Source organism: Phyllobates terribilis, unplaced genomic scaffold (genome assembly GCF_046119375.1).
Source record: "Phyllobates terribilis strain yellow unplaced genomic scaffold, ASM4611937v1 Scaffold_11__3_contigs__length_659146591, whole genome shotgun sequence".
NCBI classification, from domain to species: domain Eukaryota; kingdom Metazoa; phylum Chordata; class Amphibia; order Anura; family Dendrobatidae; genus Phyllobates; species Phyllobates terribilis.
In genome coordinates this window covers 327,032,632-327,104,720 of record NW_027362771.1, presented here as the reverse complement: position 1 = coordinate 327,104,720, position 72,089 = coordinate 327,032,632, and the positions used below count along the sequence as shown (strand labels likewise).

At 44.1% G+C, this 72,089-nt stretch overlaps 1 protein-coding gene across 4 annotated transcripts; it reads right to left on the bottom strand.

Moving 5' to 3' along the window:
* Window positions 1-13,851: 13,851 nt before the first annotated feature.
* On the bottom strand, window positions 13,852-44,084 carry LOC141166191 (TRPM8 channel-associated factor homolog). 4 transcript variants are annotated; one of them, XM_073652643.1, is made up of 9 exons: window positions 43,817-44,084; window positions 27,776-27,874; window positions 24,693-25,319; window positions 23,614-24,566; window positions 21,237-21,331; window positions 20,863-21,076; window positions 16,560-16,799; window positions 16,014-16,348; window positions 13,852-14,436 (listed from the first exon to the last, which is right to left on the bottom strand). In XM_073652643.1, the coding sequence occupies exons 3-9, from the start codon at window positions 25,307-25,309 to the stop codon at window positions 14,185-14,187; spliced, it is 2,706 nt and encodes a 901-aa protein (XP_073508744.1). In that variant the 5' UTR covers window positions 25,310-25,319; window positions 27,776-27,874; window positions 43,817-44,084; the 3' UTR covers window positions 13,852-14,184. The 4 variants fall into 4 exon arrangements, with proteins under 4 accessions (XP_073508744.1, XP_073508743.1, XP_073508742.1 ...); XM_073652642.1 differs by lacking the exon at window positions 43,817-44,084 and adding an exon at window positions 29,900-30,017; XM_073652641.1 differs by lacking the exon at window positions 27,776-27,874.
* Window positions 44,085-72,089: the final 28,005 nt, after the last annotated feature.

The following is a 72,089-nucleotide window of genomic DNA, read 5'->3' as shown; positions in this document are numbered from 1 at the left end:
CTTAACAAAAAAGTGTGAAACAACTGAAAATATGTCTTATATTCTAGGTTCTTCAAACTAGCCACCTATTGCCTAATGCCTAGAAACGCCCTGACCTGCTTCTTCGAGAGGGGCTGTGGCCAGTTCAAGATCGCCTTGACCTTACTTATTTGTGGTTTTATTTCCCCTCTACCAACCACGTACCCTAGGTACTTGGCTTCCTCCATCCCCATGGCACATTTCTTCGGGTTGATAGTAAAGCCCGCCTTCCTTAGGGCGTCAAGTATGGCTTGAACTTTGTCCAGATGACTTTCCCAGTCCTGGCTGAATATGACGATGTCATCTAGGTAGGCCACTGCAAACTTTTGTGGGGTGCTAAGATTCGGTCCATGGCTCTCTGGAAGGTGGCCGGAGCTTCCTGTAAACCAAATGGCATCCTGACGTATTGATAACATCCGTCTCGTGTCGAGAAGGCTGTCTTCTCCTTGGCCTCTTTGGACAGGGGAATTTGCCAATATCCTTTGGTGAGGTCCAGAGTGGTGATGTACCGAGCGGGTCCTAGCCTTTCGATAAGCTCATCTACCCTAGGCATTGGGTAGGCGTCGAACTTCGAGACCTCGTTCAGCTTCCTATAGTCGTTGCAAAACCGCCATTCCCCATCTGGTTTCAGCACTAAGACGAAAGGACTGGACCATCCACTTTTGGACTCTTCAATGACTCCCAGGTTAAGCATCCACCTCACTTCTTTTGAGATCACCTCTCTGCGGGCCTCGGGGATCCGGTATGGTTTTAGATTGACGCGAACATGAGGCTCTGTGAGAACCTCATGCTCTGTGACCTGAGTGAATCCTGGCAAATCCGTAAAAAGGGCTATATTTCGCTGTAGCAACTCTTTGCACTGTTGCTTTTGGGCACGTGACAGTGACTCTGCCACCTTGACCTCTGTCACATCGGCCTCAGCCTCAGCCACTAAACAGGGAGCTTCCATGGGCTCTCTATCTTGCCATGGCTTAATCAAGTTAACATGGTAAATTTGGTAGGGCTTCCTCTTCCCCGGTTGGTGGATTTTATAGTTGACTTCCCCCACTTGCTCTACCACCTCACAGGGGCCCTGCCACTTGGCCATGAACTTGCTCTCCACTGTGGGCACTAGCACAAGCACTCGATCTCCTGGGTTGAACGATCTCACCCTGGCCGACCTATTATACACTCTGGACTGTGCCTCTTGGGCCTTGAGGAGGTGCTCCCTCACAATGGGCATCACGTGGGTAATCCTCTCTTGCATCTGGGCAACGTGCTCCTCCACGCTCCTATAGGGAGTGGTCTCAGCTTCCCAGGACTCTTTCGCCACATCCAGGAGTCCTCGAGGGTGTCGTCCATAGAGTAGTTCAAATGGAGAGAAACCTGTGGAAGCTTGAGGAACTTCCCTGATGGCGAACAACAGATAGGGAAGCAGACAGTCCCAGTCTCGGCCATCCTTTTCCACTGCTTTCCTCAACATTGCTTTCAAGGTTTTGTTAAACCTCTCGACCAGTCCGTCCGTCTGGGGATGGTACACGGAGGTTCTCAGTTGTGCAATCTGCAATGTATTGCACAATTCCCTCATGACCTTCGACATAAATGGAATTCCTTGGTCTGTTAGGATCTCCTTAGGCAATCCTGTTCTTGAAAACATGTGGACTAACTCCCGGGCTATACACCTGGCGGAGGAGTTTCATAGTGGTACGGCCTCCGGATACTGTGTAGCATAATCTAATACCACCAGGATATACTGATGCCCTTGGGTGGACTTGACCAGAGGCCCCACTAGATCCATTGCTATGCGTTTAAATGGAACCTCGATGACGGGCAGGGCCACTAGGGGACTGCGGAAGTGGGCCACTGGGGAGGTTATCTGGCACGTGGGGCAGGAACGACAATAACTCTTTATTTCTCTATAGCAACCTGGCCAGTAGAATCTCTGGAGGATCCGTTCCTGAGTCTTGTCCGCACCCAGGTGACCACCCAACACATGAGAATGAGCTATGTCTAATACCCTGCGTCTATAGGGCCAGGGCACCAGCAACTGTTCTATTACCTCACCCCTTGGCTTGGTTACTCTGTACAGCAAATCCCCATTCACAGCAAAATGAGGGAACCGAGTGTCAGCCCCCGGTTCCTGAGGCACCCCATTTAACACAGTAACATTTTCAAAGGCCCCTTTCAGAGGTAAATCCCTGAGTTGGGCAGTTCCAAAGTTTTCCTCGGACACCTTCAGCTCAGGGATATTGGCCTCAGGGGATTTTGCCTCATCCTCATCGCCCACAAACACACACATGGGAAACTCATCTACCATGTTCTGCGGGTAAGTTTCCTTAGGGGCGATCTGGCTGTCGTCCGAGCAACCAGGTGTCCCCGCTTTCCCCCATATTTCCCAGAATAATGCAAAGTCACGTCCAATTATTATGGGATGCAATAGGTCCTTAACGACCGCCACTTCATGAGATGTGGTGCCACAGTCCGTGTTTACATCCACCTGGGCCACAGGATAGTTCTTAGCGTCCCCATGGATACATCAGACACCCACCACCTTCCCAGGAACCAGTCGATGAGGGAGTGTGGCCCTTATCAGGGTCACCAAACTTCCTGAGTCCAATAGTCCAGAGACTTGTACCCCGTTTACTGACACTGAGCATGCCTGAGGGCCATCGCCATGTTGAGGAACCGCGCTGCAGGCTGGGTAGGCAAAATAGGAGCAACGCCGGCCCATGTTGCAGTCCATTGGCCCAGATATTATGGGACAACGGGCGGCAATATGGCCAGGGGTATGACATCTTCAACACACTATATTATGGAGTGGGACCTTGGGAAGCAACTCAGACCCCTCCTGAACTCTAGGACGCCCCCCAGGTGTGGCTCTTGCTCCCTTCTTTTGGGAACCCCAGTATTGAGAGGCTACGACCCCTTGTTTTCCCAACGGACTCTCAACTGCCTGGTATCTTTCCACCAACCCACCAAGTCACTGGCATTATGGGGATCTCCCTGGAAAACCCAGGATTTCACCGACTTCGGGAGAGAGTGTATAAACCTGTCTCTCCCAAGCGTGCCAAAATCTCAGTTTTCAACTTAGCGTACTCTTTCGCGTCCTGCAAGGCCAAGTCATAATAGGCCTTCTGCGGCTCGCCTGTCAAATATGGCACCAGTACCTCTGCCCACTGCTCTGAAGGCAATTTCTCCCGCTCTGCCACCCTCTCATAGACCATCAGGAACGCCTCAATGTCATCACCCGGGGCCATCTTTTGTAATGCTCTTCTTACCGTCTTCCTGACATGTGAGTCATCACCTGGATATGAGGATGTGGCGGTCGTCCTGCCACGGATCTGCTCTGCCAAGATTTTCATTTGTCTTTGCTGCTGTTGGATCTGCTGCATCAGAAGTGTATGTTTTTCCTGCTGCTGCATGCTCTGCAGGTACTGCTGCTGGTGCTGCGCTTGTTGCGCCTGCTACAGATGTTTAAGCAGGTCCTCCATTTTGTCCGGCGACACTAGCTGGCTTATGGCCGACTTCACCCAGGACATATACATCTTCTTGTAGCAGTCACACTGCCGCTTGGGATCTGTGCCCGTGCTTCTAGCACCAATTGTAGGGATTTGTACTCACTGAGCCGCGTTGAAGGTAGGCATAGGTTCACACAGTGATGCAGTCTGCAGGTTCAAACAAACTGGTGGTTTATTTAGTGTCTATACACCAGTGAGGAAACAAAAGTAACAGCCTTTTCCTGGCACAAAAAGGAATAACAGAACAACGCTCAAAATAACAAGTCCATGCAGCACGGCCTCAGCCGTTTAAACAAAGTGCTTTTCTCTGCCTCCTGCAGAGTCTAAGAAGCACATGCAAGGTCTGCTCACCTTGCCCAACACACACAGACAGACTGAGACAGGCGCAGCTGTCTTAAATCAGCTTTCCAAGACGTGGACTGGAGGTAAGTGAGCAGCTGTTCCCCCCCAGCTCTTTCAGCTGCTCGTAAAACCCAGCCCTGTAATCCGGGCCCATTAAATTCCTCTCAGCACTATGTGTGCTGGAGCCTGCTTCTCCGGGTCCTACATCACCGAAGCTTGGCAATTCGGGGACACTTACCTCCTGTCCACGACGTGTCCGGCAGCCACCTTACAATATATATACATTTCTTGGACATTAGTTGTAGCAATATAATTGTCTCAGCTTATCTCTACATATGTGCTGGCATTAGCATACATACATCGATCTTATTGTCTAAAGGTAATTCTGTCTACACCCATCTTTTGGATTTTCGGAATCTCTCTACCTTCTAGTTTAGTTTTTACCTTATCTCTAAGACTATGTGCCCACGATGCAGAAATGCTCCGGATTTTTTCCTGAGCGTTTCTGCATCTCCCTGTCAGAAAAAACGCTTGCGGATTGTACATGCGTTTTCCTGCCATGGACGTGCCGATGTGAAGCGTTTTTCACTTGCATTTCCGCATGCGGGTTGACAAGCGCTTTCCAAATGATTTTAGCATCACTTGGAAAGTGTTTGACAACTTGGTCACACTTGCAAACGGCATGGATTTATATAGTGTGACCTTAAGGAATGGTAAAAAATAAAAAAATAAATCTATACTTACCTTCTGATGGCCCCTGAGTCTTTATTCCATCCGTCCTGACTTGCCGACGTCAGCATCGCGTGACCCGTCACATGACTAGATGACGTCAGCACAGGTCCTTCAGTCCACCGCGATCTGCCGGCAAGCGAAGACAAGGAGACCGGGCGCCATCAGAAGGTAAATATAATATTTCTTTTTTATTTTATTCTTTTTTTTACAGGTTCTATGGTACCCGGGTCTGGAGGAGAGTCTCCTGTCCTCCAGACCCGTGTACCATCCGCACATTGAAACGCTTGGATTCCGCATGTACAGATGTAGTGATGCGTAATCCATGCGTTCCAATGCAAGTCAATGGCGGCGAAAATGCAGCGCTTCCGCAAAATAATTGGTAGTGCTGCGTTTTTTTCCGCAATGATAACCTGCAGCGGAAATTTCCGCAGCATGTGCACAGGACATGCGGATTATCATTGGGGAACATGGCAGGCCTTCTCCCATGCGTTTTTTAAGCGTTTCTGCAGCGTTTTTGCTGCTGCGGAAACGGAAACTCTTAAAAAACGCATCGTGGGCACACAGCCTTGGTCTCTTTAAACAGATACATTCCTAAAACCTTCTTATCTGATCACAGGCTTCTCTTTGGGAGCAAAGTACATGGACAAAACACACATAGTAGCTCAAACTCCATTCTGGTAAGCAGAAAATACACGTACAAAAATCAAGATGGAGTCAGGACTGCTAAAATAACTCCTGCTCTCACAGTGTCAGTGTGTACGTCCCTATTTGTAGGCTGCAGTCTGTTGTATTGATTTCACAGTACTGAGTTTGTGTGTGTTTTTAGGGTGCTCTCTTCAACTCTCTTCAATAGAGTGGAGGGGCGGACATATCATTGGTACAACCTGTGCAGCCGCACAGGGGCCCAAGAGGTAATGGGGCCCATTTATACCTCCAAAGCAGGTGCATTTTTCACTGACAGCGGGATTTAACACATGCCTGCTGGAAGCGGGTCATTCATCTTGCCCATCGGCACCCCTGTTACTTGATCAGGGGTCACCGATGGGTTTTTATGACAGCCGGGAGTCTGCTGATAACCCCCGTGCCTGTCATTACAACCCTCCTGTGAAAGCCGGCCCATGGCCGGCATTCATATTAGATTGTGATTTTAGCTATACATAGCAGTGCTGAAGCACTGCTGTGTGTAGCACAGACGATTGAATGATCGCAGCTTCAAGTCTCCTCAAGGGACCATTGAAGTCAGTAAAAAGTGAGAAAAAAGTTTTTAAAAATATGAAAAATATAAAACCCCACAAAAGTTCAAATCACCCCCTTTTCCCCCATTAAAAATAAAACAATTTAAAAAAATACACATATTTGGTATCACTGCCTTCAAAATGTCCAATCTATCAAAATATAAAATAAATAAATCCGATTGGTAAACAGCGTAACGGGAAAAAAAATCTAAATGTCAGAATTACGTTTATTTGACCACTGCAACACTGCAATTTGTTATGCACACGCCCGGACTGACTGGCGTGTGCGTAATTTAGTGATTCCACTGTGCCATGAACCGGAGAGTGCCTGGAGGGGCGTAACTAAGTATCCACCCGATCCAACCAAGGTCGCATGATGGCTAACGATGCCGTGCACCAGGGAGGAACCGAGCAGAGGGACCAGGTGCTACTCCAGGTCAGACCCCGGACACGGCTGTTGACCCACACCGGGGAATACAGGAACAGGCAGGTTAGGCTGGCACACAGACTGGTGGGTATTGGTAGGCAGAGCTGGCGTACAGACGGGGAGGTACTGGCAAGCACGGCTGGAGTGCAGACTGGATAGGGTCCAGTACAGACTGGGACTCAGGAGCAGAACCGCAGATGCGGTAGACAAGCAGAGCAGAGAGGAACCGCTGGAGCGGTGGGCAAGACAGAGCAGAGAGATACAGCCGGAGCGGTGAGCAAGACAGAGCAGGGCGAGACCGCCGGAGCGGTGAGCAAGGCAGAGCAGAGAGGAACCGCTGGAGTGGTGAGCAAGGCAGAGCAGGCAGGAGCCGCCGGAGTGGTGAGCAAGGCAGAGCAGGCAGGAGCCGCCGGAGCGGTGAGCAAGGCAGAGCAGGCAGGAGCCGCCGGAGCGGTGAGCAAGGCAGAGCAGGAGGGAAACCGCCTGGAGCGGTGAGCAAAGGCAGAGCGGAGGGAAGCCGCCGGAGCGGTGAGCAAAGGCAGAGCAAAGGGAGACTGCTGGAGCGGTGAGCAAGTCAGAGAAGGCAGGAGCTGCCGGAGCGGTGAGCAAAGGCAGAGCAAAGGGAAACCGCCGGAGCGGTGAGCAATGGCAGAGAAAAGGGGACAGGGCTCTGTTCACACGGAACAGACTGGAAGGGAAAGGCAGAACCAGATACACACAAGCTACTTGCAATGAAGTAGTGAGTGGACTCTAAACTCACAAACGGAAGTACAGCGACAATGAGTAGGAGTTAGGTGCAGGTTCAGACTCTGCAGAAAAAGGGAACGTACGGACATAGAGAAAAACAGGTAACAGGCTAGGAGAGTGTTCAGACAGGAACTGAGTGTTCAGACAGGAACTGACACTGCAGCGAGATACAGGAGCGAGTCTGGGTATATGGCCCCCAGAATGGCGGACAAACAGGCTAGAAGACACAGATAACAGGTCTGGGTATGCGGCCTCCAGAAGGCGGGAAAAACAGGCTAGGAGCGTGTTCAGACAGGCCTGGGAATACAGCCTCCAGGAAGGCGGACAGGCAGGAAAAATAGAACGGGACCTGGCACATCAGAGGCAAGGAGCCCTCTGAGGGTAAAGTTGCTCAGGCACCTCCTACTGGGTGGAGGGGGTTTAAATATCCAGTGACTCACAGCAATAGGCAGGAGACGCATTAGGAGTGCGCCCACAGCAGCTATAAGAATCAGGAAGTAACCGGGCCGCCGCCCTAAGCAGTCAGCCAAGGGACATGCAAACAGCATGCACCGGAGCAGGAATAGCAGACTGGACAGACAGGTAAGATTGCGGTCTTGCATAGTGGGAGGTGGTGCACTATGCAAGTACGCCGCCAGGGATGTTACAGTACCCCCCCCCCCCTTACGCCCCCTCTTCTTCAAGCCTGCAAGGGTCATTTGTAGAGAATTTGGAGGCCAAGCCTTCTCTTCAAGAGGATTACTTCTTCTGTCCACTAGAGGAAACAAAACTGGTCTCATCATCTTGATGACTAGGATGCTTCCTCCCATCGAGCCATCCTCAGTAACAGATGAAGTGGGTGAAGAACCAGGAACAGCACACAGGAAAGTCTCTCTCCATTTGTTATCAGGTAGCACCCTGGTGGATTCAGGAGAAAACTGGAGGTCCTCCGCCTGGTTGGAGGGGTGCAGAGACTCGGGAGTAACCACCGCCATGACATACACTTTGCCAAGCTTACTGGAAGAGGTGGGCGGCGTACCAGGTACTGGGTGTAGAGAAGTCTCTCTCCGTTTATCAGGTAGCGCCCCGGGGAATTCAGGAGACAACTGGAGGTCCTCCGCCTGGTTGGAGGGGTGCAGAGACTCGGGGGTAATCACTGCTTCAGAGTTCACTTAGTCAGGCTTACTGGAAGAAGTGGGCGAAGAACCAGGTACAGGGTGCAGAAAAGTCTCTCTCCATTTATTATCAAATACCACCCCGGAGGATTCAGGAGGCAACTGGGGTTCCTCCGCCTGGTTGGAGGGCGGCAGAGACTTGGAGGTAGGTACCGCCTTTATGGACTTGAGACCAAATTTATTAGAGATGGAGGGTCCTTGCCTTGGGACCATCTTCAATCTGGTTTCAGGGATGACATGTCTGTGAGGCGGGACGGTACCTGAAGCCAGATCATTGGTACAATCGTCGAGACTGTGTGGAGACATTGCCTCCGCTTCTCTTCCTTCGGAGACCTCAGCGCACAGCGAGTCGGCGACTAGCAGATCTGGTGAAGAAGAAGAAGAAACTGCTGTCCTGAAGATATGGGGACTGGACACCCCTTGTACCTTAGCAGTCCCCCAGGATACACCATGCAAGGTCTCCAGATCTGAGCGGGCACTAGATCTCTCAGCTCTGGACGACTTGTGGGTAAACCAGTCAGCACCTGGAATGTAAGCTTCTTCAAGTGTAATGCTCCAATCTGGAGCTTAATTTGTACAGACATCTTTTGACTGTTTCTGAGTAGGGCTCGTCCTTCTGCTGACAATGCCCAAACCAGCTTCTGGAGTTTTCGGACGGGAATCAGACACTGACTCTTCAAGGCTTTAAGCCCGAAACTTCCGATTAATCCGAGGCTTTTACTTGCCACGGAGACAGTCATGGTCATCTGTGGAGAGGAAACACTAATGCCCAGGGCAGCCTCTCCCCAGGCCTAATGTCTTGGGATTCTCCAACCTTCACTGGACAAAGACCGTCAGGGGGTCCCAAACAACCGCCGCGGGACTGCAATCCGATTTCATGACTGAGTTCCGGCCTCTGCTTTGCCTGACGAACATGGTCAACCTTCATGGATTCCGTGCGGGTAGCTGCTTCTGCAGGCTGGGGAACAGGAGGTCTTTGGGAGGACAGAACCTGGCGTGATGGCTTGCCTCTACGCCTAGCACGTCTGGAATGCCTCTTGAGGTTGGGAAGAGAAGTATTCTGTGGAGCGTAGTCATCCTGTGAGGAATCTGGGTGGGCAGCAGTCTCTTCAGGCTGGAGAACTGGTGAGTTACCCACACACATTACCCATCGGGGCTTCTCCGGGATATTGGGAAGGGAAGCTTTAGCAGAGGCTTCAGGATTGGGGTCATCGAAAACCATTAGAAAGGCCACCAGGAAGGCCTGCAGGTCAAGGAAGATAGGGTCCCATGCTTCCCATAGGGGGGTGATCCATTTCAAGGCATCACCCGCTAGGTAGGATATCATAAATGCCACTTTTGCCCAATTGGTAGGAAAATAGAGAGGGTAGAACTTGAAATGCAGCATGCATTGCTCCACAAACGCACGGCTTTGTTTAGGATCCCCATAGTACCGTGGCGGATCCGCAGGAACGGGTGCAGAAAGCTCATTTGGGCTGGTGCGTACATCGCCTGGACATCAGCTTGCGAAAAAATTTTTTCTTGCTGCACGTTTGTGCCAGAAAATGTCTCTGAGAGGTAAGGCCGCGGGGCTCAACGGGAACCATGGCCTGAGCAAACTGTTATGCACACGCCCGGACTGACTGGCGTGTGCGTGATTTAGTGATTCCACTGTGCCATGAACCGGAGAGTGCCTGGAGGGGCGTAACTAAGTATCCACCCGATCCAACCAAGGTCGCACGATGGCTAACGACGCCGTGCACCAGGGAGGAACCGAGCAGAGGGACCAGGTGCTACTCCAGGTCAGACCCCGGACACGGCTGTTGACCCACACCGGGGAATACAGGAACAGGCAGGTTAGGCTGGCACACAGACTGGTGGGTATTGGTAGGCACAGCTGGCGTACAGATGGGGAGTTACTGGCAAGCACGGCTGGATTGCAGACTGGATAGGGTCCAGTACAGACTGGGACTCAGGAGCAGAACCGCAGATGCGGTAGACAAGCAGAGCAGAGAGGAACCGCTGGAGTGGTGGGCAAGACAGAGCAGGGCGAGACCGCCGGAGCGGTGAGCAAGGCAGAGCAGAGAGGAACCGCTGGAGTGGTGAGCAAGGTAGAGCAGGCAGGAGCCGCCGGAGCGGTGAGCAAGGCAGAGCAGGCAGGAGCCGCCGGAGCGGTGAGCAAGACAGAGCAGGGCGAAACCGCCGGAGCGGTGAGCAAGGCAGAGCAGGCAGGAGCCGCCGGAGTGGTGAACAAGGCAGAGCAGGCAGGAGCCGCCGGAGCGGTGAGCAAGACAGAGCAGGGCGAAACCGCCGGAGCGGTGAGCAAGGCAGAGCAGGCAGGAGCCGCCGGAGTGGTGAACAAGGCAGAGCAGGCAGGAGCCGCCGGAGCGGTGAGCAAGGCAGAGCAGGCAGGAGCCGCCGGAGCGGTAAGCAAGACAGAGCAGGAGGGAAACCGCCAGGAGCGGTGAGCAAAGGCAGAGCAAAGGGAGACCACCGGAGCGGTGAGCAAGGCAGAGCAGGCAGGAGCCGCCGGAGCAGTGAGTAAGGCAGAGCAGAGATAAACCGCCGGGAGCGGTGAGCAAAGGCAGAGCGGAGGGAAGCCGCCGGAGCGGTGAGCAAAGGCAGAGCAAAGGGAAACCGCCGGAGTGGTGAGCAATGGCAGAGCAAAGGGAAACCGCCGGAGTGGTGAGCAATGGCAGAGCAAAGGGGACAGGGCTCTGTTCACACGGAACAGACTGCAAGGGAAAGGCAGAACCAGATACACACAAGCTACTTGCAATGAAGTAGCGAGTGGACTCTAAACTCACAAACGGAAGTAGAATGAGTAGGAGTTAGGTGCAGGTTCAGACTCTGCAGAAAAAGGGAAGGTACGGACATAGAGAAAAACAGGTAACAGGCTAGGAGAGTGTTCAGACAGGAACTGAGTGTTCAGACAGGAACTGACACTGCAGCGAGATACAGGAGTGAGTCTGGGTATACGGCCCCCAGAATGGCGGACAAACAGGCTAGAAGACACAGATAACAGGTCTGGGTATGCGGCCCCCAGAAGGCAGAACGAACAGGCTAGGAGCGTGTTCAGACAGGCCTGGGAATACAGCCTCCAGGAAGGTGGACAGGCAGGAAAAACAGAACGGGACCTGGCACATCAGAGGCAAGGAGCCCTCTGAGGGTAAAGTTGCTCAGGCACCTCCTACTGGGTGGAGGGGGTTTAAATATCCAGTGACTCACAGCAATAGGCTGGAGACACATTAGGAATGCGCCCACATCAGCTATAAGAATCAGGAAGTAACCGGGCTGCCACCCTAAGCAGTCAGTCAAGGGACATGCAAACAGCATGCACAGGAGCAGGAATAGCAGACTGGACAGACAAGTAAGATTGCGGTCTTGCATAGTGGGAGGTGGTGCACTATGCAAGTATGCCGCCAGGGATGTTACAGTACCCCCCCATCCCTTGCATAGTGGGAGGTGGTGCACTATGCAAGTACGCCGCCAGGGATGTTACACAATTAAGTGCATTAAAACATTATATCTTCCCCAACATGGTATAAAAAAAAAGTCAGCTCAGGGCGCAAAAAAATATGCCGTCACCCAGCCCCAGATCCCGAAAAATGAAAACGCTATGGGTCTCGGAAAATGACAAGACAAGCAACATTTATTCTCTTACAAATTTAAAATTTTTTTTCACCTATTACATAAAAAAACAGAACCCGTACATGTTTGGTATCTCTGTACTTGTAATGACCTGGAGAATCATATTGCCAGGTCACTTTTACCATGTAATGAACATGGTAAATAAAAAACCCAAAAATCAATTTCAGTGCACTTGGAATTTTTTTCCGGCTTTCCAGTTCATCACATGAATGATGTCATTCAAAAGTACAACTCTTCCTACAAAAAACAAGCCTTCATTCCGCTCTGGGGCTGGAAAAATAAAAAAAAGTCATGGTTATTGGAATATGGGGAGGAAAAAACGAAAGCGCAAAAAAATGGAAAATCGCAAGGTCATGAAGGAGTTAAAGGCGCGTGACAGCCACAGATCTCCACTGTAATATATCAGATGCAGATGGTTTTCATAACAGTAGGTTAATCATAGATGCTCCCAGTGTGCACTAGACAAAGACCCCAGTGGTTGTAGTATTGATGCTTCAGACAGGTACCCCTTCATTTTACAGCAGTGCCATCTTAAGGTGGTTTTCCTAAAATTGATATTTATCATTTCTCCACAGCCCGTTTGTCAGCCCCAGGGATATTAAATGAAGAGACAGGTAGTATGCCTGACTGCTGTTGTGTGCTTTTTTATATACTACATTGAAGTGTAAGGCTAAGTGCCCACAATGCAGAAATGCTGCGGAGCGTTTCTGCATCTCCCTGGCAGAAAAAACGCATGCGGATTTTACATGCGTTTTTCCTGCAGGTTGTCAAGCGCTTTTCCCAGCGATTTTAGCATCACGTGGAAAGTGCTTGACAACTGGTCACACTATATAAATCCATGCAACCGGCATGGATTTATGTTGTGTGACCAAGTTACGATGCTGCAAATGCAGCATTAATAGTAAAAAAAAAAAAAAGAATAAAAATGTTGAAAAATAAAAAAAAACATTATTCTCACCTTCCGATGGCCTCCGGTCTCCTGCATGGTGCATCCGGTGTTTTTGGCGGCTCGCGGTGCTCTAAAAAGGACCTTCCATGACGTCATTTAGTCATGTGACAGGTCACGCGACCGCCGACATCAGCGGTCGCGTGACCTTTCACATGACTAAATGACGTCATGGAAGGTCCTTTTACACTACCGCGAGCAGCCGAAGAGCCAGCAGCGCCGCCGGGAGCAGACAGGGGGCAATCAGAAGGTAAGTATATATTTTTTTATTTTAATTCTTTTTTGACTACAGGTACTATGGTACCCGGGTCTGGAGGAGAGTCTCCTCTTCTCCAGACCCGGGTACCATCCGCGCATTGAATCGCATAATATCCGCATGTGTACGTGTAGTCATGCGGATGTTATGCGGTCCAATGCAAGTCAATGGCGGCGATTTTCCCGCGATTCCGCAAAATGAATGATTGTGCTGCAGATTTTTCCGCAATGATAATCTGCAGCGGAAATTTCCGCAGCATGTGTTTATCATTGAGAAACATGGCAGACAACTTAACAAGCGTTAATAATGCGTTTTCGCGGCGGAAATGGCGCTGCGGAAATGCATTAAATCCGCATCGTGGGCACGTAGCCTTAAGGCATCTTTGTTTTTATGGTCTGCATCCTATTGTCAATAGTACGTGTGCATTTAAAGACTGCACTTTGCAAGAAACAGATAGGAGTAGGCAGCAACCTGCTAGTATATACAGTAGCTTTCTGCAAGTGCAGGGTGCATTGCAAGAGCCTTGGAGGTGTGTACACAGGGAAGGTTTGGGAGAAGTCTGTATGTGATGACTGAAGAGGAACAAGTTGGCCCTGATGTGACAACTGAAATGAGATGGTAGTGGGGGAATAGTTCTTCTGAACATTAAAAGGTGATGTGTGTCTGGGGTGGCAGGCTTTCTTTGATTTCTCTTGGGTCAAGGGGCACTCCTGCTCCAACTTCTGCCCGTGAGAGGTGACAGTACTACTGTGACTGGTAATGAAAAATACTAGCCGACAGTCTTTGCTGCGGTGTTTTGCCAATTGCAGACCAATTGTTATGAAGCCGATCTCTCCACCTTTCCATGTAAAAAATACACTGAAAACATTTGTAAGTCAATAAAGGTTATCCCAAATCCTTTTTATTTAAACATGGAATAAAATGCATAATACAATTACAAAACCGTGGATGTAGTGACCATACGTTGAACAGAACTACATACTTAAGTAGTTTCTACTTATTTCCAACCCATATAAACTAATTTTAATGAAAGCAGATTAAAATAAATGACAAGAACAAATGTGATGTAGATCTATAATACATCAACTTATAAGAAGCATAGTATATAACTCAAAAGTTAAACAGGAGATGGCATACTGCTTAGGTTCCTGAATTGTTAAGAAATTAGAATTTACTTTCAGACATTCTAAGTTTTTTAGATTACTTTGAAGTGACATAAGACTTCATAGGATCCTTGTCCCATGCAGGCAGTGTAGATAGTTTGTTGCTGGTTGCATCATCAATTGGCCATCCCCAGGCCTTGAAGAATGGCGCTAGGTTTTTATTAACTGCATGTGAGAACTTCTCTGCCCAAAGATTCATCTTGACATTCTTCTCTTTGCTGACATTGGTCATTGTTTGATACTCTGAGAAAACTTGTTTAAATGGTTCCCAACCAAAGCCTTCTTGTAGCTGAAAAAAGTAAAAACAGCATAGACTATATTATCAGGTTTACAATGCAATATTCATTATTAGAAATTATATAATTAAAGTGGATCGGTCATCAAATTTCACAGTATACTACATACTTTAATAGATCTCTTATACCTGATGATATTGGTGCACTTACATTGAAAAGCCATTTCAGGATGCCTATATAATTCTCATTTACAGATAAGTATTTTATGAGTCCGGCAGGAAAACTTTAAAAAATAATTGTTTGTATTGTGAAATCTAGTCATAGATTCTCTTCAAAGGGGCTTCCCTTACTTTAAAACTTATTGTGTATAGGCACCAGAAGGGAAATGAAAAATAAAACCTGTACTCACTCCCCAAACTGGCATCGCTCCTCTACAATTGCTTTTGTGTCCCCTCTGGTTTCCTCGTATAAATATTGTCACATGATGGCTGAAGCTAATCAGCAGTCACTAAGAGGCTGCTGCCCCTCATATGGTTTCTGAACAGGACCCTGAATCCATACACTATAAAGTTGCATTTATACTGTGAGCAAGTGTTTCTAGGAATGCTCATTTCATGATAATCATGCAGTCTAAACAGGATGCCGATCACCCGACGAGCAAAACAAACACTTGTTCGTCAGGTGAAATGATCTTTTGGTGTGTAAGTGGCATATCTTTCTGTACAGGACATATGATGCAGAGACAATGGCAGTCTATGAGCTCTGAACGATCTAACTATTACATATTGTTCAGTGCACATCTGATCACCAGTCGTTTAACGCTGCAAAATTGTTACCTTTTAAAGTAGCAAAAAACCCCTTTAGGCTCTAGTAGACCCCAGTGCAGCCAACGAGTTTTCCTAGGTGAAGCTATTTCTGGAAAATTGTGGTGGTAGTTATCCTGAAGCAGCTTCGCCAGCAGTTTCAGTCATTCTTGTTGTAGCCAGCATCTTTTAAGTTATACATCGGTTCAGAAGCTGCCCTACGAATAGGCATTGAGTGGTTTTGTTCATTTTTTGAGGTGTGTTTGTGGTGCTTTTTCAGGAGGATTTCAGGTAGGTGGAATCCTCCTGAAAAAGATGTCTTGTGTACATAGCCTACAGATATAGGCTATAGGATAAAACACTCATATAGGCTATTCTCTTGCTAAAATAGAGAAAAATAATGGGCCAAATCATTAAGCAGTTTCCACCAGAGAACTGGTGTTAAAAAGTTGCAAAGTATTGTGCAACACATAATTGTGTAAAAACTTTGCAACTTTTGCTGTTTCTACACTAGCTCTGGCAGTGTTTTTAAAAATGGGTGGAGCTTAGGGGAAGGGGCGTGGCCTAAGCAGCTAAACAGATACACTATGATGTGACGGGAGTGCATTTTCTAATACTGGTGCATGGACGGCTCTTAAGGAATTTGTCATATCTTACTCCAGTGGACTCTGGATCAAGTCCAGTAGACCAAACGCCAGTCTTTATTCTACCCCATAAAATACTGTTTTACAGCAACACTTTAAATAGGAGACTATTAGTATCTTATACAATACATTTAATTCACCATTTTAACTATTGTTTTAAAATCGTGAGTTTTAGAAAAGTACCTGAAGATAGGTCTCAAGCGCTGTCCATACACTCCATTGAGCTAGATTGGCTCCATTCTTCACATACTGCTTGATTCTATTTTCCCTGTCCTCTGGCTTGAGGGCAGGATGAGCTTTATTCCTTGGGATTCCGAGCACTGTTTCATGTACATATACCGACCACAAGTTACATGTGGCTTCTGTGGTGTGAGGAGGGAATTCCCAAACTCCTCTCTGCTCGTTGTGACCAAGCTCATGTATCGCCCCCCACATACCTTTCTTCATTTCATCAACATTTACTAAACCAGATGCTGTTGGCAAATGACACATTATTGGGTATCCAGCATGCATCCAACCTACAGTAGTAAATAAAAAAAAAATAGTTTAATGTGAAAAATAATAGTCACAATACAACCACTCTGCATACAGTAAATTCATTCTTTCTGCTATAATAAAATATACATGTTTTACCCATATAACTATCATTAATACAATTATTAAATGAACTCTAAGAATTTTGTTTAAAGGTACTGAAATGAAGAAAAAGTCTCATGAAGGTCTACTTACCATTTGAAATTTGCACATCCGTAACAAATCTTTCTGGACGTGAAAACTTCTTTGGAATTACAGCAAGATCAGCTATAGCTTCCATGATCTTATCCCACTGAGCCATTAAAGAATCTGGATCTTCAAGTGAGCGAATCGCATCAGAGGGAACGGTAAGAATAATGCTTTCTGTAATAAGCTCAGCCCAGGGAGATGGATAGTTTCGAATTTCTTGCACCCACGATGATTGGGTAGTCTTACCTAATGAAAGTTAAGAATTACAATGCAATTGTGTTTTCAGTAGTTTTGCTTAGTTACGTTGTTTTAAAGGGGGAAAAAAAAATCGCTGAATGTCTCACAATTAGAGATGAGCTGATTCTAATCAAATCGCATTTGTAGATTCAATGAATTTTCTGAATCTGGTGAATTCGAACCATACAGTATGTGCTTCACTTCCTGTGAATCATCTAAAATGGTAGTTGCCATTTTACACATCATAAAACGGTGAACAAACTGTACAGATAGTGTGTGACAGCACAGTAATGAAGAAGTTAAGTATGTGAGGAATAGAGAATAATACAGATTTAGTTGATAGGGAGAGATAGGAGAGTTACTGTGTCTGATATATTATGAGGCAGGGCCAGAGAGGGAGACATAGTTGATGGCTTGAAGTGGACCTTTTGCTAAATTTTTCACGTTGAACTGGACACAGTGATAATAGTGGCTTCAGAGTAGAATAAAATGTTTTAGTTTATTTTTATTTCAACTTTCCTTTGCACAGATATTAGCAAAGTATTTAGCAAAAAGTAAACTTTTTTTTAAGTCCAATTGGGTGTTGTCATAGTTGTCACGGCGGTGTGTACTTCTTTTCCCTGTATGATGCTGACCAATCATAATAAGCAACTCTCAAAGGAAAAATCACGCTCCACTATAGTGCATAGCAGGGTTCTCAGTGTCTGAGAGGTAGGCCACGTTCACACGTTCAGTATTGTACTTCAATATTTGTAAGCCAAAACCAGAAGAACAATCAGAGGAAAAGTATAATAGAAACACGTCACCATTTCTGTATTTATCCCCCACTCCTGGTTTTGACTTACAAATACTGGGGTAAAATACTTACTAAATACTGAACATGTGAATGTGGACATCTCTGATACCCTGGTGTAACCTCCTGCATGAGTCAGTGTGTGTGTGTGGGGGAGGAAGCAGTGGCGCTGAATTTGGGTTCGCTCACATCGGCATATATAAACTAGCTGAGATTCTCAGCCAGAAAAGTTGGAGAGTGTCAGGCGGGTGTAATGCGTTTTCTGTTTCTCACCTAGCATCCGTATGACATCCGTATGCAATGCGTTTTTAACATCAGCTTTTACATGCAGTAATTCTCTGTCATTTCAAGCTAGTTTTCTAACTAATAAAACAATATTATATACAGATATAAATAGATGATATTTCTTACTATGTTAGTGAGATATATAAATAGAGCAGTGCATGTGTACTTTACTGTATGTGTTTTTAGCTAATAATTAAAGAATTAAAAGATAAAAATAGTGTGGGGGTAATAAACATGGAGCTTCACAGTCTCTTAATATCCGCTCACAGCTCTCTGCGTAGCCTTTACTGGTTATTAACTAAAGGTGACCCCCCGCCCAAAAAAAATGACATGGCATCCCCCCTATTTTTAATAACCAGCAAAGGCTAGGCAGACAGATCCAGGCTGATATTAATAGCCTAGTAAGGACCCATGGATTTTGGCCCCCTCCTAGTCTAATAACATCAGCCCTCAGCCACCCCAAAACTGGGGCATCCATAAGATGCACCAATTCTGCTGCTTAGCCGTGGCTCTTTCCACCTGCCCTAGTGCGGTGGCAAGTGGGGTAATAGTATTGGGGTTGATGTAAACTTTGTAATGTCAGCTGACAGCAAGCCCGGGGGTCAGTAATGAAGAGGCGTTTATAAGACACCCCCATTACTAACCCCGTCAGTTTAAGTAAAAAAAAACACACTCACAGAGCAAAGTCCTTTATTTGAACAAAACACTCCCCGACCCACTTTTATCCATTTATTAATATCCAAAGAAAAATAAAAAAACAAAGAAATCCTCACCTGTCCGCCGATAATTCATATGTCCCGCTTTGAGCCTAACTCAGCTACATCTGGATGCATTGCTGAGCGGTGACATAAAATGCGACCACTCAGCCCTGCATCCAGGAGACGCTGAGCATGAGAATGCAGCTTCAGTGCCAAGCGCTGACATCAGTAAGGTGACTGGAGTTCATAGACGATGAACTCCAGTCACCTCACTGACGTCACCGCTCGCAGATGAGCACTGCCTAATTGAATAACATTTTAGCGAGTGCAATGCGATTTTTTTCTCACATTGCACTCACTGAGTTTATACACAGATGTGAGCATGCCTTTTAGCTGTGTCACACCCTCAGTGAAAACTCTGACATCACCCACTTTGACTTTAAAAAAGTTAACTCATTAGGTGCCAAATACTTTGCTTGCTATTATCTCTGCAATGGAGAGGCAAAAAAAAAAGCTAAAATGTTTGCAGCTACTATTACATCTTGTGTCCGTTACAACACGAAAAATTTGGTAAAAGGTTGTCTTTAATCAGTTTGTTTATATTGCTGCTACAATTCAATAACATATTTTTCGCATTTATGCAGAAGCTAGCCACCAATATTGCTTTTAACAATTTTTTCCTACTATGTTACTATTTGAAAAAGTGTGTGTGTCACATACAGTACTTCTTTTTTGCACATCTGTTGTATTAGTCTGTTTTATTAGTCCACATGCCGCACCAGTACTGCAGCCTGTTGCCTGTCTTATTTTTATTGGTGTTTACTTAGCATTTTCGGTCGTGCCTTTTACTGATGGAGGAAATAGATTCAAAAAGAAAAGCTGATTCTAGTGTAGTAAATATGTATGATAAAAAGAAGTGTCAATTGCTATAGATGGCATAATGTAAAAGAAAAAACCCTATACCACAGGATCTGGCAATAAGAATGTGGCAACAAGTAGCAGCAAATGCACCACCATTGGCAGTCAGGGCAATAGTACTGCCAAATACAGGTCATAATTGTATTCCTTTGCCTTCTGGAAGCATATTATTGGTGAGATTACAGAGGACATTATAGACTATATGGCACATCTTTTCGTTCTTTTACATCTTTTAGACGTTCTCCCTGTATGACACATGACTTAAATTTAATTGTGCACATTTTTTTAAAGAAATATAATCACTTGAAGAAGGTGATGCTCATGGCCAGGAGGATATCTGGGCATTTCAACTGTTCTATTTCTGCAAAGCCTGGAGGCCATTCTACACCACATCAGAACAGTCTGCCTGAGTACTGCCTAATTTCTGACATTACAATGCGATTAAATTAAATGCTGCATATGTTGGATTCGTAATAAGAGCAGTGGAGAGCAGGGACGGCCTATATCATGCAGTAGGCAAACTAGAGATTGGGGTAGTTTGAAAATTAACAATGACAGCGGAGGAGGGACGTGTGGAGCCAAATGAGACCCTTTGATAAGACTACTAATTTTGTCAGTAGGGAAAATTGTGGCATCAAGTTATGTCAGTCCTCTTATATTTATATTGGAAAAAATGGTCATAAGAATGCAACAAGGGATGGAGGAAGATGAGCAACTTCTACATGTTCATTGCTGCCCTGGGGCTGTTTATAACACAGCATACACACCATACAACACATGTGCATAAACACCAGCATGGCAGGCATTTGCCCCCAAAAGGGATCATATTTGGATAGGTTTTTAATTTAAAAAAAACATAGAAAAATCTAACAGTGCGGTGTGTTATTAAACAGGCTGTTGGTTACCACCGATTATACATTTACCCAAGGTCATATATGTTGAGGTCACTTAGACATTACTAAGGCTGTCTTTGCATTAAAGAACTTGAAAGAGGTTGGATACAGTCCTAGGAGTAAAACAGTGTCGTATGTCAAGATAATTGGAGGCTCTGGAGTGCTTTCACTGCAAATCGATTTGCAGTGCATTGAATTTTTATGGCAAATTCGGTATCAATCATTTCAGAAAAATCATTAAAGGCGTTTCCCCACGAACAAAAGTTCATTTTAATCAATAGTTCTTGGAATGATAATCAGTTCCACAATTGAATGTATTTAAATAAAATGTTCCTGTGCTGAGATAATCTTATAAATGTGCCCCTGGAATTCTGTAGAATTCAAAGTATCTAAAATATGACTTGGCTGTAGAGCACTGCCATTTATTGTGTGTGGTTCTGTTGACTTTGGGATATATACAGAAAATTAGGGCATTCTATACTTACCTTTTATAAACACAGGAGCAAGTTCTGCTCCTTGAACTGAAATCGGGACATTGCCCAGTTGACTCTTGGTTTTAACAATAATGTAAAGAAGTCCACCCCAGACACAGGATATAGAAACCTTCTCATCATCAACGCCCTTTCTACGCACAACCACTGGTGCACGACAATACTGATTTGCACCACTCAGGTCATCTGAGTGACAGCCAACCTGCACCTGTAATAAATATCAAGCTTTTACTACAATTATCACTGCACATAAGTGATCATTTATAATCTAAAAAGTAGTGGAGCATTTTAAGGATTTATGTGCGGTTTTAGAAAAGCATAACCTGCTAACATCAGTAGGCAGAAAAAGAGACATTCCTGTAGATTACCTGGAGACATTTACCCACAGCTGAGGCAGGAAACACAAGGGTTACTGTTTTCCGAGGAGGCACGTAGAGTCCAGTACTTCTCCAGGCATCACCACCTGGGGACAGAATACCCATTTATGAAAATGTAGTTTTGGGCCCGCTTTAGGCCCTGTTAGGCCTCATTCAGACATCAATTTTTTTTTTTACAAATGAGAAAAACAGATCGAGTGTCATCAGTGATTTTCATCAAAGTTTCATTAGCAATTCATCTGATTTTTATCAGAGTTTGGTCCAATTTTCATCAGTTTTTCTTGTATGTGAAAAAAAGTTTCTCTAACTTCTTCTAACAGTCAGTGAAGATCAGACCGCATTCACATGGTATCCCAGTGATGTCTGATTATTTCCCTGACTCTTAGATTCGTATTGCTGATTTTAGCACAACACTTGGACCAAAATCGGACATATCTCCGCGACTTTTCGCGGAACAGTTGTTCTGTGAAAAATCACGCACATGTGAACAGTCCCATTCACTATTATAGGTATGAGTGCTAAAACTGAAAAACGAGTGAAAAAGACGGATAGCACTTGTACTACCCTGTGAATGATGCATTAGATGCATCAAAATAATGGTAGTATTTTTCCCTAGAAGCCTTGCTTACTGTGTTGTTACTGCACTGAGGCACCATATGGAGGCATATAATGTTTACAGCTGTGACGTATAAGCCATAGGGACTCTTTACAGGCTGTGTACATTACACCAATCTCACCTGAACATATTAGATGTGCTCTTATAGGCCTGTATAACTGTCATTTATGAGGACCCACACTGAGATCTAATGTCTAATAACAGGATCATAAGGATCTATGATACTACACAGTCTAGCTGGGACTTCTGACTATCTTGCATTTTTGCCATGTGTGACGGGGATTTCTAAATCCTTCTCAGATTTGTGAATTGGATTTCTGCCACAAGGGTAGCTTTACTTACAGTAATTGCTATGTTAAAATATCACATTAAGTCCTTATTCACAAGTCATTGTTCATCTGTATTTGAAAGCCAAAACAAGGAGTGGCTGCAAAATACATTTGGGGTGTGAATCTTTTAATTATAGTTTTCTCTTTGTAGGTTCCACTCCCGATTTTGACTTGCAAATACTGATAACAAACACTTGCTAAATACTGAACCATACTGAACCATGAAAAGTAGAGCAGGCGGTGTCAGTGTTGACCGTAGCAACCAAACAGATTTCAGCTTCTACTTTATGGGAAAGTGATCGGATTCCTTGGCATGAGCAATATTTGGGAATTTTTTTCTGCCTTATATTTATTTTATTGTCTTTTTGACACTGTTCCAAAATAAGACCAATACCAAAATTCTCGATTTAAGCTGCCTCTTTATACACAAAAATATTTTATTAGGATTGAAACAATTTTTACAGGAAATCTTTTTCCCATCTGTGCAAAAAAAACAAATACAGAAAAAAACAGCCAGTGTTAAAGGGGTTATTTGGGACTTATAATATTTTTGTGCATGGGGCTAAAAAAGAACAGGGAGGTAGTTAGCAACTGTTCTGCCCGATGCCATTTTCTGTTGGCTCAGAGCAGTCATAGACTCTGTTGATTGTCGATAGGGTGTCTCTGCCAATATCATACTGATTGACAGCCAGCTCCCTGCTGTCTGACTGCGGGGAGTTCATCAGTATGACGTCTGCAGTGATGCTCCGTCGACAGAGCAGAACGGAAGAGGAAGATCTGCTCTGTTGATGAGAGGAGAATGAAGCAGGGGAATCGCTGTCTGACCCGGAAGAGATCATCAACCATTCAAAAAAGGCAGGTAGTTAGCAACAACCTGCCTATTAGTTCTTAGACCCAAACACAAAAATAATAAAAGTCCTGTTTAATCCTTTTTCTTTTAGGCTCATCTTTTAGATTATCATTTTCATGCTACAATGCAAGTAATGTGGTGGAATGTAAGAGCTTTTTCACATATCCCACAAGACTCAGTTCATGCTGGGTCACTTTACACTTAAGTTTGAGGGAAATTTGTAATCTATTTAATCCCAATGTTCTCAATGGGTTAGTTAGTGTCATTTTTATAGAAAAAAAGGCATTTATCTTGAAAGAATGCTACAGGCAGTGCTCCTCCAAATCGTACTATAAGATCAGTGTCCTGACAAATGAAAAAGATGTATACCGTATATTGGTAGATGAACCTTTATCTTTTATGTTGGGGGTGGGAGAATAATAATACCCTGCCTATGTGAACAAGCCCTAAGTGAAAAAAACTTTTATTTAAGGCAAAGATATACATGATTTGATGATCTGTACAAAAAAAGGATTGTGAAATTTAAAACAAACATAAAAGCATATATAATTAAATTTGAGAAAAGTACTCTACCAGGGTTTGTTCCATCAATCTGCACCGCAATAGGGGGTGTAGAATGACCACTCTCACATTCTAGATCATGCAACTTATCCAAACAGCTGACTTCTTGGGCGAGACACATCATGAAAGCTTCCTTAGAACAGCTTTTTGCTGGACACTGTTTACTGACATTTGGAATACTACAACCATGTGCCAGATGTACGAGTTCTTCCTGTAGAGAAGAAACAAGAGGGCTGGCTGGCATCCTCATGAATGTCGAAACATCTTGTCTGAGTTTAGGCAGCCAATCACTCAGGGATGGTGTTAACTGAGCTCCACTTTTCAAGTCACTTAACAGTTGAGAGACAGCTCTAGGAAAATGGTAGGTAGTAGCTTCTGCATTAGGATCCAAAACCTGATAATTGCCCTGGGCAACTGTTCTCCCCAAAATGCTGATTCCAAGCTTATTGAGGACCTTGTTTCCTGGATATTGAGAAAGCACGTTTGGATTAGAGTAAGACCAGTGCCAGGCATGGCCAGCTATAAGTAGACCCCCACCTTCTGCCACAAACTGTTGGATTTTTTCTGCCTCATCATCACTGTATGATGTGCAGCAGTACACACTGAGCTCAGGAGTTAAATTAGACACTACACATTGTAAACCTTCAGCTTGTAGGACATTTGCAAAATTAGACAGTTTTTTTACAGCACCAATTTTTCCTTGTCTTCCCATATTCATCCATGAGATTGCATTGAGCCAGAAGGTTTTGAGCTGTGGTTTGCAAAAATAGCCTTCGTGTGTCCCCACAACAATGCGCCCTCTCCCGTAATATGCTGCACCAAAAAAACACTGGTTATTGCTGGTTAGACCAATTGGAAATGTCAGAGGTCCGTGAAGGAGGAGTTCAGAGGGGACACCCGGCCCACTAATATCCATGCTGTCAACACCTTGCACAAGATGCTTTAAATCCGCTGAAAATGTCACACTGTGCAAAACATAACAAAAAAAGTGAATATGATATAGTTTTATTTGATAATCTGATTAATCAGGCAATTGTCTATATAATGACATTTAAATGATGATAAATAGTGAAGAACAATATAGTACTTACTCTTTGTAGAATGGGCACCATGGTATTTTTTCACTCACATTAAAGTTCCCTCTTTCTCCACACTGACCAGTAAAATATATCCCAGCCACAGAAGTTATTTTGTTTCCAGGAAAATTGCACAAAACATTTTCTTGTTTGTGGCTAGAAGACCAGTGCCAGGCTTGAGCTCCAATGAGAAGACCTCCTCCTTCTTTTATAAAAGAGACTATTTCCTGTGCCTGATTATCATTATATCCATTTGTACAGAGAACTCCCAGATCTTTCTTCAGACCAGAGATCTTTTCAACCTTGTGTCCAGAGGCAGAGATCATCTGTTCCAAGTTGTTGAAGTTCTTGTCAACACCAATTACAGCTTTTGAGGAAGGTTTCAGCCAAGATATTGCATTTTTAAGGAAATCCATGAATTGGGGCAGGTTCAAGAATGCGTCGTGGCTCATGACCACAAGCCGACCCTTCCCATATTTGGAGGCAGCAATAAGGACATGTTTTTCAGGACTTGCCACGACCGGAAAAGCTTCATCACCAGTCAGGAGGAGATTACAAGGCACTTCTTTCCCTGAGAAATTTACACTACAGATACCTTTGACCAGAGAGCGGTAATCTTCATTAGCAGACATTTTCTATGTTCTGTAACACAAAATGAGCACTTTTTGAAAATGAAAAAAAAAGGAAATTCCTGTCTGTTTTAACATTTTTTTTAAAACCATAAAAGACCACTAAAAGACATTTTAAATTGTTCCCCTTATTATAACAATTATTTTTATATATTGGCCACACAATTTCTTTTTCAGAATGGGGCAGGGCTAAAAAACACTAATTTTTTACTTCTTTAGTTTATTCAGATGTTTTTTTCATCTTTATCACACTCTGTGGCACTATAAGGCTGTAAACAACCTTTGGTGGGCACTTCAACATTTATCTACAATTTTTTAAAATCTGATTTCCTCTGTAACTGGGGCAGGTATATTAGCCCCAGTGTCAAGGCAAATTCAACCTCCTAATTACATTGCAGATATAATATGGGTCTGTTAGGGCCCAGAAGCTCATGTTCTCTCCCGACACCTATTGGTTATATGATTAATGTGATTGAAAAAGGAAGCGCTGTCACCATTTTCTAAACTACTGTATATACATAGAGCTTGTTCAGCGCTGCGTATACAGTGATCATGAAGTTAGAGAGTAACAAACCATCTCTGCCTTCTCTGTTGGCAGTCAAGCTGTACATAATAGTCAGTTCCTGCACCTGAACAATCTTGTGCAACTTCTTAATCTGCAATGACATTCTAAAACGTTATTGCGTAGTGATATGTGGACCGTCAGGACGCTTATAATCGTTAGGAGGTCCTAAAGCAATTAAATATATATTACACTTCAGCCAAAATAGTATGCCTACTTACTAAAGTCTGCCAAACTAGATGATGTAGGAGCCTGAATCAAATGTATCTTTTTCTGTATCTGTCTCATAAAATATGCTTGAGGTCTGTAATTTACATATCAATAATTAACCATTCTCATAGACAATGACCATAGTTCTTCCAAACAAAGATGAGTTGATAGTAGACTGCTTCCATAATAACCAGATTAGAAAAATGTTCTATTACTCTATCTGAGGCAAGTTGCATAATTGAAGGGGAGTTGTTGTTTAGGAAATCCATTTTCACACAACTTCTTGGGGCAATCTGCATTAACAGAGGGGAGTTCAATAATTTGGAGTTTTGGCTACTAAAAGTATCTATTTCTTTTTTCCTGAATATGTCTAATGCTTACTTTCTCCTGTAGTGGCACTGCAGAGTAACTGAACACTTGGTGCCAGGTTCCCTCAAATATTACAGAGGAATCACCAAAAGTTCCTGCAATGGGTCACCTTATGGTAAGCTTTTTATGGGGCGTGGGAAGCTTTTTTACAAAATTACAGTGTTTAAGGACTACAGCTGATTGACTAGCAGTGGATCACCTAGTAATCAACTCATTTTTTTTAAAGGAAACCTAAAAAACAGCTACTTACTGGCAAATATAGTCATAATTCACAGGTAAATAGCTTTTAAATCATGTTACAGTGGTGTACTGGAGCAGCAGCTACAGGGAAAAAATGAAGTTATATCCGCCCTACAGTCTCCTACTTCCAGTCATTGGGGTGGGGTGGTGTAGGCAGAGGTTACAGTCACCGCTCACTACACAGTAAGTGCCGATGTAATCACTACCCTGCATTTTGAGTGCCAAAATCTTCTGCACACACAAATTGTGGAGCTGTCTATCAATGTGGAGGGGAGTGATTACAGCATGCTCAGTGTGCAGTGAGGGGTGACTAACCGATCCATACACCGTCCCAATGACTGGAACTGAGCGGCTGCAGGGAGAATATAATGCTTCCAATAAACCAGCCCAACATGATTTAAATTATTTATTTTTTAACTGCTGATTACCCTTATATCTGCAGGTAAATGGTTATTTTGTAGGTTGCAGGTTTCTCTTGAAGGGAATCTGCCAGTAGGATCAACCCTCCTAAGCTGTCTATATTTACTTGTACTGTAGGTCATAGGAAGCTGAATAAAATGATACCTTGATATCTGCAATCCGATGTCTTATTTCAAAGAAATCCATGTTTTTCTTAATATGTAAATGAGCTGAGAAGATCTATGGGTGGAACACAGATCTCCCAGAGAATTTGCCTCCAGAGCTTATTTTGAATGAAAGGGGGCGTTAGCAGTGTGAGACATGTAAATCAGGAGAGTAGACTGTCAGTCATTACACATTGCACTGGCAACACCCGCTTTAATTTAAAATAAGCTCTGGAGGCAGATTCTCAAGGAGATCTGTGTCCGACCCATAGATCTAAACAGCTCATTTACATATTAAGAGAAATGTGGACTTCTCTGGAGTGAAACATCAAATCACAAATATCAAGGTATCTTTATTTTCAACTTTATATAACATGGATGCCCATATAGATGGCTAAGGAGGGTTGATTTTATTTACAGATGCCCCTTCTAACAAAATGAGATTGTTCAAAGTTTACAACAGAATCACTAGGGCTCTCTGCAGCAAGTAACCTTGTTATGAAAGAAAGAAACAATAAAATGTACCTGGTTTTTAGTTACAAGTTGCATGTAGTTGCAATTTAACCCCTTAACACAATTTCATGTACATGTACTGTACGTCCAGGGCTGCAGTGTCTTCACCAACTACAACATAATTAGTTTAGTCAGATATTAAATTCCCTTTATATCGAAATCACTGTATGGATATTGTTTAAATAGAATATAACCTTCATTCAAATAAAAAAAATATGCTATTATAACCTATGTCAAATGACATCAATGCTAAATTAGCCACCATTAAACTACAGCCTAAGTTAACATATCCCCATTGTGAAGAATATTGGAGATATAATTCCATGTCAATCATTTGTATCCTATTTGGCCTGGGATTATAAAAAAAACTTCTCCCTCTCACCAGCACTGACAGGAAACAGAGCTCAGTAAGGGTGCCCAGCCTCAAAGGTTGTGAGTGAGAGATCTCACACCTTGAGAAGTTCAAAGCAGGACAAAGGCTTGCTTACAATACAGAGTCCTGCTGTAGATGCAGAACATTAAAGAAACATAATTCCATAAGGGAGTTATGGAGATACTATACGTCCTAGCTGTACATCGTGTATATTTCCGAGATCCCCAGACCACATGCCGTCCAGTGTCTCGATCCATTCTGGCCTCACAGGGTGGGGAGACACGTATAATAGCTAGCAGGAAACAGATAGTGCAGCTGTGTTTAGCCTTCACGCATAGCAGGGGCTCAGCTGGATCCGATGACACCAGAACAGCCTCCCTGGGACCCTCCATTATGGAGTTATGACCCATCTGAAGTTTTAGAATTATTATCTGTCAGGAGCACGGGTTGAGAACTCAAGTTCAATCCAGAGGGCAGGAGGGGAGTTACCCATAGGAGATATAAGCTAGATTAAGGCCATGTGGCTCTCTCTCTCTGATGCATGCAGTCCACTTCGAACAGGGGGGCTCATGTCGAGTAATGTGCTGTGAAGGACCTAGGAACATGCTGGAAGCACAGGCCCCCATGAGGCCCAGTGCACACCAGCAATTGACATGATTCCTCTGCTTATATCTTTTGTCCTACCGCTATTGTATTTGTATAACCTTTAAGGCAATTAAATAAATAATTTAACCTTGGGCTGCTCTTATCTCGATCCACAAATTCACACGTCCATTTCTCGGTTTAATTTCCCATGCTACCGGGGCTTATATCGAACAGGAACTGGTGGCTAATAAGGCTCTGTTTCACTGGGGCTAGTGAAAGGGGCCTCACATCCTGTGAGTGACTGTGGTACCATGTCAGTGACTACTTGGGCCACATCATCTCACTCCCAGTGTCTCCCTGGGCCCGTGTGGACAGGGGGTTTCTGTGTAAAACTGTACCAATTTGACCCTATGTGTTACAGAATGTCACGTTGGTGCAAAGTGCAGATCCGTATCACATGATCTGTCTGATGTAATAGTGACGTCAGGCGGGGTGGCGTGGTGTGGATTCGTCACACCCATCATTACATTTGGTTGTGTCTTGTAAGAAGGCATATTAGGGTAGATATCCCAAGTTCCTATTAAAGAAAAATATAAAATCTATTTTTGGAGAATGTGACATAAATTATTTGTTAGATCTGTTCTTCCTCCAATTAGAGTAGATCTTCCTTTAATCTTTGATAGAGGATATAAGTAAATATTTCTTCTTTACTTCACTGCATACTAATTTAAAATATTAATTTCCATTCTATTTTACTTTATCTATTTTTCCATTTTCTTACTCCTCAAATACTGCCTCATAAGGGATATCATATCTGCCCTAGTTGAAATTGGAGGTGTAATTATGAAGTGCTCAAAACCATTTCATTCACCCTAGAGTGCATAAATAGCACAATTCTAAGTTGCTTCTATTGTTCCCATATGACTTGTATGCATTTACATGCATAAAGCAGTTTATCACAGAGAGTATTATTAAGGATGAAGTGCAAACCAGCATTATAGCTGGATGTAAATCACGTAAGCAATCTGCCATACATGTATACAATTCATTGAAACTGTCACCGCATGAAATCACATTTTGATAGTTTAATAAAAATTTCTCTCTTGAACACCGAAGACATACAGATTACCAGCTGGGGAACGATCAGCTATCACAGTGATTGGTGTATCTGTACTCACAGAATGATCACAGTGAAACAGGATAGTTTAGCCTCCTTTTCTGCCTTTGATCTTCTCAGTTGTGCGGCATCTAGATGGTTAAACCAATTGGTATCGGTCACGCCAGGTGTGAATGCAACACAGAGAGTCACGCCAGGTGTGAGTGCAACACAGAGGGGAAAGGAAAAGGGAGCCCAGACACTAGGGAAAGGGGGAAGAGGTGACCTCCTAATCTGGACTAGCGTCACCCTGTCTCCCCCTAACGTTTCTATACAGCCTCCGCAGCTGTCGCCGATCACGTGCCTCGCCCTATTATCCCTGGCGTAAGGCTATAGCTGGGGGTGGAAGGAGATGAGCACTAGTCAACCTCCGCTAGCACTCTAAATATAAAATGGGAAGGCAACACAAGGGTACAACAACTCAGCTTTAGAAGAACTCCAACAGGGCACACGGCCTCAAGACTCCAGAGAGGACATGATGCTGCTTCAGCCAAGTTCCAACTAGAAATGAGTATAACCGGTGATGCCCACCTAGACACACCAGGTATATATACACCCAGACTAAAGGGAGGTAGTCTCTGGGTCCTAAACGCAGCCTCCTATTTAGGCAGCTGTCTGCATTGCCAAACGTGGAGATCTCCTGCAAACCACTGCAGGGCTACTGTCTGTCACCTCTGACACTCCCGTGACAGTATTGATTTATTGTGGTGTCCCAATAGTTACCATGGCAACTCTGAAGCCAAATAATCGCCAGGTATGATGGCCTGTTAGGCCCTATCATAGGCAGGGTCTAACAGGCTGTATCAGTATGACACTGACAGGTATCATGTAATGCAGTGCATGAGATCAGCAGTTAACGTGTAAGATACTGAAGGTCCGTAGTGAAACTAAGTAAAAATGTAAAAAAAACACACCAGAAAAGAACAAAAAATGGTGTAAAAATGTTTTGCCACTAAAAAAAAGGTTTTATGTATAAGCAAAAACCCCAAAACGTACAAATAATTATTATTGCCCTGCTCTGTGGCCAAATAGTAGTTTGCAACCACATATAGGGAATCACCACATTCACGAGAAATTGCTGAACAAATCATGTGATCCATTTTTACCCATTACCACGTGTAAAAATGAAATATTTGCAGTTAATATAACATTTCAGTAGTAAAAATGTAGTTAATTTTTTATTTCCACAGTTTAATGTTAGAAAATTCTGATTCAAAATATTCAATACACCCCTAGAGGAACTTCTTGATTGGTATAGTTTCCAAAATGAGGTCACTTCACTCATAGGATCTACTAATGCAACATGGTATCAGCAATCTATTTCAGCCAAAATTGCACTCCAAAAGTCAAATAACACTCCTTCCAATCCAAGACCTACCGTAAGACCAAAAAGTAGTATCCAGCAATTCATGGGGGTATGGCACAGTTTTCAGGAGAAATTCCGTAACAAATTATGGAGCCAATTTTCTTTTATTACCTCTTGTGAAGATGATAAATGTATTTTTTTATTTTCACAGCCCAAGTTTATAAAATTATGCGAAGCACCTGCGGGTAAAAAATACCACACTCTTAGGCCATATTCACACGTTCAGTATTTGGTCAGTATTTTACATTAGTATTTGTAAGCCAAATCCATGAGTGGGTGATAAATACAGAAGTGGTGACATGTTTCTATTATACTTTTCCTCTGATTGTTCCACTCCTGGTTTTGGCTTACAAATACTGAGGTAAAAAACTGACTAAGCACTAAAAGTATGAATGTGGCCTTAAATAAGTTTCTTGAGGGGTTTAGTATCCAAAACAGGGTGAGGTTTTTCTGCTGTTTTTGCACCTCAAGTACTCTGCAAATGTAACATGGCATTTGCATTTTTTTCCAGCCAAATTTGCATTCCTTTACTTTTGTTCCTAAACAGCAGTTTTTGACCACAAAAGTGACATTGTCATATTTGTGAACAATTGTGCAACAAATTATGGAGTCCATTTTCGCCTATTACCCTTGTGAAAATTAAATATTTCAGCTGAGGCCTAGTTTGGCACATGGAGAGGTAGGACATATAGTGGTTAGGGGCCATCCATATTGAAAGGTACTCCTTTAAGTGGTGGAATGGCTTTTGCTCTCTTTGATCAAAAAACGCTAAGTACCTTACGTTTTTAAATTTTGTCATACACGTCTCAATTGGACTGAAAAAAATCATGTTTTACGTGTTACAAAAATGCATGAAATACTGCGGTGTTTCTTGCTGGCATTTAAGCATGCCAAAAAAACTAAGTGTAATCTAGATGTGGAAATAACTACTTATTTAACATCTTTAATTTTAATTGTTAATGATGTGTTCACACCCCATGTAATGAGGCCCTTATATAAGTCAAAAATTCCATTTATAATTAGGCTTAATTATCAATCATTCTATCAACTGCTTTATTAATTGTTTCAAATATATATTTATATTATAAATGTATTTCTAAAATTGGGTGAGCCATTTAATGAGATGAGATAGACATCTGGACACACACCCATATGTGGTTACAACTTATCTAGAATTATTGAAACGGTGGAATTCTGTAGCTAATTTAGATTTCTCCTGAAGAAGCACTTCCATCAAAGTTTTTATCCTCTTAATACAGTCGTGGCCGAAAGTGTTGGCCCTCTTGAAATTAATCCAGAAAATGAAGTTTTTCTCTCAGAAAATTATTGCAATCACACATGTTTTGTTATACACTTTACAAGCTTTTTCCCTTTGTATGTGTAGGAATAACACAAAAAAAAAAACTGAGAAAAAAGGCAAATTGGACATAATTTCACACAAAACCTCCAAAATGGGACGGACAAAATTGTTGGCACCCTAAACTTAATATTTGGTTACACACCCTTTGTAATAAATAGCTGCAATCAATCGCTTCCTATAACCATCAACAAGCTTCTTACACCTCTCAACTGGAATTTTTGACCACTCTTATTTTGTAAACTGCTCCAGGTCTCTCTTATTTGAACGGTGCCTTCTCCCAACAGCAATGTAGCAATGTGAAGAAAAGGAAAAGCAGCACACACCACTGAAGTTTTAAAAGTCCTTTAATCGAAGTAACAGGACATCTGTGCAGGACCTGGATACATAGAAGCGCTCTGGAATCAAGAAATGGCAGTCGTCCACTCCTCTCCCATACACCCTCTGCATACCGCATAGATGTTCTGTTACTTCAATTAAAGGACTTTTAAAACTTCTTCAGGATGTGGTGAGTGATGTTTCAATTAAGTTAGAGGTCTGGTATGTGCACACGTTCAGTATATAACAATCTGTGTATATCTTTTACTTCATAAGTCAGATATACCAGTGGATTCCCCTTGAGGAAGAGGTTTTGGAAACGTGCGTCGGGGTAAAAGGCACAAGAAGGCACCGTGATAGGACGAATAGCCTGGCACATTAACATGTTGGAATTATGATTTTTTCATTTATATTGCTGACATTTGTTCCACTATTATTGACACTGAGAATGATGATATTGATTGGAGAAACTGTACAGCATTTTGATATGTGTATAGGGGCTTAGTCATTGTAGGTTGTCTATACATTTTTTGGTGTCTTTTCACATTGTGGTACCTGGATTAATTATCTTTTTAAACAAATTTTGAATAAAGTATTGTTTTTAAATATAATAGTAGTCACTTGGTATATTTGACTTATGAAGTATACACAGATTGTTATTGATTTGAAGAGTGACACTGTTTAGTGTGGTTGTTGTTCAGATTAGGACCCCATTGTTAATTTATGACACGTTCAGTATATGCAGCAGAAAATCTGCTGTAAATACTCATGTGTTGACAGGAAAAAACGCAGCATAAAATACATGCGATTTTGATGGATTTTTCACATGCGATTTTCCCTTTCATTAGTATGGCTGAAATCTGCAGGAAAAACATTAAAAGAATTTAAATGCTCTAGAATTACCGTATACAGTCATGGCCAAAAGTATTGAGAATGAGACAAATAGTAATTTTTCCAAAGTTTACTGCTTCATTTTTTGTAATGGCAATTTGCATATACTCCTGAATGTCAAAGAGTGATCAGCTTAACAGCAATTACTGTACTTGCAAAGTCAATATTTGCCCAGAAAATGAACTTTAACCTCAAAACACATTTCAACATCATTGCAGTCCTGCCTTAAAAGGAGCAGCTAACATCGTTTTAGTGATTGATCCATTAACACAGCTGTGGGTGTTGATGAGGACAGGGCTGGCGATCAATCAGTCATGATTAAGTAAGAATGACATCACTGGACACTTTAAAAGGAGGCTGTTTCTTGGTATCATTGTTTCTCTTCAGTTAACCATGGTTATCTCTAAAGAAACACGTGCAGCCATCATTGCACTGCGCAAAAATGGCCTAACAGGGAAGAGTATCGCAGCTACAAAGATTGCACCTCAGTCAACAATCTATCGCATCATCAAGAACTTCAAGGAGAGAGCTTCCATTGTTGTCAAAAAGGCTCCAGGGCGCCCAAGAAAGACCAGCAAGCGCCAGGACCGTATCTTAAAACTGTTTCAGCTGCGGGATCGGACTACCAGCAGTGCCGAGCTTGCTCAGGAATGGCAGCAGGGTGGTGTGAGTGCTTCTGCACGCACTGTGAGGCGGAGACTCTTTGAGCAAGGGCTGGTTTCAAGGAGGGCAGCAAAGAAGCCACTTCTCTCCAGAAAAAACATCAGGGACTGACTGATATTCTGCAAAAGGTACAGGGAGTGGACTGCTGAGGACTGGGGCAAAGTCATTTTCTCTGATGAATCCCCTTTTCGATTGTTTAGAACATCTGGAAAACAGCTTATTCGGAGAAGAAGAGGTGAGCGCTACCACCAGTCTTGTCTCATGCCAACTGTAAAGCATCCTGAAACCATTCATGTGTGGGGTTGCTTCTCAGCCAAGGGAATTGGCTCACTCACAGTCTTGCCTAAAAACACAGCCATGAATAAAGAATGGTACCAGAATGTCCTCCTAGAGCAACTTCTCCCAACCGTCCAAGAGCAGTTTGGCGCCCAACAATGCCTTTTCCAGCATGATGGAGCACCTTGCCATAAAGCAAAGGTGATAACTAAATGGCTCATGGAACAAAACATAGAGATTTTGGGTCCATGGCCTGGAAACTTCCCAGATCTTAATCCCATTGAGAACTTGTGGTCAATCATCAAGAGATGGGTGGACAAACAAAAACCAAAAAATTCTGGAAAAATGCAAGCATTGATTATGCAAGAATGGACTGCTATCAGTCAGGATTTGGTCCAAAAGTTGATTGAGAGCATGCCAGGGAGAATTACAGAGGTCTTGAAGAAGAAGGGGCAACACTGCAAATATTGACTTGCTGCATTAACTCATTCTAACTGTCAATATAACCTATTGGTACTCATAATATGATTGCAATTATATTTCTGTATGTGATATAAACATCAGACAAACACTAATAAAAACCAGAGGCCAGCAGATCATGTGAGAATATAATTTTGGTGTCGTTCTCAAAACTTTTGGCCATGACTGTATACTCGAGTATAAGCCAACCCGAGTATAAGCAGAGGTACCTAATTTAACCACAAAAAACTGGGAAAATGTATTGACTCGAGTATAAGCCTAGGGTGGAAAAGGCAGCCGCTACTGGTAAATTTCCCCATCCTGGTAAGTATTGCCCCCTCATCCTCCAATCCTGGTATGCATGGCCTCCTCATCCCCAATTCTGGTATGCATGGACCCCTCATCCCTCAATTCTGGTATACATGGTCCCCTCATCCCCCAATCCTGGTATGCATGGCCGCCTCATCCCCCCAATCCTGATATGCATGACCTCCTCATCTCCAATCCTGGTATGCAAGGCCTTCTCATCCCCTACTCCTGGTATGCATGGCCTCCTCATCCCATAATCCTGGTATGCATGGTCTCCTCGTCCCCCCAATTCTGGTATGCTTGGCCTCCTCATCCCCCCAATCCTGGTATGCATGGCCCCCTCATCCCCCAATCCTGGTATGCATGGCCCCCTCACCCCCCAATCCTGGTATGTATGGCCCCCTCATCCCTCAATCCTGGTATTTATGGCCCCTTCATCCCCCAATCCTGGTATGTATGGCCCCCTCACCCCCCAATTCTGGTATGCGTGGCCTCCTCATCCCCCCAATCCTGGTATGCGTGGCCTCCTCATCCCCGAATCCTGGTATGCATGGCCCCCTCATCCCCCAATCCTGGTATGCATGGCCCCTCATCCCCCAATCCTGGTATGCATGGCCCCCTCATCCCACAATCCAGGTATGCATGGCCTCTCACCCCCCAATCCTGGTATGCATGGTCCCCTCATCCCCCAATCCTGGTATGCATGGCCTCCTCATCCCCCCAATCCTGGTATTCATGGCCTCCTCATCCCCTAATCCTGGTATACATGGCCCCCTCATCCCCTAATCCTGGTATGTATGGCCTCCTCATCCCCTAATCCTGGTATTTATGGCCTCCTCATCCCCTAATCCTGGTATGTATGGCCGCCTTATCCCCTAATCCTGGTATGTATGGCCTCCTCATCCCCTAATCCTGGTATGTATGGCCTCCTCGTCCCCCAATCCTGGTATGCATGGCCCCCTCATCCCCTAATCCTGGTATGTATGGCCTCCTCATCCCCTAATCCTGGTATGTATGGCCTCCTCATCCCCTAATCCTAGTATGCATGGCTGCCTCATCCCCTAATCCTGGTATGTATGGCCTCCTCATCCCCTAATCCTGGTCTGTATGGCCTCCTCATCCCCTAATCCTGGTATGCATGGCCCCATCACAGCACAGTGAAAAAAATAAACACTTATACTCACCTTTCTTCCTCACCTCTGCTCCAGCACTGCGACCTTTCTGCAGTAGCTCAAGCAGCATCTGAGACACAGCGCGCGCTCTCAGACACTGCTGTGAGCTGCTGCCGGAACATTCACTCCACTCCATACCGGTACTATGGGCGTGGAGAGGAGCGAATATGCAGTCTTTTTAGTAGCGTGGAGAAGAGGTAATATTCATTTCCCTTTAGCAGCGGGCACAGAGGAGCGCTGCTCCTGCTAACCGTGCCAGCTCCTATGCCGCCGCAAACCCCTCATCCGCCGCTGCAACCCCCCACCCACTATCCACCAACGGAATCTATGTATACTCAGGTATGTACCCGAGTACAAGCTAAGGGGGGCTTTTTCAGCACAAAAATGTGCTGAAAAACTCGGCTTATACTCGAGTATATATGGTAAATCTGCTGTAAATCTGCAAGGAAAAAATAAGCAATATGTGCATGAGACTTCAGGAATCTCATTCACTTTGCTGACACTAGGAAGTCCTTCAGGTTCTGTGACAAATTTGGACAGAAAAAACGTGACAAAACTGTGACACAACCGCAGCTTGTGTACAGGTCTTTAAGCTGTGTTCCCCAATGAACTTTTATTGAATTTTTGATGCTGCATATATTCGCTGTGTCAAAAACGAGGCATCTTAGGTCATGTTCACATGTTAAGTATTTAGTCAGTATTTTACATCAGTATTTGTAAACCAAAACCATGAGTGGGTATAAAATACAGAAGTGGTGACGTGTTTCTATTATACATTTCCTCTGATTGTTACACTCCTGGTTTTGGCTTACAAATACTGAGCTAAAATACTGACTAAACAGTTCACTGAATGTGTTAGGCCACGTGCACACGTTGAGTATTTAGTGAGTTTTTTACCTCAGTATTTGTAAGCCAAAACCAGGAGTGGGTGAAAAATGCAGAAGTGATGACGTGTTTCTATTACTTTTCCTCTGATTGTTCCACTTGTGGTTTTGGCTTACAAATACTGAGGTAAAAAACTTACCAAAAGCTCATTGAGGAAAAGAGCACGTGGCCTTAACTCCAGCAAAGTGAATGGGATTTAGGCTGCGTGCCCACTATGCATTTTTCAAGCGTTTTTGTTGCGGAATTTCGGCAGCGAAAACGCTTAAAAAACACTTGGTAATACGTGCCCCATGGTCCCCAATGATAATCAGCATGTGCACATGCTGCGGAAATTTCCGCTGCGGATTATCATTGCGGAAAAATACGCAGCATGTCCATTATTTTTGCAGAAACGTGGCGTAATTGCTGCCATTGACTTGCATTGAATCGCATAATATCCACATGACTACATGTGCACATGCAGATATTAAGTGATTCAATGTGCGGATGGTACCCAGATCTGGAGAAGAGGAGACTCTCCTCCAGACCTGGGTACTATAGTACCTGTAAAAAAAAGAATTTAAAATAAAAAGTATACATTAAACTCACATTCTGATGGCCCGCGGTCTTCTGTCCGATGCGTCCTGGCTTCCCGATAGCTCGCGATGGTATAAAAGGACCTTCCATAAAGTCATTTAGTCATGTGACAGTTCACGCGACCGCTGATGTCGGCAGTCGCGTGACCTGTCACATGACTAAATGACATCATGGAAGGTCCTTTTACACCACCGCGAGCTATCGGGAAGCCAGGATGCACCAGAGAGAAGACTGCGGGGATCAGCAGGTAAGTATAATGTTTATTTTTTTTATTTATTACCATTTTTATTCTTTTTAACTTGGTCACAATATATAAATCCATTCCGGTTGCATGGATTTATATAGTGTGACCAAGTTGTCAAGCACTTTTCCAAGTGATGCTAAACTCGCTTGGAAAAGCTCTTGATAACCCGCATGCAGAAATGCATGTGAAGAACGCTTCACAAATGCTTCTACCTGGCGGGAAAAACGCGTGTAAAAACCGCATGCATCTTTCCTGCCAGGGAGATGCAGAAAAAATCCAGAGCATTTTTGCTTCGTGGACACTTAGCCTTATAGAAATCTCATGCCCTTTGTGCTCTTTTTATACTCAGTGTAAACTGACCCGCAGTGCGTGTTTCAAATCCGACACATGTTAATTTCTCTTGCGGGTACGCTGAGTATTATGTGTGAATGTGACCTTAGACTTGCATTAAATGTGGAATATCTGCAAGTAAAAAGACGCACATGTGTTTACAGTGAGTTTCCGCGGCAGAAACACATCAAAAACACATGTAATGCGCACAGGACTGTATTAATAAAATTTTGTCAAAGCCAAATACCAGGAAGTTTAAAAAACAAAGCAGTTTTATTTAAAACAGACACCAACAAGAGACAAAAAAAACACAGCATCAAAAATGCAAGAAAAACGCAAGTAAAAAAACTGTGAAAAACGCAATGAAAAAGGCGCAAGTAACTTAATTTACTTAGTGGGTGCAGAAAATCTACAACATCAAAAACTCACCAAAAGCTCATCGTGGGAACCAGGGGCGGAACTACCGCCCGTGCAGCCGGTTCATTGAACGGGGGCCCCGAGGGAGAGGGGGCCCCTCCAGCCTCCAGCAGGGCCGCCATCAGGGCATGACTGCCCTGACTCCAGTATGGGGCCCGGCCGGTAGGAGCCCCCTCAGAGCCCCCCTCTTGTGCGTCTCTCTCCTCATGGGGCCCCCGGCCCCATGCAAAGCGCCGGGTCCAGGACATCTCATAATTCCTCTGACTTCCGGTCATGTGACGGCGCTGTCACATGACCGGAAGGCAGGAGAACCTGGTGTCAGCGATTTGGACGAGCGCCAGGATTCTGCAGGGATCGCATGGGGGTAAGTATAACAAGTTTTATTTTTTTTTAAATACAATTAACTAGGAGTGGGGGGAATGGGAGATGCACATGGGGGGAGGGGAGAGATGAGAGATGCACATGGGGGGAGGGGAGAGATGAGAGATGCACATGGGGGAGGGGAGAGATGAGAGATCCACATGGGGGGGAGGGGAGAGATGAGAGATGCACATGGGGGGGAGGGGAGAGATGAGAGATGCACATGGGGGGGAGGGGAGAGATGAGAGATGCACATGGGGGGGAGAGATGAGAGATGCACATGGGGGAGGGGAGAGATGAGAGATGCACATGGGGGAGGGGAGAGATGAGAGATGCACATGGGGGAGGGGAGAGATGAGAGATGCACATGGGGGAGGGGAGAGATGAGAGATGCACATGGGGGGGAGGGGAGAGATGAGAGATGCACATGGGGGGAGGGGAGAGATGAGAGATGCACATGGGGGGCAGGGGAGAGATGCACATGGGGGGAGGGGAGATATGAGAGATGCACATGGGGGGAGGGGAGAGATGAGAGATGCACATGGGGGGGAGGGGAGAGATGAGAGATGCACATGGGGGGAGGGGAGAGATGAGAGATGCACATGGGGGGGAGGGGAGAGATGAGAGATGCACGGGGGGGTGAGAGATGCACGGGGGGGATGAGAGATGCACGGGGGGATGAGAGATGCACGGGGCGTGGATGAGAGATGCACGGGGGGGTGAGAGATGCACGGAGGGGATGAGAGATGCACGGGGGGTGGATGAGAGATGCACGTGGGGGGTGAGAGATGCACGGAGGGGGATGAGAGATGCACGGGGGGTGAGCTGCACATGGGGGGGTGAGAGATGCACATGGGGGGGGTTATGTTTACATAACTTTGTTGCCTTATGAAGGGCGGGGGGGGGGCCCCCAAAAATTTCTTGCACAGGGGCCCACTACAGTCTGTGTCCGCCCCTGGTGGGAACGTAGCCTTACATATTTTTCATTCCACAACTTTCAAGGGTTCGCTTATAAGGGCTTGCTCACACCACCATATACATCAGACGAGTGCTATCCGATTTTTTTCACGGACAGAATCTAACTGAAAAAAATCACAGCATGCTGTGATTATAGGACTCACTCACAAGAGCAATGATTCTCTCTTCCGAGAGAATCGGATTGATTAAGGTAATGACATTTTAATCAGAGATTGAGCCGAGTGTCAGTTTACTGCCATCCGATTCTCTGGGATGGGAGAATTGCAGCACAGGTGTGGAGAAGAAGGAGAGCTTAATTTTTCCATCTTCTTCATTGTCTGAGTCCGCGAATGTCAGACTGTACTCAGATGACATCTGAGTGCAGTCCGATGTTTTACAAGCGTGTGTAGACTACAATGGGTGTGCGTGATACGATTTGTGAAGCCACTCGCACAGTGCTGCGATTTTTTTTATACCAATTCAGCATGAAGAAAAGTATAGTAGAAACACGACACCACTTCTTTATTTATCACCCACTCCTGGTTTTGGCTTACAAATACTGAAGTAAAATACTGACTAAATACTGATAGTGTGACTGCAGCCTTTTACTGAGTAAAAAAACGGACTGCACATGGATGACAAGTTAGGAAAAAAATTGGCCCATTTTTCTCTTTGAAAACTAACACAGATATCTTCCTACAGCAGGAAAGGACCGGAATCTGTATGGTTTTTGGACATCCCTGAGTTGTACAATAAGTTACTGCCATAGGATGTGAGTAATAACATAATAAGTACCATAGTAGGTACAGAACCGACAGTACTATCTGACCCTTCACTGTATATGAGGATAGGTGCAGAACCGACAGGACTATCTGACCCTGTACTGTATATGAGGATAGGTACAGAACAGACAGGACTATCTGACCTGTACTGTATATGAGGATAGGTGCAGAACAGACAGGACTATCTGACCCTGTACTGTATATGAGGATAGGTGCAGAACAGACAGGACTATCTGACTCTACACTGTATATGAGGATGGGTGCAGAACAGACAGGACTATCTGACCCTGCACTGTATATGAGGATAGGTGCAGAACAGACAGGACTATCTGAGCCTGCACTGAATATGAGGATAGGTACAGAACAGACAGGACTATCTGACCCTGTACTGTATATGAGGATCGGTGCAGAACAGACAGGACTATCTGACCCTGTACTGTATATGAGGATAGGTACAGAACCGACAGGACTATCTGACCCTGTACTGTATATGAGGATAGGTGCAGAACAGACAGGACTATCTGACCCTGTACTGTATATGAGGATAGGTGCAGAACAGACAGGACTATCTGACCCTGCACTGTATATGAGGATAGGTGCAGAACAGACAGGACTATCTGACCCTGCACTGTATATGAGGATAGGTGCAGAACAGACAGGACTATCTGACCCTGCACTGTATATGAGGATAGGTGCAGAACAGACAGGACTATCTGACCTGTACTGTATATGAGGATAGGTATAGAGCAGACAGGACTATCTGATCCTTCACTGTATATGAGGATATGTGCAGAACAGACAGGACTATCTGACCCTGCAATGTATGAGGATAGGTGCAGAACAGACAGGACTATCTGACCCTGTACTGTATATGAGGATAGGTGCAGAACAGACAGGACTATCTGACCCCTGTACTGTATATGAGGATAGGTGCAGAACAGACAGGACTATCTGACCTGTACTGTATATGAGGATAGGTATAGAGCAGACAGGACTATCTGATCCTTCACTGTATATGAGGATATGTGCAGAACAGACAGGACTATCTGACCCTGCACTGTATATGAGGATAGGTGCAGAACAGACAGGACTATCTGACCCTGCACTGTATATGAGGATAGGTATAGAGCAGACAGGACTATCTGATCCTTCACTGTATATGAGGATATGTGCAGAACAGACAGGACTATCTGACCCTGCACTGTATGAGGATAGGTGCAGAACAGACAGGACTATCTGACTCTGTACTGTATATGAGGATAGGTGCAGAACAGACAGGACTATCTGACCATGTACTGTATATGAGGATAGGTGCAGAACAGACAGGAATATCTGACCATGTACTGTATATGAGGATAGGTGCAGAACAGACAGGACTATCTGACCCTGCACTGTATATGAGGATAGGTGCAGATCAGACAGGACTATCTGACCATGTACTGTATATGAGGATAGGTGCAGAACAGACAGGACTATCTGACCCTGTACTGTATATGAGGATAGGTGCAGAACAGACAGGACTATCTGACCATGTACTGTATATGAGGATAGGTGCAGAACAGACAGGACTATCTGACCCTGCACTGTATATGAGGATAGGTGCAGATCAGACAGGACTATCTGACCATGTACTGTATATGAGGATAGGTGCAGAACAGACAGGACTATCTGACCCTGCACTGTATATGAGGATAGGTGCAGATCAGACAGGACTATCTGACCATGTACTGTATATGAGGATAAGTGCAGAACAGACAGGACTATCTGACCCTGTACTGTATATGAGGATAGGTGCAGAACAGACAGGACTATCTGACCCTGCACTGTATATGAGGATAGGTGCAGATCAGACAGGACTATGTGACCATGTACTGTATATGAGGATAGGTGCAGAACAGACAGGACTATCTGATCCTGTACTGTATATGAGGATAGGTGCAGAACAGACAGAACTATCTGACCCTGTACTGTATATGAGGATAGGTGCAGATCAGACAGGACTATGTGAACATGTACTGTATATGAGGATAGGTGCAGAACAGACAGGACTATCTGACCCTGTACTGTATATGAGGATAGGTGCAGAACAGACAGGACTATCTGACTCTGTACTGTATATGAGGATAGGTGCAGAACAGACAGGACTATCTGACCCTGTACTGTATATGAGGATAGGTGCAGAACAGACAGGACTATCTGACCCTGCACTGTATATGAGGATAGGTGCAAAACAGACAGGACTATCTGACCCTGCACTGTATATGAGGATAGGTGCAGAACAGACAGGACTATCTGACCATATACTGTATATGAGGATAGGTGCAGATCAGACAGGACTATCTGACCCTGTACTGCATATGAGGATAGGTGCAGAACAGACAGGACTATCTGACCCTGTACTGTATATGAGGATTGCTGTATACTGTACTGATTATGTAGCACACTAATTCCTGCAGTAGTAACATCTCCGATACTCTCCATGGCCATTATCCCAGGCTCAGGAGTAAATGACATGGATCAGACACATGAAGGTACAATAAGCCATAACTTATACTATAGTGCATATAACATACATACCTGTTACTGCAGAAAGTCCACACAGAACATGGAGATACAGCTACAACCACTGAGCCAACACAGATGTTATATGCAGAAGAGGGTGTGATCTGTCATCTGCACTGTCCAGCGAATCATGCACAGTGTATAGATAAATCTGGGCAGGCACAGAGGAGACAGCACCAACTACTCGATCATATTACAACGTCGGTGAAAACAAGGAAGTGAAAGTTTTCTTCTTACTGCACAGTGATGTGCTGGATCTGCTGGCTGCAATGACAGCTGTTCTCATGAGCAGGCGCAGTAAGTGCAATGTGCAATTCAGCTACATGGCCACTAGAGGGCTATAAACGGTCTATGTGAACATCCAGGACACTGTTATGAGTGTGATATGTGATATTTATATCTCTGCAAGCTACAATGTTTATTGCTACTAATTCATTATTATTGCTATACTCCTGGGAAGGTTCACCACTGTTCCATGTGACGCGCCCCCAGGGCCGTGGGGTACTCGGCAGCCGGGCCTATGGATGCTGGTGGGTGGCTGGCCCGGTCCGTGGGGAAATTGGGTTTATATGGGGTTTTGGAATAGTTTGTGACGCCACCTGTGGTGCCTGGTAAGGACTACCAGCGCTGCGACAGTCCTCTGAGGCAGATGTTAGGGCAGCTTATGATGAAACGACTCCCCACAGGTAGAGCAGGCCTCAGGGCAGCATGGGGGGATGGATGGTGAAACAGGTGAGAGGCGGCCAGGACAGTTCAGGGATAAATGAAGAACACTCACACGGGGGTTCGCTTCGGTACCTTTACTGGTGTAGATGCAGGTATGGTTCAGGGTACTCGGTAGGAAGGGTGCACTTCTGGACTCTCCCCAATGAGCTGGTATAGGGCCTCCTGATCCATTGCTTTCACTTGCTAAGCTTCTGACCTGCCTGGAGCTAGGCCTGGCTTGGTTACTGTCTCTCTCTCTTGTACCTGCTGACCTGGTGGTAGGGCTTTCTCTTGGAGATCACTCTCCCTGGACGCTGGGGCCTCCGTGACTCCTAACCCTGGTACTGTACTCAGCGTTGGTTGACCTGGGACTTTTAGTCCTCCAGGTATCCGGTGGTCCCTGCTGGGTATAAAGGGACCCTGTAGGCGCGGACCCGGTGTTCGGTGTATAGTTCGGGGTGAGCCTGGAACGCTCCTCTGCCCCGTTAACTCCTCTCTCCTCTCCTCTTTGCCGTCGGCCACACTCGGGGCCCTCACTAGGCTTCAACTCGTGCTGTAGGCCTTGGCTCGCCTAAGCACAGCAGCCAGCGTGCTGCCTCTTCACTGCTCTCCTAGCGTCAGCACACTCTGACTCCCTAACTCCACCCTCCAGTTTATATATCCCTAATGGGGCTCCCTCTGGTGGTCTGAGGTGGTAGGGTGGAGGTGTGTGAATGTGTGAGGGCCTCTTGTGGAGAAGTCCATCCATGCACCCTACCGGGTTCTGTGGCACCTGTGCGGAGCAGGGCGCCACACATGTTTTCGCCATTTGGGGATAATGGCTCTCACTGTGGTGCTCTGGAGTCCCAAATCTTTTGAAATGGCTTTAGAACCTTTTCCAGACTGATAGATCTTAATTACTTTGTTTCTCATTTGTTCCTGAATTTCTTTGGATCGCAGCATGATGTCTAGCTTTAGAGGATCTTTTGGTCTACTTCACTTTGTCAGGCTGGTCCTGTTTAAGTGATTTCTTGATTGAGTACCGGTGTGGCAGTAATCAGGCCTGTGTGTGGCTAGGGAAATTGAACTTAGCTTCCCAAATATGTGATAAACCACAATTAATGTTTTAAGGGGGAAATAAGTTTGGGGATCACTTTTTCACACAGGGCCCTGTAAGTTTGGATTTCTTTTTCCCTTAATAATAAAGACCTTCATTTAAAACTGCCTTTTGTGTTTACTTGTGTTATCTTTGTTACTTAAATTTGTTTTGTGATCTGAAACATTTAAGTGTGACAAACATGCAAAAGAATATGAATTCAGGAAGGGGGCAAACACTTTTTCACACCACTGTATATATATGTAGATCTATAGAATTAACTGTATCCATATGGGGAAGAAAACCTACAGCCTCTCCCGCCCACCTCACGGTACCTGGTGCATGTAATGTATACATGAAGGTTACTAATGAGAGGGGCATGTGAGGTGCACTCCCCTCATGAATAAAAAGCTTTGTGGGGAGGCTCATTGGAGTAAAATGTGACAAAATCTTAATAAATATTTTGTATATTTGGCAGCCTTTATAACACAGAGTGAAAGACGTAAGTTTCCACCAGTCTTAGTAAATCTGTTGGCCTGAGGGTGGCTATTCCCCTCCTGGGACTACTTTATTTTTTTTCTCATGGTGCTAAGAACTGACGAGAAGGTAATAGCCACCAGAGGCAACTACCTGCCTGTTCTGCCTGGCACCGGATCACAGATTGCTCCTATTAGCGATTCTGATGCTTCTTGTCAACAGAGCAGTTCTGCCTCATGTCTGCAGGCCGGGTGTGACTGGCAATGTTATGCTGATTGACAGCTAGCTCACTTGCAGTTAGGCAGCAGGGAGCCGTCTGTCAATTAGCATGACATCTGCAGTCACACCCCTTCAACAAAGCAGAGTGGAAGAGAAAGAGCTATCGATATGATGTCACCGGAAGCCGCAGAATCACTTGCAGTCTGTGACTGCTTTGAGCCGCCAAAGAGCTGCGCTGGACAAAACAGGCAGGTAGTTAGAAAGTACCTGGTTGTAAGTTCTTAGGCCCATAAGAAAAATAATCAAATAGTATTGGATAACCCTTTAAAATATGAGCCCCGGATAAGTTACATAATAGTCTTATCAGAGATATAGTAGCTAAACCTTTTTTGGAGACAATTAAAATCAAACTGGACAACGAATTATAGAGAAGCACAAAATATGCTCCTTGAAAAAACAGTAACAGTAAAGTATACAACATTTGGTAATGTACTGTAATATTTGTCAACTGCTTATGAAAAAGACAAATCATAGAAAAAAATTGTGATAGAGGAACAGAAATATAGAGAAGATCAGTAAGGTTCCAACATGTTTCTCCCACATGTTTCTCCTCGTGGAAGCATTAACATGTAAAACCCTCAGGGGCTGATTCATTAAGACCTGTGTTGTACATGCCAGTCATAATGATGAGCATGCAGGAGTAAAATGCACCTAATCATTAAGAAGCACACAACACTTAATGAGTTAGATTCATCTTACAAGTGCTGTGCACCTCCGTCAGAGTTGTACTCCAATCAGGTACCACACTACATTTCTAGCAAAATTTATGCCATCAGGATGTCCTATGAGGAACGGTTAAAGGATCTGGGAATGTTTAGCTTGCAAAAAAAGAAGGTTAAGAGGAGACTTAATAGCTGTCTACAAATATCTAAAGGGCTGTCACAGTATAGAGGGATCATCCTTATTCTCACATGGAAACACGAGAAGCAATGGAATGAATCTGAATGGGAGAAGATACAGATTAGATATTAGAATAAACTTTTTGTCAGTGAGGGTGATCAATGAGTGGAGCAGGCGGCCATGAGAAGTGGTGAGTTCTCCTTCAGTGGAAGTCTTCAAACAGAGGCTGGACAGACATCTGTCTGAGATGGTTTAGTGAATCCTGCAGGTTCCTTTCAACTCTAACATTCTATGATCCTATGATACATTTTTATAAATTAGGAGGGCAGGCTTAGTCACTTCTAGTACCACCCATGCTTAGCCTATATTGGCCTAGCCGGCTGTCATTGTTGTGAAAACACCAAAAGACGCAACATTTTTTCGCAGCTTTCAAGTTGTACAAAGAAATTGCAACTTTTTAGCTGTTTCACTTCAGAATTCCGGCATAAACACCTTAATGAATCGGGCCCTCAGCGGTAATATTATAGCTAGAGCAGAAGGCAAATATTATTACAAATAACTTAAGAGACAAATGTTACAACTAGCTTCACATGTGATGTTTAAAGAAGCACTCGGGGTTGTTTTTTTTTGCATCCCCACACCCTCCCACCTCATTGGCTATCCAATTCTGCACTTCTCTAATATATGGGGTTCTTACTGCCACACACTTCACCACCCTGTTTTCTCCTCTTCAGAACCCAACTTGAATTTTAGATTTCACTCTGCTTCTTTTTCCTCTATGCTCTACCTATCAATCCTATGATGCACTGACCACCGCCACATGACTAGCTAAAGCCAGTACCACTTCTGCCTCCTGTGTGGGACAGTGTAATTATTCTCCCCTCTATATTCTCCTAATAGAGCTGATAGATTATAAGGATACAGTCAGGGAGGCTGAACTGTGATCTCCTACATTATAACTGTGTGACAAGAGCAGTTTAATCATCATCCGCTGTGATATTTATTTTTCCTTCCACTATGAAGAAAGTGTTTGGTACATTCCAAGCAATTTCATTATAATGGTAGTTGTGATATCTTATCAGGCTGCGTGCTGTTATTTCAATACAATGAGCGTTTTATCAGCAGGAGATTATCACTGCCAGACAACTAACCCTCATGCCTCCTGGTCCAACTTCACCCTCAGCACTGATTAGCAGCTTAATGTCAATATACGGTACACAGAAAGCTGAGGTGTAGATGAAGATAGCTTTCTGAGCTCTGCTACATGCCACATCTAAAATCTCTGATTGTATCACTACTGCTGCACTCAGTAAACTAAACTGACACATCACTGGAATCAGGGTCGCTTTCTCTACATTATGCTGCTCTCAGATGAGGTAGCAAAACCCTGGTAACAGATTCCCTTTAATCAGTATTGTATTTGTATACCTTTCCCAAGAAGAAGATTTTGGTCTTTTGTATCTTTCTTAGCACACCTTGATTTTAATTGTCTCATTAAAAGTTTTACTGATAAAGTTTTGTTATTATATATCTGATAAGACTATTATGTAAATTATCAGGGACTCATTGAAGAAAAATATGCAATTTTTGACACCACACTTCCCTCCTCTGACTTTACTGTATTCTTTGTTAGGCTCGATCTGTCCCTGTAAAAGGGTTACATATGGACGGCATGGTTAGATGATAAATCCAGTTTATGAGCCATCAGATCTCATCATTTTTTCACCATAGAACCACTCATTATGGGTCTATCAATGCAAAAGAGCCAAATTATCATTATAGTATTCCATGCAATTGCATTTAATTCACTTACCACTTTCATACTTGCAGTTTGTTAAATTAATACCAATTATATCCTGGAATTAAAGAAAAAATAACAACAGGGCATTAATTAGTACTAATGGTTGGGTGCGGTCTTGACATCTACATCTCACTATCTTTTGACTTGTGTTTATAATGCTTTAAGGGAGTTTTCATGCTGGGGTGGGGTGCGCTTGTGATGACTGACGATTCGGGGGGTAGCTATAGCTCTACAACATCCGAGGAGTGCAGGGGAACTGAGGCTGGCTGGATCCAACCCCTTTAAATAGCAAAATAATTGACAAATATCTGCTGAAAAATAAATCCTAAATTCAACAGGTTATTCATCTTCAGTTTTGAGCACTCTTGTGATGTAAAGACATGTAAGTTAATAATGGTATTATTGTCTGCTATGTAGTTTTAGGTGACATGTCAATAACCGTTTATCATAAAAATGTCACAGGTGCCTATATTTGGTCTTATCCGAGAGTATGGCTACATTCAGACATCCATGAGACACATCCTAGTGCTGTCCGTTTTTTTCTCATTCCTATTCTCATCCGTTTTGAACATCAGACTCGGCCATTAGACTCTACAGAGATCCGTGAGACACTGATGAAACTAGGATGACATACTGTGTACTTTAGTTGCCATCCAAGTTTCATCCATTTTTAACTGATCTATTGATAGATAAAATAGTAAAAAAAATTGTAAAATAGTAAATAGTAAAAATAGTAAATAGTAAAAATAGTAAAATAGTAAAAATAGTAAAATAGTAAAAAAAAGTCAATAGATAAAAAAAGTAGTCTACTTGCTTCAGTGAAAAAAACGGATGAAAAAAAAGATGATTCAACTAGGAAGCAACTACGATGACAGCTGAGAAAAAGTCTGTCCGTTTCTCGGATGGTAACCCTCACATGGATGTGTGACTGTAGCCCTAGGCACATTGCCATAGGGAAGAATCCAACATCTGCTAAACACCTGCATTTTTCTTCTTTTTCTTTTTAGACTGGTCTGTAGTGTCTGATGTGAAGTTCGTCTTTGGCTTTTCAAGTGCATGGTCCCAGTTGTCCTGATTTTGGCTTTCTTCTAATAGATTCGTTTGCTCAGGTTCTACAGTCTTAATTTTGGATTCCCTGTCTTTGTCGCAGAGTGCATCTTCTTACATTCACCGCTGTACTTACGAGAGCTTCAATCAGCAAGATATCTTGAGTAAACAGTATTTACTTCATACTGGTTAAACATGAGTTACAATTCAGTGTCACACAGTCCGTGTGCTGCTGACATAACACATTCAGGAAAGAAAGAAAAAATCACAGGAAGTAAGAACAACCAACAATTGAGAGCTTTTCTCCCCTCATTACAGCAAGCATATAACTTTACACACTATCGCCATCTGCTGTCTGGTTAGTATAAAGTCCTCCTTTCACTTATAATAAGTCCTAATCTGTTGTATATGCTAACACCCTTTCTCAACAGTAAGGACTTATTCAATCAAACCCATCTTTTTTATTAGTCTCTGGTGTTTATCAGCATTCAACGCCTTCGTGAAGATGTCTGCTGTCATTTCTTCAGTAGGACAATACTCTAACTTCAAGACTCCTTGTTCCTGATGATCTCTCAAGAAATGATATTTCACATCAATATGCTTGGTTCTTTTATTGACTCTTTCCATCTGAGCAAGAACAAGACATCCTTGATTGTCCTCTTTCAGTTTTGTTGGTTCCAACTGTGGTTGTCCTAATTCTGTCAACAATTGTCTTAACCACAGTACTTCTTGACTTGCATGTGCTGCGGCAACATATTCTGCTTCTGTTGAAGACAGTGTCACAATTGACTGTTTCTTACTTGTCCAACTTATTGGTCCACCTGAGAGAAAAAAAATATGTCCACTGGTAGATCTTCTGTCAGTTGGATCTCCAGCCCAATCTGCATCAACATATCCTGTTAAAATGCAATTATCACTTGTGGGTAATTTCAGCTTAACGTTGCTAGTTCCTTTCAAATAACGCATTACTCTCTTCACGGCATTCCAATCAGCTTTATTTGGTTTTGATACCTTTCTACTCAGCATTCCTACTGCTGCTGCGATGTCTGGTCTTGTAACGGTCGCTAGATACAGTAGTTTTCCTATTGCTGTTCTGTATTCTTCATTATTTGGTAGAATATTTTTTTCACTGTTCATCTCTTTGAGATAATTAGTTTCCATTGGAGACTTTACTATTTTTGCATCCTTTAATCCAAATTTTTCTGTTATGTCTTGAATCATGTGATTTTGATTCAGTAGGAAACTTCCGTCTTCTTCTCTTTCTACCTGTATTCCTAGGTACTGTTTCACATTTCCCAAGTCTTTGATTTCAAAATGTTGCTTCAGGATTTTTAGAATGTTTTCTTTATCCCTTTCTTGTTTAAAACAAATCAAAATGTCATCTACATATATGAGTACATAAATCCATCTATTAATCAGCCTTTTTGTGTACAAGCATGGATCAGCTTAGCTTCTTTGAAATTTTTCATTTTTAAGTACTTCCGTGATTTTGTCATTCCACGCTTTAGCTGCTTGCTTTAAACCATATATGCTTTTCTGTAGTTTGCAAACTTTGTTTGGATTTCTTTCATCTTTGAATCCTGGAGGTTGTTCCATGTAAATGTCTTCTGTTAAATCTCCATTCAAAAAAGCTGTCTTTACATCCAGATGTCTCAGTTCAATCTGTTTCATTGCTGCAACTGTAAGTAAAGTTCTTATTGTAGTGTGTTTGACAACTGGAGCAAATGTCTCATCATAGTCTTCTCCATATTTTTGAGAATACCCTTTAGCTACTAGTCTTGCTCGGTATCTTTCAGCTGTGCCATCTGTTTGGTATTTTACTTTAAAAATCCATTTACATCCTATGGCTTTTCTTCCTTCTGGCAAATCTGTTAGTGTCCATGTATTTGAATCATGCATGGATTTAATTTCTGTTTCTGTTGCTTCTATCCATTTATTAGCTTCTTCTTCGGGAAGTTTAGATATGTCTTCCCAAGAGGTAGGCTCATAGATTTTTCTTATGCTTGTCTTGTATGAGAGACGTTTTGGTGGTTTTCCTTTGTTCTCTCTCATTGAACGTCTTGGTTCTGTGTCTGTTTGTAGTTGTGATTCTTCACTTTCAGTATTTTGTTCTTCATTGATTTCTACTTCTTTCTCGTCAGATATTTCTTCAGTTATGTCACTATTGTTTTTCTCATTTTTTGTTTCAACTGAAATCATAATGTCTTCATATAAATCTTCAATGAATGTCACACTGTTACTCACCGTAACTCAATCTGTTTTGGGATCTAGGATTCTATATCCTTTGCAATTTTCACTATATCCAACGAATATTCCTTCCATGGATCTGTTTTGAAGTTTGGAACGTTTTTCTGTTGGAATTAATATAAAAACTTTACATCCAAAAACTTTTAAATGATTGACACTTGGTTTCATACCTTGCCACAGTTCATATGGAGTTTTCGTCAGTTTTCTGGAAAAAAGTCGGTTCTGTAGATATGTAGCTGTCATTGCTGCCTCACCCCAATATTTCTCTGGTAGTTTGGAATCTGTCAGCATACATCTTATCATTTCTGTTAGAGTTCTGTTTTTCCTTTCTGCTACTCCATTTTGTTCAGGTGTGTATGGGACAGTTTTCTGGCGTTCTATTCCATTTTGTCTTAAGTATTCTTCTATTCTGTGACCTGTAAATTCACCTCCATTATCACTTCTGATGACAATTGGCTTCCATTGAAATTTGTTACTTAATCTTGTTACATAGTCTACAAGTTTATCAAAAACTTCACTTTTGTTCTTAATTAAGTATGTGACTGTGTATCTTGAGTAGTCGTCTATAAAAGTCAACATGTATCTATTGCCTCCTGATGTAGTCACTTTCATGGGTCCACATACATCAGTATGCACCAAATCAAGTGGTCTTTCGCTTTTCATCTCACTTTCTTTTGGAATAGATATCCTTGTGGCTTTGGATTTTATACAACATTCACATCTTACGGTAATTGAGCAATCTGATATCTTTAAATCTTTTGTCAATTCTTTTCTCTGTAGTTCCCTTATACTGTCAGGGTGTCTATGTCCTAGACGTCTATGCCACATGTGAATACAGTTTTTGTGATCATGTGTACATACCTTCATCTGTTCCTTTGGTGTGTCAAAATGATATAATTGTTCATCTGCCTTGACTTTGGTGATTACCTTGTTTCCTGCAATAATTGCACACTTATTGTCTTTGAATTTTACTGTAAGTCCTTTTGCTGTTAAACGTTTCACAGATAATAATCCGTCTTCCAATTTTGGAACATACAACACATCCTGTACAAGTATCTTTGAATCTTGTCCGAATTTGTTTGAACAATGTAGCATACCTTGTCCGATACCTTCTGCGGTTATTTTGCTTCCATCTGCAAGATAAATGGCTTCTTTCTTATCAAAATCAAGATCAGTAAAGAAATTCTTGTCACTTGTCATATGACTCGCTTCTCCTAAATCAATAAACCAACCAAGTGATGATTTCTTGTCTGTTACTTTAAATGTGCCATTCCAATTATTCTCACATGAATCGGAAATTGTGTTTTTTACTTTCTGTGTATGCTTTTTATGTTGTAATTTTTGTTGTTCTGCTTTCCATATGGTACAGTCTTTCTTTAAATGACCTTTTTTCTTACATCTGAAACATTCTCTTGTCTCTTTATTATAGGGTTTTTTAAATTCTGTAGCTTTAAGAGCGTTTTCACTGTCCTTTTCAGTAGAAGAATCATTTCTTTGATCTTTTCTTCTCTGATATTCATCTATTAGTCTTGTTTTCACAAAATCTAATGTAATGTCAGTTTCTGGTCTCGTCTCAAGGGCATTTATCAAGGCTGTATACGAATCTGGTAAACTGCACAATAATATAGCTGCTATATGACTTTCTTTAATGTCTTCACCAATAGATCTTAGCTGTGATATCACTTCCATCATTGAGAATATGTGCTTCTGCATGTCGTCATTTGCACTCAATCTCATACTGTAAAGCTTTCTTAATAAAAATAACTTGTGATTCAAGCTAGGTCTTTCATACAGTTTTCTTAATTCTTCCCACATTCCTTTTGCTGTTTCTTCATTTTTTATATGTATTAATTGAGCATCATCCACTAATAAGCTAATGGTGGCTCTCGCTTGTCTATTCTTCTTATCCCATGTCTGATTATCTTGATCTGGTCTTTCTGTAACAATTACTTCCCATAAATCATCCTTAGATAACAACATCTCTACTTTGAATTTCCATAACTGATAATTTTCACTATTCTGTTTAGCTACTGTGAATTTCAGTTCTGTGTTACTCATCATCTTTATATAGTCTTACTTGTTTATAGAGTTGTACTGAAGATATTCTCCTGTTTTTTTCTTCTTGCTGATAGTTCCTGTATTGTGTTGAATTCTCTGTAATTATATCCAGCTCCTGGGATCATGAATTCCTCTGTCACTCTGTATCTGGATTTATTTCCTTCTGTGTGCTCCGTTATCTGGGGTTATAAACCAGGATCCTCTTCTAGTGCGGGCCTGTAGTGTCTGGGCTTTAGTGTCTGGGTTCCAGCCTGGGCCCATAACCTGTCGCAGAGTGCATCTTCTTACAGTCACCGCTGTACTTACGAGAGCTTCAATCAGCAAGATATCTTGAGTAAACAGTATTTACTTCATACTGGTTAAACATGAGATATGATTCAGTGTCACACAGTCCGTGTGCTGCTGGCATAGCACATTCAGGAAAGAAAGAAAAAACACAGGAAGTAAGAACAACCAACAATTGAGAGCTTTTCTCCCCTCATTACAGCAAGCATATAACTTTGCACACTATCGCCATCTGCTGTCTGGTTAGTATAAAGTCCTCCTTTCACTTATAATAAGTCCTAATCTGTTGTATATGCCAACAGTCTTCTGGGATTGTTTGGCTCACACTTTCTGCTTCTGACTCTTCTTCATCTTCTTCATCCTTCTCAGAATCATCCTCTGATTCACTGCACACTTGGGTCTCCACTTTCATTGTGTAAGCCAATACTTAGGCTGTAAAATAAACAGAAGTTATAATGAAGAGCAAAATAATTGTAAAACTCCCACAGTCCTTCCCTGCAAACAGTACCAAAACAATACAGACAACTTTCCAAGAGAAATCCTAGATGTAGATGAACCGCTGTTGCACATCAATAGGTGCCACCATTTTAGTCAGGGGCGGACATACCATTGGTGCAACCTGTGCAGCCGCATAGAGGCCCATTTCTGTCTGCGTCCGCCACTGATTCTAGTAGCATGCTGCATGACTATAATCATCTTTTTCAGTCATAAAGTTGTAGAGAGCCATCTTAGTCAACTAAGGCTGCAACATTTTGATCATATTTATTTGGGCTTTACAATAAAAAAAAGATTAATTAGGATTTCGACTACTGTACTATCGACAGTGCGGAATTATAGATGGAGTTGGGTATATCTGGAAGACTTGCCCCAAAAACAAAATTCGAACAGGACATAACTTTGTATCAATATGTCCCATTCCAATACTGTCTCTCTGCACCAAGCGATCATTGTGAACAGTATAAAAGCTAGTGTTGTATGATCTATCCACTTAGAGAGGACCTTTCATCACATGTTACATATTATTCTGTCCAACTCATGATAAAGTGGATGTAGAGCTGAATAAAAAAAAATATTATCTTATTTATCGTTACTGTTGTTGAGATATTGGCTCACACTCTCTCCTCTGTCATGGCATTCATAATGTAATGGCATGACAGTGCTGTGAGAGGAGAGCTGCATCATGTCAGCCCTAGCACGTGTATATACAGTACAGACCAAAAGTTTGGACACACCTTCTCATTTAAAGATTTTTCTGTATTTTCATGACTTTGAAAATTGTACATTCACACTGAAGGCATCAAAACTATGAGTTAACACATGTGGAATTATATAGTTAACAAAAAAAGTGTGAAACAGCTGAAAATATGTCTTATATTCTAGGTTCTTCAAAGTAGCCACCTTTTGCTTTGATGACTGCTTTGCACACTCTTGGCATTCTCTTGATGAGCGTCAAGAGGTAATCACCGGAAATGGTTTTCACTTCACAGGTGTGCCCTGTCAGGTTTAATAAGTGGGATTTCTTGCCTTATAAATGGGGTTGGGACCATCAGTTGTGTAGCGCAGAAGTCAGGTGGATACACAGCTGATAGTCCCACTGAATAGACTGTTTGAATTTGTATTATGCCAAGAAAAAAGCAGCTAAGTAAAGAAAAACGAGTGGCCTTCATTACTTTAAGAAATGAAGGTCAGTCAGTCCGAAAAATTGGGCAAACTTTGAATGTGTCCCCAAGTGCAGTTGCAAAAACCATCAAGCGCTACAAAGAAACTGGCTCACATGAGGACCGCCCCAGGAAAGGACGACCAAGAGTCACCTCTGCTTCTGAGGATAAGTTTATCCGAGTCACCAGCCTCAGAAATCGCAGGTTAACAGCAGTTCAGATTAGAGACCAGGTCAATGCCACACATAGTTCTAGCAGCAGACACATCTCTACAACAACTGTTAAGAGGAGACTTTGTGCAGCAGGCCTTCATGGTAAAATAGCTGCTAGGAAACCACTGCTAAGGACAGGCAACAAGCAGAAGAGACTTGTTTGGGCTAAAGAACACAAGGAATGGACATTAGACCAGTGGAAATCTGTGCTTTGGTCTGATGAGTCCAAATTTGAGATCTTTGGTTCCGACCACCGTGTCTTTGTGCGACGCAGAAAAGGTGAACAGATGGACTCTACATGCCTGGTTCCCACCGTGAAGCGTGGAGGAGGAGGTGTGATTGTGTGGGGGTGCTTTGCTGGTGACACTGTTGGGGATTTATTCAAAATTGAAGGCATTCTGAACCAGCATGGCTACCACAGCATCTTGCAGCGGCATGCTATTCCATCCAGTTTGCATTTAGTTGGACCATCATTTATTGACAATGACCCCAAATACACCTCCAGGCTGTGTAATGGCTTTTTGACCAAGAAGGAGAGTGATGGGGTGACCTGGCCTCCACAGTCACAAGATCTGAGCCCAATCAAGATGGTTTGGGGTGAGCTGGACCGCAGAGTGAAGGCAAAAGGGCCAACAAGTGATAAGCATCTCTGGGAACTCCTTCAAGATTGTTGGAGGACCATTTCCGGTGACTACCTCTTGAAGCTCATCAAGAGAATGTCAAGAGTGTGTAAAGCAGTCATCAAAGCAAAAGGTGGCTACTTTGAAGAGCCTAGAATATAAGACATATTTTCAGTTGTTTCACACTTTTTTTGTTAACTATATAATTCCACATGTGTTAATTCCTAGTTTTGATGCCTTCAGTGTGAATGTACAATTTTCAAAGTCATGAAAATACAGAAAAATCTTTAAATGAGAAGGTGTGTCCAAACTTTTGGTCTGTACTGTACATCAGCCCCAGAACCTGCATATACATCAGCCCCGGCACCTCCATGCACATCAGCCCCGGCACCTCAATGCACATCAGCCCCGGCACCTCCATGCACACTCAGCCCCGGCACCTGTGTATACATCATCCCCAGCACCTGTATATACATCAGCCCCAGCACCTGTGTATACATCAGCCCCAGCACCTGTATATACACATCAGCGCCGGCACCTGTATATACACATCAGCGCCGACACCTGTCTATAAACATCAGCCCGGGACCTGTATATACACATCAGCCCCGGCACCTGTATATACATCAGCCCCAGAAACTGTATATACATCAGCCCCAGCACCTCCATGCAGGGACGGGCTGGGACTGAAATTCAGCCCTGTAATTTGAAATCACACAGGCTCATGCTGTCCCTGTCCCCAAGCACCAGATGGGGATATATTACTAATATTACCCTGCCTGGACGAAATAAAGATCTACTACAAGACCAATATTTCTAATAATACCAATAATATTGCTATATAAGATTAAATAATTATAATATCAAAATAATAATATTGCAATACTACAGACAAATACCAACAAACCATAACCAGATATACAGATATGTTGAATGACCTCTCACCCTTCACAATGGTCATTCACAAAAAAACACTCCCTTTTACTGTAGGCTTAACTCCTCTCAACAACTAATATGCTGGAGGAAATTTAATGGATTTTAGTTCATGGCCCTGGAATCAGCAGCTGTTACACTACCTCTTCACCTTTTAGTTTAGTTACCCGGTATAATAGCTCCACCTGAACTGCAAAGTGTGTGTACCCTGTGTCCGCCCCCGGCTCTTGAGCAACACCATTACAAACAGTAACATTGTCCCACGTCCCTTTCAGGGTCAAGTCCCAAACTTGAGCTGACCCACAGTTCTCTCCGGGCGCCTCTAATTCAGGGAGGTCGGCCACCTGGGTCACAGTCTCGTCCTTGTCACCGGCAAGGACACACAGAGGGAACTCATCCGCTTCCGATGTCGACCAGGGTATTTGTCTTGGGTAGTTGGTTTTGTCCACTTGACTCAGTCTGGATCCCACCCCGCATAAGTCCCAAAACAAGGGAAAATCGTGCCCCACAGGGGCGGAACTACCGCCCGTGCAGCCGGTTCATTGAACGGGGGCCCCGAGGGAGAGGGGGCCCCTCCAGCCTCCAGCAGGGCCGCCATCAGGGCATGTCTGCCCTGACTCCAGTGTGGGGCCCAGCCGGTAGGGGCCCCCTCTTGTGAGTCTCTCTCCTCATGGGGCCCCCGGCCCCATGCTTATCGCCGGGTCCGGGACATCTTAGCGTTGCGCTGCTGCGGCAGCGCCTTCATGATTCCCCTGACTTCCGGTCATGTGACGGCGCCGTCACATGGCCGGAAGTCAGGAGAACCTGGTGTCAGCGATTTGGACGAGCGCCAGGATTCTGCAGGGATCGCATGGGGGTAAGTATAACAAGTTTTATTTTTTTTTAAATACAATTAACTAGGAGTGGGGGGAATGGGAGGTGTGTGTGTGTGATAAGAGATGCACATGGGGTGGGGGGGATGAGAGAGGTGCACATGGGGTGGGGGGAGGGGGATGAGAGAGGTGCACATGTGGGGGGAGGGGGATGAGAGAGGTGCACATGTGGGGGAGGGGGATGAGAGAGGTGCACATGTGGGGGGGGTGAGAGATGCCCGTGGGGGGGGGTGAGAGATGCCCGTGGGGGGGGGATGAGAGATGCCCGTGGGGGGGATGAGAGAGGGGCACATGTGGGGGAGGGGGATGAGAGAGGGGCACATGTGGGGGAGGGGGATGAGAGAGGGGCACATGTGGGGGAGGGGGATGAGAGAGGGGCACATGGGGGGTGGTGAGAGCTGCTCATGGGGGGGTGAGAGCTGCACATGGGGGAATTGGGAGAAAATGAGCTGCACATGGGGGAATTAGGAGTAGGGGGATAATGAGCTGCACATAATGAATGTGGGGTGGGGGAGAGTAAATGATAAATGACGATGGGGTGGAGAGAGCACGGACATGATATAATGAATTGGGGCAGGGGGTGCATGTAAATAATGAATGCGGGGAGCAGGAAGTATAGAGTAGAGGTTCTAATTAAATTATATATTAAGTGCCTATTTACAGTTAATGGGGGCACCGTGGTGGATTACAATTTATATTTGGAATGGTAGGTTGCATAATAACTAACCATATATTAATGGTGGATGCACGTCTGTATTCAGCTGCGTAATGTAGAAGTTGGGGAATGTGCTCTAGATAACTGTTATTTTATGCAGAGACGAGTCCTGGCTGGAAGACGTGATGGCGGTCTGTGCTGGATGAAGGAGAAAAGCGTAGCTGAAGGACTTCACCTAGAGACGTCACCAGTGAGTCAGTGCATTACATGTACACTTACACTATATACTATGTACCGGGCTCCTGTGTATAATGTCACTGGTGATCACTGTATTACCTGTACACTATATACAGAGCTCCTGTGTATAATGTCACTGGTGATCACTGTATTACCTGTACACTGACAATATATACAGAGCTCCTGTGTATAATGTCACTGGTGATCCCTGTATTACCTGTACACTATATACAGAGCTCCTGTGTATAATGTCACTGGTGATCCCTGTATTACCTGTACACTATATACAGAGCTCCTGTGTATAATGTCACTGGTGATCACTGTATTACCTGTACACTGACACTATATACAGAGCTCCTGTGTATAATGTCACTGGTGATCACTGTATTACCTGTACACTGACAATATATACAGAGCTCCTGTGTATAATGTCACTGGTGATCCCTGTATTACCTGTACACTATATACAGAGCTCCTGTGTATAATGTCACTGGTGATCCCTGTATTACCTGTACACTATATACAGAGCTCCTGTGTATAATGTCACTGGTGATCACTGTATTACCTGTACACTGACACTATATACAGAGCTCCTGTGTATAATGTCACTGGTGATCACTAGATTACCTGGACACTTACATTATACATACCATGTATAGAGCTCCCGTGTATAATGACACTTATGGTAATATTAGTAATGTGGTGGTAATATTAGTAATGTGGTGGTAATATGTGGTCTGGTCATGGTGTGGCAGTTTTTCTCCCTTCTGTGTGGTATTATTCGGTCACTATGTTGTGGTAATATGTGGTCTGGTGATGGTGTGGCGGTATTCCCTGTATGTGGTATTATTGGTCATTTAAAAAAAAAATGTATATGACACATTCCCTTAAAGAAAACTAAATAAAAATATATCTAAAAAGAGTATTGGATATTTTAAGAAAATTTTAATAGGTTAGAGTAGGGCCCGGCCAGAAGAGTCTACCTTATCGTGGTGGCGGCTTTAAAAATCTTTTGGCCAAAACAAAAGCTGTTGGCTATGTATGTGGCACCGTCACATGGCCGAACATCAGGAGAACCTGGTGGCAGCGACGTGGACGAGCGCCAGGATTCTGCAGGGATCGCATGGGGGTAAGTATAACAAGTTTTATTTTTCTTAAATACAATTAATTAACTAGGAGTGGGGGGGATGAGAGATGCACATGGGGGGGGATGAGAGATGCACATGGGGGGGATGAGAGATGCACATGGGGGGGGGATGAGAGATGCACATGGGGGGGTGAGAGATGCACATGGGGGGGATGAGAGATGCACATGGGGGGGATGAGAGATGCACATGGGGGGGTGAGAGATGCACATGGGGGGGTGAGAGATGCACATGGGGGGGTGAGAGATGCACATGGGGGGGATGAGAGATGCACATGGGGGGGATGAGAGATGCACATGGGGGGGTGAGAGATGCACATGGGGGGGATGAGAGATGCACATGGGGGGGTGAGAGATGCACATGGGGGGGATGAGAGATGCACACGGGGGGGTGAGAGATGCACATGGGGGGGTGAGAGATGCACATGGGGGGGGTGAGAGATGCACGGGGGGGTGAGAGATGCACGGGGGGGTGAGAGATGCACGGGGGGGTGAGAGATGCACGGGGGGTGAGAGATGCACGGGGGGGATGAGAGATGCATCGGGGGGGTGAGCTGCACATGGGGGGGATGAGAGCTGCACATGGGGGGTTATATTTACATAACTTTGTTGCCTTATGAAGCGCAGGGGGGGGGCCCCCAAAAATTTCTTGCACAGGGGCCCACTACAGTCTGTGTCCGCCCCTGGTGCCCCAATATTACGGGATGTATCAGGTCCTTTACCACCCCAACCTTACGGGATTGGGCGTCACAGTCTGTTCTCTGACTGTCACTTTGGCCACCGGGTAATTCTTGGTGTCCCCATGTATGCAGCGGACACCCACAGTTTTGGTAGGGATCAGCTGGTGGGGAAGGCTGGCACTGATTAGGGTCACCAGACTCCCAGAGTCCAATCGTCCAAGCACCCTTACTCCATTAATGGATATGGCACACTGCTGCCGTCCCTCGCTGAGTTGACCATCCACACTGCAGGCTGGATAAGCATAACATGAACACTGTCTGCCTAGGCTGCAGTCCATTGAATCAGGGAACATATGACACAAGGCAGTTATGTGTCTAGGGTTGTGACATCGCCAACATACTATATCCTTAACAACAGTCCTTGCGGCACCTTTGGTGGAAGTGGGACGCCCTCCAGTTGTGGTTCTAAACCCCTTCCGAGGTGAACCCGCCCCCTTTTGGGTATCCCAGTACGGGGAAGTGACTATACTTGGTTTCTCAAGGGATTTCTCAATGACCTGGTACCTCTCTACTAGGCCGATGAGGTCGTCTGCATTCTGGGGATCGCCTTGGGCGACCCAAGTCTGTACTGACTTGGGAAGGGAGTGTAGGAACCTATCAATCACCACCCGCTCGACCATCTGGGCAGGAGTAGAAGACTCTGGCTGCAACCACTTCTGAAAGAGATGCAGCAGGTCAAACATCTGCGAACGAGAGGGGTTTGTCACCAGCATACACCCAGTGGTGGACTTGTTGGGCTATCATTGCCATATTCACTCCCAGGCATGCCAAGATTTCTGACTTTAGTTTGGCATATTCTTTGGCATCCTGCAGTGCTAAGTCATAATATGCTTTTTGGGGTTCACCCGACAAATATGGAGCCAGAAACTCTGCCCGCTGTTCTGGTGGAAGTCACTCCCGATCAGCCACCCTCTCAAAGACTGTCAGAAAGACTTCTACATCATCCCCGGGGTCATCTTCTGCATGGCCCATCTTAAAACTTTCCGGACGTAGGAACCATCACCTGGACTTGGGAAAGGGGCTGCCAGCCTTCCATGAACCACCACTGCAAGTAGCTCAATCTGCTGCTGCTGTTGTCAGCACTGGTCTTGTAGCCGTTGCTGCTGTTGTTGTTGGATCTGTTGCATCAGTAGTTTGTTTGTCTCCTGTTGCTGCTCCCGTTGCTGCTGCTGTATGTTCTGCTAGCTGTGCAGGTGCTGCTGCATGCTTTGCTGGTACTGCAGTATGTTCTGCAGGTACTGCGTTTGCTGCGCCTGCTGTGCCTGCAACAAATGCTTAAGCAGGTCCTCCATTTTGTCTGGCGTCACTTGCTGGCTTATGGCCGCCTTCACCAGGGACATGCAGTGCTTCTTATAACAGTCACACGTCTTCGCTGGGAATGCTGCCTGCACCTCTAACACCAACTGTGGTAAAGCGACTTACTTGGCTGTATGCGGAGGTAAACAAGTGACACTGTCTCTTTAAATTTTCGGTTGGTTTATTTAGCAGCATAGAACCAATGCAAAGTTCATGAAACATAAACGTAGCCTATTTGGCATGAAGGCAAAAACAAAAATAAGAAAGAATCCAGCAAAGTACATGCATCGAGCAGGGTTAGTAAAAGCGACACGGTTCAGTTTTAGCAGGAACAAACACACACTCCTCTGTCTGGAGCTGGCCTCTAGGTACTGACCACACCTGAGTGTCAAAGTTGGCTATTTAAATGCCAGACACTCCCCTAATTGGAGACATATCGTGAATGACCTCCTACCCTTCACAATGGTCATTCACAAAAAACACTCCCTTTTACTATAGGCTTAACTCCTCTCAACAAATAATATGCTGGAGGAAATTTAATGGTTTTTAGTTCACAGCCTCATGGAAACATATTTCCCCTCCAGCACTTTATCTGTATATACACCTGTACATAGCACCTGTACATACATCAGCCACAGCACCTGTACACACATCATCCCCAGCACCTGTATATGCATCAGCCCCAGCACCTCTATATACATCAGCCCCAGAACCTCCATATACATCAGCCCCAGCACCTCCATATACATCAGCCCCACACATCTATATACAGTGGATACGGAAAGTATTCAGACCCCTTTAAATTTTTCACTCTTTGTTTCATTGCAGCCATTTGGTAAATTCTAAAAAGTTCTTTTTTTTCTCATTAAAGTACACTCTGCACCCCATCTTGACTGAAAAAAAACAGAAATGTAGACATTTTTGCAAAATTATTAAAAAAGAAAAACTGAAATGGTCATAAGTAGTGTTGAGCGATACCTTCCGATATCAGGAAATATCGGATCGGATTGGATTTGGCCGATACCCAAAAAGTTTCGGATATCGCCGATTCCGATACCGGAAACCAATGCAAGTCAATGGGACACAAATATCGGAATGAAAATAAACCCTTTCTTTCCTTGTAGGTTAATTCTACATGAAGGAAAACAACTAACAATAATGTAGAATGTATTGGGGGAGGTGGTTGCCCAAATCGATGGGAACAGTGCTCACAGTGAAACATGAAAAGCCGGCAATTCAGCAGCGGCATACACCGGTACCCGACAATTTATAACAGAAAGAATAGAGCTTCACACATAGATTAGATAGAAACATGTCAGTCACTGTCACACTGTCACAGAATACTGGAGGTAGGGGGCCTAAGCTGACCCTAAGCTGGGACCCTGACTAACCCCTCAACCTGGAGGTACTGTTAAAGGTACAGAGGTCCAGGCCGCCAGCGTAACCCCTACCTCCTGAGGATCCCTGCACCTAAGTAATCTAGTCCTAAGAAGGACCCCGATCACAACAATAGGGAACCAGAAATAATATGCCCACACACAGTATTTAGACGAACGAGACAGTACAAGGGAAAAACCAAAACCACCTTGCATACAACTTCTACACAACTACAACAGAGGGAACACCAACGGGAAAGGAGATAAATGATAAAGCGAGGAAAGGGAAAAAACACTTCCAAATACACTTATCTCAGCAACTCCAAACACCACGATCCGCTCTGTAAGTCTGAATGAAAAGCTTTCACCGACACCTCCCAAACAGACCTGCAGGAATATAAAGGAGTCTCACTAAAGAAGCATTGATTGCAGCTGGGCGAGGCTGGACCTCAGCTAGCCCAGAGAGAGAGAGAATTAACTCCTACACTGCCGAGAAAACACAAAGCACCAACAAGTCAGCTGCGAGAAGTCAGGCTGTGTACTCGTGACGATCTTCGTGGCAACACACCCGTGACAGTACCCCCCCTTCTACGAGGGGCCTCCGGACCCTCAGGGCCAGGTTTATCCGGGTGAGTCGAGTGGAAGGCCCGAACTAATCGGTCTGCGTTAATATCCGATGCAGGAACCCACATCCTCTCCTCAGGACCATACCCCTTCCAATGAACCAAGTACTGAAGGGACCGGCGATTAAAGCGTGAATCAATGACCCTCGATACCTGGAACTCCAAGTTACCATTGACAACCACAGGAGGGGGAGGTAAAGGTGACGGTACCACCGGCGCCACATACCTCTTAAGCAATGATCTGTGAAACCAAAACCACCTTGCATACAACTTCTACACAACTACAACAGAGGGAACACCAACGGGAAAGGAGATAAATGATAAAGCGAGGAAAGGGAAAAAACACTTCCAAATACACTTATCTCAGCAACTCCAAACACCACGATCCGCTCTGTAAGTCTGAATGAAAAGCTTTCACCGACACCTCCCAAACAGACCTGCAGGAATATAAAGGAGTCTCACTAAAGAAGCATTGATTGCAGCTGGGCGAGGCTGGACCTCAGCTAGCCCAGAGAGAGAGAGAATTAACTCCTACACTGCCGAGAAAACACAAAGCACCAACAAGTCAGCTGCGAGAAGTCAGGCTGTGTACTCGTGACGATCTTCGTGGCAACACACCCGTGACAGTCACATATATATGAAGTACAGTGACAGTGTTGCTTACTGTACTTGTCATTTAGTGTAAAGGATTTATTAAAAAAAATAACAGTGTTTTCATGCACCGTCTCTTTAAAAAAGCCGGCCGGCAATTCAGCAGCGGTACCCGACAATTTAGAATAGAAAGAATAGAGAATCACACATAGATTAGATAGATAGAAACATGTCAGTCACATATATAAGAAGTACAGTGACAGTGTTGCTTACTGTACTTGTCATTTAGTGTAAAGGATTTATTTTAAAAAATATTAGTGTTTTCATGCACCGTCTCTTTAAAAAAGCCGGCCGGCAATTCAGCAGCGGTACCTGACAATTTACAACAGAAAGAATAGAGCATCACACATAGATTAGATAGATAGAAACATGTCAGTCACATATATAAGAAGTACAGTGATAGTGTTGATTACTGTACTTGTCATTTAGTGTTAAAATAAAGGATTTATTAAAAAAAAAATTGGCGTGGGATCCCCCATAATTTTAGTCTCTAGCGGAGGTTAAGCAGACAGCTGGGGAAGATGTTTGAAGCCTGGGAAGGGGGTAATACCCACGGAGCTTCCCAGGCTACTAATATCAGCCCCCAGCTGAATACCTAGCCTTTACTAGCTATTAAAATGGGAGACCCCCCCAAAAAAATGACGTGGGGTCTCCCCTATTTTAATAGCTAGCAAAGGCTAGGCAGACTGCTGGGGGCTGATATTAATAGCCCAGGAAGGGTGACATGAATATTGGCCCCCTACCAGGCTAGAAACACCAGCCATCAGCCGCCCCAGCTGTGCTGATCTCCCATGCACAGCTGTCACATCTGGAGATGGTGACAGCTGTGCATGGCTGCTGTAAGCTCACACTGCCGGGAACACGTCCGCTCCCGGCAGCGTGAGCCCCTGACTGAGGTCACCGGAGTGCATTCAGGCAGCGCAGCTCCGGAGACCTCCTTTACGGCCCTGCTGTACCGTGGGAATTTCTCACGGTCAGTGGGGCCGTAAAGGAGCTAACCGGAGCAGCGCTGCCTGAACTCCGGCGAACCCGCTTATGCAATGACGGGGCTGCTTTACGGCCCCGTCAATCTAGCGGCGGCAGCGGTTCAGATCGGTCACATTCTATGTGGCTGCTCTAAACTGGAGATCTTCGTGGGACACTCGTGGACTACTACGCAGGGGTAAGGATAAGGTTGTGGTTTATTATTTTATATTTTATTACAGGAGATCGATGGCTTCGGGGAATTAGGTGTCTAGGTGAGTATAGGTGTATTTTTTGATTTTTTACTTTATTTTAGGTGCCGATCGGCGGGGACAGGTAATGTATAAACTAATTTATTTTAGGTAACCACTGGCCACCATTGAAATGTATTTAAAATTTATTGGGGACCAAAAACAAATATATATGGGGGCCTAAAAGAATAAAAGATGTGTATAGGGGCAAAATAACATATGGGGCAGTTTAAATAGCAGGATCAGGCTGATGGGAACTACTGCTCCCATCAAGCTGATCCTGCTGGCACGAGTGGACGGGGGACAGACATAGGCCGATGGGAGTAGTAGTGTCACATCGGCCTATGTCTGCCTGCACGCACAGACACCGCGCACACCTGCACACACCCGCAAACATCGCACAGACACCCCGCACACACTCGCAGACATCGCACAGACACCGCGCACACACTAATCATGACGGGTCAGATGGTCTGGGAGGTGAGGCTGACCTGTATGGCCGTGAGAAAGTTCATGTGAGTTCATGCAATGCAGTCAAGCATGAACTCACAAGAACCCTCTGAGGGCACCGGGCTACTTCAAATGAACAGCTGATCGGCATCAGCGGATACCTCAGCTGTTCATTTGAAATAAACGGCAGGAAAGCGCAGCACTGAACGGGAAAGCCGGCGGTGAAGTCTTTTCACTGCCGGCTTCCCCGCCCGGGTCCTTCGCTCCCCGCTCTTTGGTGCTGCGCTCCCCGCCCGGTCCTAACTTACGATCAGGATGGGGGGAGCGGAGGATCGGGGTGGGAGGCTGAGGGAAAGCAGTATGGGGCTGTGTGATTGTTTAAAAGCCGCCGGCTTTTTACCGTCCGCCGGCTTTTAAACAATCAAGAGAATTCTCTCACGCTGGGATGGCATTCTGATGACAGGCTGGATCGCAGCTGAGCGCTGCCATCCAGCTTGACATCCTTCAGAGACACTGCAGAGCGCAGGCATTATGGGAACTTACGATTCCGGTATTCGATATTCTAAAAGTATCGGAATTAAGTATCGGAATTCCGATACCGCGAATATCGGCCGATACCCGATATTTCAGTATCGGAATGCTCAACACTAATCATAAGTCATAAATGGTCATAAGTATTCAGACTCTTTGCTCAGCATTGAGTAGAAGCACCCTTTTGAGCTAGTACAGCCATGAGTCTTCTTGGGAATGATGCAACAAGTTTTTCACACCTGGATTTGGGGATCCTCTGCCATTCTTCCTTCCAGACCCTCTCCAGTTCCATCAGGTTGGATGGTGAACGTTGGTGGACAGCCATTTTCAGGTCTCTCCAGAGATGCTCAATTGGGTTTAGGTCAGGGCTCTGGCTGGGCCAGTCAAGAATGGTCACAGAGTTGTTCTGAAGCCACTCCTTTGTTATTTTAGCTGTGTGCTTAGGGTCATTTGCTTGTTGGAAGGTGAACCTTCGGCCAAGTCTGAGGTCCAGAGCACTCTGGAAGAGGTTTTTATCCAGACTATCTCTGTACTTGGCCGCATTCATGTTTCCTTCAATTGCAACCAGTCGTCCTGTCCCTGCAGCTGAAAGACACCCCCATAGCATGATGCTGCCACCACCATGTTTCCCTGTTGGGATTGTATTGGGCAGGTGATGAGCAGTGCCTGGTTTTCTCCACACATACCGCTTTGAATTATCACCAAAAAGTTCTATCTTCGTCTCATCAGAGCAGAGAATCTTATTTATCGTAGTCTGGGAGTCCTTCATGTGTTTTTGAGCAAACTCTATGCGGGCTTTCATATGTCTTGCATAAAGGCCCGACTGGTGGAGGGCTGAACTGATAGTTGACTTTGTGGAACTTTCTCCCATCTCCCTTCTGCATCTCTGGAGTTCAGCCACAGTGATCTTGGGGTTCTTCTTTACCTCTATCACCAAGGCTCTTCTCCCACGATTGCTCAGTTTGGCTGGACGGCCAGGTCTAGGAAGACTTCTGATGGTCCCAAACTTCTTCTATTTAAGCATTATGGAGGTCACTGTGCTCTTAGGAACCTTGAGTAATGCAGAAATTCTTTTGTAATCTTGACCAGATCTGTGCCTTGCCAGAATTCTGTCTCTGAGCTCCTTGGGCAGTTCCTTTGAGCTCATGATTCTCATTTGGTATGACATGCTTTGTGACAGGTGTGTGCCTTTCCAAATCAAGTCCTATCCGTTTAATTAAACACAGCTGAACTCCAATGAAGGAGTAGAACCAACTCAAGGAGGATCACAAGGAAATGGACAGCATGTGACTTAAATATGAGTGTCTGAGCAAAGGGTCTGAATACTTATGACCATGTGATATTTCAGTTTTTCTTTTTTAATAAATTTGCAAAAAATTCTACATTTGTTTTTTTCAGTCAAAATGGGGTGCAGAGTGTACTTTAATGAGAAAAAAATGACCTTTTTAGAATTTACCAAATGGCTGCAATGAAACAAAGAGTGAAAAATTTAAAGGGGTCTGAATACGTTCCGTACCCACTGTATGTACGTAGATAATAAAGAAATGAACACATATCCCATATAAACAAGTGTATAATATTCCCTGTGCTTGATAGGTGGGGAATAAACATGGAATATATGTAGATAATAGGGAAATAAACACATATACCTGTGTATATAGGAATATAATCTACACCTGTTTATATGGAATATGTGTTCATGTTGCTATTATCTACATATATTTCTAGTTTATTCCCCACCTATCAAGCACAGGGAATATAATATACAACTTTTATATAAGATATGTGTTTATGTCTCTGTTATTTACATATATTTCATGTTCATTCCCTACCCATCAGGCACAGGGAATATAACATACCTATATTGATACGTGAGGAATGAACATGAAATATATGTAGATAATAGGGGAATAAACACATATCCCATATAAACAGGTGTACATTATATTCCCTGTGCTTAATAGGTGGAGAACAAATAAATAAACATTGGTCGACTCTTAAAACCGAACCATCATTACGACCTTGTTATGTTCTGCTCATGACCTCTAGACGTTAAGAAAATCTAAAAGGCCTCTTAGTAAAGAGCCATTATGCACCGTTGACGGTTAGTCCCTTTGGCAGTAGCTGTCCTACCCACTGTCTTACCTGCACCCATGTCCTTGGCAGTATTTCTTTTGACTCGGCCAATGGATTATGACACTTTTCCATCAATCAACATATAACGTGCAGCAGTACCAATGTGGTGTATTATGCCACATGTGGCTGTCCGAAAATTTATGTTCGGCTCACAACAAAGCAACAAAGCGGATCAGAATACGTGAGCATGTGAGGGACAGTAGTGCGGCCAATACAGTGGTTGACATGACGGATTTAAAAACAATAACACGTCTTTTCAGGATGCACCATGACTGTAACACTAAAAACCTTTAAAGAATGGAGAATGAACATCATACACACTGGCATAAGGGGAGAAGATGCAAAGATGCTTCTGGCGCAATGTGAGGCAAGGTCGATTGTCTCCCTGGGCACCTTGACTCCCTCTGGTTTAAATGAAACTTTGAGTTTTTCATCTTTCTTGTAATAAGCACCTGCCACCACGTTACCACTTTCCATTGTTATTAATCTTTGTCAGTTTGTTGAATTTTCTTGTATGTCTTTGTAATATTTCTATTTATCTTACAGGATATCCGTGCCCTATGGCTAGCAACTGTTTATACTCACTTTACAGAATGTGGGAGAGAAAGTCTGGAATAATGGTGTCCGTTTGGATCATATTACACTGCTCAAAAAAAATATAGGGAACACTCAAATAACACATCCTAGATCTGAATGAATTAAATATTCCCATTGAATACTTTGTTCTGTACAAAGTTGAATATGCTGACAACAAAATCACACAAAAATCATCAATGGAAATCAAATTTATTAACCAATGGAGGTCTGGATTTGGAGTCACCCCCAAAATTAAAGTGGAAAAACACACTACAGGCTGATCCAACTTTGATGTAATGTCCTTAAAACAAGTCAAAATGAGGCTCAGTATTGTGTGTGGCCTCCACGTGCCTGTATGACCTCCCTACAAGCCTGGGCATGCTCCTGATGAGGTTGCGGATGGTCTCCTGTGGGATCTCCTCCCAGACCCAGACTAAAGCATCCGCCAACTCCTGGACAGTCTGTGGTGCAACGTGACATTGGTGGATGGAGCGAAACATGATGTCCCAGATGTGCTAAATCGGATTCAGGTCTGGGGAACGGGCGGGCCAGTCCATAGCTTCAATGCCTTCATCTTGCAGGAACTGCTGACAAACTCCAGCCACATGAGGTCTGGCATTGTTCTGCATTAGGAGGAACCCAGGGCCAACAGCACCAGCATGTGGTCTCACAAGGTGTCTGAGGATCTCATCTCAGTACCTAATAGCAGTCAGACTACCTCTGGCGAACACATGGAGGGCTGTGCGGCCCTCCAAAGAAATGCCACCCGACACCATTACTGACCCACTGCCAAACCGATCATGCTGAAGGATGTTGCAGGCAGCAGATTGCTCTCCACGGAGTCTTCAGACTCTGTCACGTCTGTCACATGTGCTCAGTGTGAACCTGCTTTCATCTGTGAAGAACACAGGGCGCCAGTGGCGACTTTGCCAATCCTGGTGTTCTGCACGGTGTTGGGCTATGAGCACAACCCCCATCTGTGGATGTCGGGCCCTCATACCACCCTCATGGAGTTGGTTTCTAACTGTTTGTGCAGACACATGCACATTTGAGGCCTGCTGGAGGTAATTTTGCAGGGCTCTGGCAGTGCTCCTCCTGTTCCTCCTGGCACAAAGGCGGAGGTAGCGGTCCTGCTACTGGCTTGTTGCCCTTCTACGGCCCCCTCCATGTCTCCTGGTGTACTGGCCTGTCTCCTGGTAGCGCCTCCAGCCTCTGGACACTACGCTGACAGACACAGCAAACCTTCTTGCCACAGCTCGCATTGATGTGCCATCCTGGATGAGCTGCACTACCTGAGCAACTTCTGTGGGTTGTAGAGTACGTCTCATGCTACCACGAGTGTGAAAGCACAACCAACATTCAAAAGTGACCAAAACATCAGCCAGAAAGCATTGGTACTGAGATGTGGTCTGTGGTCCCTACCTACAGAACCACTCCTTTATTGAGTGTATCTTGATAATTGCCAATAATTTCCATCTATTGTCTATTCCATTTGCACAACAGCATGTGAAATTGATTGTCAATCAGTGTTGCTTCCTAAGTGGACAGTT

Excerpts from the sequence above, each read along its gene's own strand:
- LOC141166191 (XM_073652643.1), bottom strand. The coding sequence starts at position 25,309 with ATGTCTGCTAATGAAGATTACCGCTCTCTGGTCAAAGGTATCTGTAGT. Across the intron at positions 16,800-20,862 it reads TGCTCCTGTGTTTATAAAAG|GTAAGACTACCCAATCATCG; the intron begins GTAAGTATAGAA and ends AACTTTCATTAG. Across the intron at positions 16,349-16,559 it reads GGATGTGCAAATTTCAAATG|GTTGGATGCATGCTGGATAC; the intron begins GTAAGTAGACCT and ends TTACTACTGTAG.